The sequence below is a fragment of the Odontesthes bonariensis genome, chromosome 2, assembly GCF_027942865.1.
Source record: "Odontesthes bonariensis isolate fOdoBon6 chromosome 2, fOdoBon6.hap1, whole genome shotgun sequence".
Taxonomy (NCBI): domain Eukaryota; kingdom Metazoa; phylum Chordata; class Actinopteri; order Atheriniformes; family Atherinopsidae; genus Odontesthes; species Odontesthes bonariensis.
The window spans coordinates 30,603,610-30,671,946 of record NC_134507.1 but is presented as its reverse complement, the minus strand read 5'-3'; the positions used below and the strand labels follow the sequence as shown (position 1 = coordinate 30,671,946).

The window sequence follows — 68,337 nt, the reverse complement described above, 5'->3', positions numbered from 1 at the left end:
TTTATGACAGTTATTTTGGGCTGTTTGGGACAGTTTTTTGGGCTGTTTTACGACAGTTTTTAGGCTGTTTTACGACAGTTTTTTAGGCTGTTTTACAACAGTTTTTTTGGGCTGTTTTACGACAGTTTTTTAGGCTGTTTTACAATAGTTTTTTAGGCTGTTTTACAACAGTTTTTTGGCTGTTTTACAACAGTTTTTTGGGCTGTTAAGGACAGATTTTTAGTCTGTTTTACGACAATTTTTTAGGCTGTTTTACAACAGTTTTTTAGGCTGTTTTACAATAGTTTTTTAGGCTGTTTTACAACAGTTTTTTGGGCTGTTTTACAACAGTTTTTTAGGCTGTTTTACAATAGTTTTTAAGGCTGTTTTACAACAGTTTTTTGGGCTGTTTTACAACAGTTTTTTAGGCTGTTTTACAACAGTTTTTTAGGCTGTTTTACAATAGTTTTTTAGGCTGTTTTACAACAGTTTTTTGGCTGTTTTACAACAGTTTTTTAGGCTGTTTTACGACAATTTTTTAGGCTGTTTTACGACAGTTTTTTTGGGCTGTTTTATGACAGTTTTTTAGGCTGTTTTATGACAGTTTTTTTGGGCTGTTTGGGACAGATTTTTAGGCTGTTTTATGGCAGGTTTTTTTGGGCTGTTTGGGACAGATTTTTAGATTGTTTTATGACAGTTATTTTGGGCTGTTTGGGACAGTTTTTTGGGCTGTTTTACGACAGTTTTTAGGCTGTTTTACGACAGTTTTCTAGGCTGTTTTACAACAGTTTTTTGGGCTGTTTTACGACAGTTTTTAGGCTGTTTTACGACAGTTTTTTAGGCTGTTTTACAACAGTTTTTTTGGGCTGTTTTACGACAGTTTTTAGGCTGTTTTACGACAGTTTTCTAGGCTGTTTTACAACAGTTTTTTTGGGCTGTTTTAACGACAGTTTTTAGGCTGTTTTACGACAGTTTTCTAGGCTGTTTTACAACAGTTTTTTGGGCTGTTTTACGACAGTTTTTTGGGCTGTTTTACGACAGTTTTTTGGGCTGTTTAACAACAGTTTTGTAGGCTGTTTTACTACAGTTTTTAAGGCTGTTTTACAACAGTTTTTTTAGCTGTTTCACAACAGTTTTTTAGGCTGTTTTATGACAGTTTTTTAGGCTGTTTTACGACAGTTTTTAGGCTGTTTTATGACAGTTTTATAGGCTGTTTTACGACAGTTTTTAGGCTGTTTGGGACAGTTTTTTAGGCTGTTTTACGACAGTTTTTTAGGCTGTTTTACAATAGTTTTTTAGGCTGTTTTACAACAGTTTTTTGGGCTGTTTAGGACAGATTTTTAGGTTGTTTTATTGCAGTTTTTTAGGCTGTTTTACAACAGTTTTTTAGGCTCTTTTACAACAGTTTTTTGGGCTGTTAAGGACAGATTTTTAGTCTGTTTTACGACAATTTTTTAGGCTGTTTTACAACAGTTTTTTAGGCTGTTTTACAATAGTTTTTTAGGCTGTTTTACAACAGTTTTTTGGGCTGTTTAGGACAGATTTTTAGGCTGTTTAGGACAGTTTTTTGGGCTGTTAAGGTCAGATTTTTAGTCTGTTTTACGACAATTTTTTAGGCTGTTTTACAACAGTTTTTTAGGCTGTTTTACAATAGTTTTTTAGGCTGTTTTACAACAGTTTTTTGGGCTGTTTTACAACAGTTTTTTAGGCTGTTTTACGACAATTTTTTAGGCTGTTTTACGACAGTTTTTTTGGGCTGTTTTATGACAGTTTTTTAGGCTGTTTTATGGCAGGTTTTTTTGGGCTGTTTGGGACAGATTTTTAGGCTGTTTTATGACAGTTATTTTGGGCTGTTTGGGACAGTTTTTTGGGCTGTTTTATGGCAGGTTTTTTTGGGCTGTTTGGGACAGATTTTTAGGCTGTTTTATGGCAGGTTTTTTTGGGCTGTTTGGGACAGATTTTTAGATTGTTTTATGACAGTTATTTTGGGCTGTTTTACAACAGTTTTTTGGGCTGTTAATGACAGATTTTTAGTCTGTTTTACGACAATTTTTTAGGCTGTTTTACAACAGTTTTTTAGGCTGTTTTACAATAGTTTTTTAGGCTGTTTTACAACAGTTTTTTGGGCTGTTTAGGACAGATTTTTAGGCTGTTTAGGACAGTTTTTTGGGCTGTTGTCAGATTTTTAGTCTGTTTTACGACAATTTTTTAGGCTGTTTTACAATAGTTTTTTAGGCTGTTTTACAACAGTTTTTTGGGCTGTTTTACAACAGTTTTTTAGGCTGTTTTACGACAATTTTTTAGGCTGTTTTACGACAGTTTTTTTGGGCTGTTTTATGACAGTTTTTTAGGCTGTTTTATGGCAGGTTTTTTTGGGCTGTTTGGGACAGATTTTTAGATTGTTTTATGACAGTTATTTTGGGCTGTTTGGGACAGTTTTTTGGGCTGTTTTATGGCAGGTTTTTTTGGGCTGTTTGGGACAGATTTTTAGGCTGTTTTATGGCAGGTTTTTTTGGGCTGTTTGGGACAGATTTTTAGATTGTTTTATGACAGTTATTTTGGGCTGTTTGGGACAGTTTTTTGGGCTGTTTTACGACAGTTTTTAGGCTGTTTTACGACAGTTTTCTAGGCTGTTTTACAACAGTTTTTTGGGCTGTTTTACGACAGTTTTTAGGCTGTTTTACGACAGTTTTTTAGGCTGTTTTACAACAGTTTTTTTGGGCTGTTTTACGACAGTTTTTAGGCTGTTTTACGACAGTTTTCTAGGCTGTTTTACAACAGTTTTTTGGGCTGTTTTACGACAGTTTTTCGGGCTGTTTAACAACAGTTTTGTAGGCTGTTTTACTACAGTTTTTAAGGCTGTTTTACAACAGTTTTTTTTAGGCTGTTTTACGACAGTTTTTAGGCTGTTTGGGACAGTGTTTTAGGCTGTTTTACGACAGTTTTTTAGGCTGTTTTTTGACAGTTTTTTTGGGCTGTTTGGGACAGATTTTTAGGCTGTTTTACAACAGTTTTTTGGACTGTTTGGGACAGGTTTTTGGGCTTTTTTATGACAGTTATTTTGGGCTGTTTGGGACGGATTTTTAGGCTGTTTTACGACAGTTTTTTAGGCTGTTTTACAACAGTTTTTTGGGCTGTTTTACGACAGTTCTTTAGGCTGTTTTACGACAGTTCTTTAGGCTGTTTTACGGCAGTTTTTTTGGGCTGTTTGGGACAGATTTTTCGGTTGTTTAGAACAGTTTTTTTTAGGTTGTTTAGGGCAGTTTTTTAGGATGTTTAGAACAGTTTTTAGGTTGTTTAGGACAGTTTTTTGGGCTGTTTGGGACAGTTTTTTAGGCTGTTTTATGACAGTTATTTTGGGCTGTTTGGGACAGTTTTTTGGGCTGTTTTATGGCAGGTTTTTTTGGGCTGTTTGGGACAGATTTTTAGGCTGTTTTATGGCAGGTTTTTTTGGGCTGTTTGGGACAGATTTTTAGATTGTTTTATGACAGTTATTTTGGGCTGTTTTACAACAGTTTTTTGGGCTGTTAAGGACAGATTTTTAGTCTGTTTTACGACAATTTTTTAGGCTGTTTTACAACAGTTTTTTAGGCTGTTTTACAATAGTTTTTTAGGCTGTTTTACAACAGTTTTTTGGGCTGTTTAGGACAGATTTTTAGGCTGTTTAGGACAGTTTTTTGGGCTGTTAAGGTCAGATTTTTAGTCTGTTTTACGACAATTTTTTAGGCTGTTTTACAATAGTTTTTTAGGCTGTTTTACAACAGTTTTTTGGGCTGTTTTACAACAGTTTTTTAGGCTGTTTTACGACAATTTTTTAGGCTGTTTTACGACAGTTTTTTTGGGCTGTTTTATGACAGTTTTTTAGGCTGTTTTATGGCAGGTTTTTTTGGGCTGTTTGGGACAGATTTTTAGATTGTTTTATGACAGTTATTTTGGGCTGTTTGGGACAGTTTTTTGGGCTGTTTTATGGCAGGTTTTTTTGGGCTGTTTGGGACAGATTTTTAGGCTGTTTTATGGCAGGTTTTTTTGGGCTGTTTGGGACAGATTTTTAGATTGTTTTATGACAGTTATTTTGGGCTGTTTGGGACAGTTTTTTGGGCTGTTTTACGACAGTTTTTAGGCTGTTTTACGACAGTTTTCTAGGCTGTTTTACAACAGTTTTTTGGGCTGTTTTACGACAGTTTTTAGGCTGTTTTACGACAGTTTTTTAGGCTGTTTTACAACAGTTTTTTTGGGCTGTTTTACGACAGTTTTTAGGCTGTTTTACGACAGTTTTCTAGGCTGTTTTACAACAGTTTTTTGGGCTGTTTTACGACAGTTTTTCGGGCTGTTTAACAACAGTTTTGTAGGCTGTTTTACTACAGTTTTTAAGGCTGTTTTACAACAGTTTTTAGGCTGTTTGGGACAGTGTTTTAGGCTGTTTTACGACAGTTTTTTAGGCTGTTTTTTGACAGTTTTTTTGGGCTGTTTGGGACAGATTTTTAGGCTGTTTTACAACAGTTTTTTGGGCTGTTTGGGACAGATTTTTAGGCTGTTTTATGGCAGGTTTTTTTGGGCTGTTTGGGACAGATTTTTAGATTGTTTTATGACAGTTATTTTGGGCTGTTTGGGACAGTTTTTTGGGCTGTTTTACGACAGTTTTTAGGCTGTTTTACGACAGTTTTCTAGGCTGTTTTACAACAGTTTTTTGGGCTGTTTTACGACAGTTTTTAGGCTGTTTTACGACAGTTTTTTAGGCTGTTTTACAACAGTTTTTTTGGGCTGTTTTACGACAGTTTTTAGGCTGTTTTACGACAGTTTTCTAGGCTGTTTTACAACAGTTTTTTGGGCTGTTTTACGACAGTTTTTCGGGCTGTTTAACAACAGTTTTGTAGGCTGTTTTACTACAGTTTTTAAGGCTGTTTTACAACAGTTTTTAGGCTGTTTGGGACAGTGTTTTAGGCTGTTTTACGACAGTTTTTTAGGCTGTTTTTTGACAGTTTTTTTGGGCTGTTTGGGACAGATTTTTAGGCTGTTTTACAACAGTTTTTTGGACTGTTTGGGACAGGTTTTTGGGCTTTTTTATGACAGTTATTTTGGGCTGTTTGGGACGGATTTTTAGGCTGTTTTACGACAGTTTTTTAGGCTGTTTTACAACAGTTTTTTGGGCTGTTTTACGACAGTTCTTTAGGCTGTTTTACGACAGTTCTTTAGGCTGTTTTACGGCAGTTTTTTTGGGCTGTTTGGGACAGATTTTTCGGTTGTTTAGAACAGTTTTTTTTAGGTTGTTTAGGGCAGTTTTTTAGGATGTTTAGAACAGTTTTTAGGTTGTTTAGGACAGTTTTTTGGGCTGTTTGGGACAGTTTTTTAGGCTGTTTTATGACAGTTATTTTGGGCTGTTTGGGACAGTTTTTTGGGCTGTTTTATGGCAGGTTTTTTTGGGCTGTTTGGGACAGATTTTTAGGCTGTTTTATGGCAGGTTTTTTTGGGCTGTTTGGGACAGATTTTTAGATTGTTTTATGACAGTTATTTTGGGCTGTTTTACAACAGTTTTTTGGGCTGTTAAGGACAGATTTTTAGTCTGTTTTACGACAATTTTTTAGGCTGTTTTACAACAGTTTTTTAGGCTGTTTTACAATAGTTTTTTAGGCTGTTTTACAACAGTTTTTTGGGCTGTTTAGGACAGATTTTTAGGCTGTTTAGGACAGTTTTTTGGGCTGTTAAGGTCAGATTTTTAGTCTGTTTTACGACAATTTTTTAGGCTGTTTTACAATAGTTTTTTAGGCTGTTTTACAACAGTTTTTTGGGCTGTTTTACAACAGTTTTTTAGGCTGTTTTACGACAATTTTTTAGGCTGTTTTACGACAGTTTTTTTGGGCTGTTTTATGACAGTTTTTTAGGCTGTTTTATGGCAGGTTTTTTTGGGCTGTTTGGGACAGATTTTTAGATTGTTTTATGACAGTTATTTTGGGCTGTTTGGGACAGTTTTTTGGGCTGTTTTATGGCAGGTTTTTTTGGGCTGTTTGGGACAGATTTTTAGGCTGTTTTATGGCAGGTTTTTTTGGGCTGTTTGGGGCAGATTTTTAGATTGTTTTATGACAGTTATTTTGGGCTGTTTGGGACAGTTTTTTGGGCTGTTTTACGACAGTTTTTAGGCTGTTTTACGACAGTTTTCTAGGCTGTTTTACAACAGTTTTTTGGGCTGTTTTACGACAGTTTTTAGGCTGTTTTACGACAGTTTTTTAGGCTGTTTTACAACAGTTTTTTTGGGCTGTTTTACGACAGTTTTTAGGCTGTTTTACGACAGTTTTCTAGGCTGTTTTACAACAGTTTTTTGGGCTGTTTTACGACAGTTTTTCGGGCTGTTTAACAACAGTTTTGTAGGCTGTTTTACTACAGTTTTTAAGGCTGTTTTACAACAGTTTTTAGGCTGTTTGGGACAGTGTTTTAGGCTGTTTTACGACAGTTTTTTAGGCTGTTTTTTGACAGTTTTTTTGGGCTGTTTGGGACAGATTTTTAGGCTGTTTTACAACAGTTTTTTGGACTGTTTGGGACAGGTTTTTGGGCTTTTTTATGACAGTTATTTTGGGCTGTTTGGGACGGATTTTTAGGCTGTTTTACGACAGTTTTTTAGGCTGTTTTACAACAGTTTTTTGGGCTGTTTTACGACAGTTCTTTAGGCTGTTTTACGACAGTTTTTTAGGCTGTTTTACGGCAGTTTTTTTGGGCTGTTTGGGACAGATTTTTCGGTTGTTTAGAACAGTTTTTTTTAGGATGTTTAGAACAGTTTTTAGGTTGTTTAGGACAGTTTTTTGGGCTGTTTGGGACAGTTTTTTAGGCTGTTTTATGACAGTTTTTTTGGGCTGTTTAGGACAGTTTTTTAGTTTGTTTAGGACAGTTTTTTAGGCTGTTTAGAAAGTTTTTTAGGTTGTTTAGGACAGTTTTTTAGGCTTTTTAGGACAGTTTTTTAGGCTGTTTAGAACAGTTTTTTAGGCTGTTTAGGACAGTTTTTGGGCTGTTTAGGACAGTTTTTGGGCTGTTTAGGACAGTTTTTTGGGCTGTTTAGGACAGTTCTTTAGGCTGTTTAGGACAGTTTTTTTGGGCTGTTTGGGACAGTTTTTTAGGCTATTTAGGACAGTTTTTTAGGCTGTTTAGAACAGTTTTTTAGGCTTTTTAGGACAGTTTTTTAGGCTGTTTAGAACAGTTTTTTAGGCTGTTTAGAACAGTTTTTTGGGCTGTTTAGGACAGTTTTTGGGCTGTTTAGGACAGTTTTTTTGGGCTGTTTGGGACAGTTTTTTAGGCTGTTTAGGACAGTTTTTTGGGCTGTTTAGGACAGTTCTTTGGGCTGTTTAGGACAGTTCTTTAGGCTGTTTAGGACAGTTTTTGGGGCTGTTTAGGACAGTTTTTGGGCTGTTTAGGACAGTTTTTTGGGCTGTTTAGGACAGTTCTTTGGGCTGTTTAGGACAGTTCTTTAGGCTGTTTAGGACAGTTTTTTGGGCTGTTTAGGACAGTTTTTTAGGCTGTTTAGAACAGTTTTTTAGGCTGTTTTGGACAGTTTTTTAGGCTGTTTAGGACAGTTTTTTAGGCTGTTTAGAACAGTTTTTTAGGCTGTTTTGGACAGTTTTTTAGGCTGTTTTGGACAGTTTTTTAGGCTGTTTAGAACAGTTTTTTAGGCTGTTTTGGACAGTTTTTTTGGGCTGTTTGGGACAGTTTTTTAGGCTGTTTAGGACAGTTTTTTAGGCTGTTTAGGACAGTTTTTTTGGGCTGTTTGGGACAGTTTTTTAGGCTGTTTAGAACAGTTTTTTAGCCTGTTTAGGACAGTTTTTTAGGCTGTTTTGTACAGTTTTTTAGGCTGTTTAGGACAGTTTTTTAGGCTGTTTTGTACAGTTTTTTAGGCTGTTTAGGACAGTTTTTCAGGCTGTTTAGGACAGTTTTTTAGGCTGTTTAGAACAGTTTTTTAGGCTGTTTTGGACAGTTTTTTTGGGCTGTTTGGGACAGTTTTTTTTGAGCTGTTTAGGACAGTTTTTTAGGCTGTTTAGGACAGTTTTTTAGGCTGTTTAGAACAGTTTTTTAGCCGGTTTAGAACAGTTTTTTAGGCTGTTCAGGACAGTTTTTAGGTGTTTTTAAGGTTTGCAAATGGGAAAGCGGAGGTGATTCAGCCTGACTGGGATGACAGACTGAAGGGGCCGGTGACAACCATCCTGCTCTGCGTCATCGATACCAAACTTCTTTATCTGACTCACTTTTGTTTTCACTGTAGGCTGTGGTGAATGCATAAACAAGGAAGTGAAACTCTTTCTTCCACCCGCAGCCAATTTGGAGCAAAAGGTTTTTTTTCTGAGCCTCACAGCTTTCTTTGGGTTACTGTCACCGTCACTCTCACCACCCACTCAGATCCAAAACCCACAGATGAATGACATGTTCACACAAACTACAGCGTGGAGTGGGTTCAGGTGCATCATGGGAGATTTAAGGCCGGGTTTAGAGTAGTTTGTTTTAATGAGACAGCGTTACCTTGGCAACGGGAGAACAGTCAAGTCTTTATGGTCTAAATTAGTTATTCCAGTTGGTGTCCCAGGCTCTCAGTATCATGTAGATTCCACCTTAATACTCTTAATCAAAGTTTTATAATGTTTAAACACATTGAAATGATTAAAAATGGCTTTTCTATTAAATCAGCTGGAAAAATCCAAGTTCCTCTCTATTCCATTTTAGACCAAATTAACTAAATTGAGTCTTAAACATCTCATATTGCTGGAAACTCTGTGGTTTTGGCCACAGTTGGATCTGTTCAGAGAGGTGCTTTTGATTTCTAATGCGAACAAGGTTTATCCGCTGCTGCCTCCATTCATCTCAACATAAAAAGATGGAGTTTACTCCAGTGTTGAGAGGTCAGCAGCATCACTTTGAGCAGAGATGGAAACCACAGGGACCTCTGGCCCACATAGCTCTGACCTGAAAGAAAGAAAGAAAAAAACAAGGACAAGAACAAACAGCTGGAAGGATGAGCATGTGAGGAGTGTACGTGCACATGTGAAACCTCCGTGCATGTGTGCCAACATGCAGAAACACAGATGTCAGCCTCAGTGTGCACACCGTTTGTGGCGGCTCATCTATAACAGCGTATTTTTAGGTTGTCATGAGGTGTGTGTGTTTTGTCATCACCCAAATTCCTGCTTGTTTATCTGAGGCAGCTCAGTTTTTACTGTAACCTTTACTTGGACTTTCCACACACTCTGTTTTTAGTTTTTAAGGTTTTAAATGGGAAACTTGTTCACATTTCATGATCTCAACATCACGAGAGGTTGAATTCTACATGTTCTCTTCAGAGAGTATGTCCGAGTACCCCGGCTTCCTCCGGTCCAGAAACATGCCTTCTGCTTTAACTCGTGATTACGTTTAAACTTCAGACGGTGGAGTCGACAGAACCAAAGTCATCTGTAAACACTGCCAAGCTGAATTGTCTTCTCACCGTAGTAGTTCCAGTCTAAAATATCACTTAAAGGCAAAACACACAACTGATAGCAGCAAGTCATTCAAGGAAACAGACTTTTTTGTAAAAGTCTGTTGCTCACAGGCTTTTATTTTGTAAAAGTCTGTTGCTCACAGGCTTTTATTTTGTAAAAGTCTGTTGCTCACAGGCTTTTATTCTGTAAAAGTCTGTTGCTTACAGGCTTTTATTTTGTAAAAGTCTGTTGCCGTCTGCTGTGGAACCGGAAAAGAAAGTAATCGGCGGATCCACCAAACATGGAGAAGGGTACGGAACTTTTAGTCGGCCATTTTCATTTTAAAGTTCTTCCAGACGGCGGAGCCGACAGAACCAAAGTCATCTGTAAACACTGCCAAGTTGAATTGTCTTCTCAGCGTAGTAGTTCCAGTCTAAAATATCACTTAAAGGCAAAACACACAACTGATAGCAGCAAGTCATTCAAGGAAACAGACAGTGGAGCGAGGCTTCTACATAAAAACTACAGAAAGATGCTGATGTTAAAAGTGTGTTTGCACAACAAATGTTATGGCACTTTCATTCATATGGTAGCACATTTAAAATAAAACTAAATGCTAAAGGCTATACACTACTTTTGGATTCATTTTTGGATTTTGTGTACAAATGCGATAATCGATTAATCAGGGAAATCATGTGATTAATTAGATTAAAAATTTTAATCATTGCCCAGCCCTAATATTTTACACATCGGGGAGTGAAATTGGGCTAGGATATATACAAGAAAGATATTAAATCATCTTTAATCATCGTGTTTAACGCTGATCTGTTCCATATTAAGATTATATGTCTTGTGTTTTCATATAGTTATTCTTTGTTGGAGATTGAATGCTGCTAGTTATCAGGGGGCTCTTTAGAAACACACTGTGAGAGGATTCATCCTTTGGGAACCCACCAAAATGTGGATTACAGAGTGTTCCCTGGGAGAAGCTGCAGCCCCCCCTGAGGTGGATTAAGCTGGTGTAGGAAATGGGTGGATGGCCATTAACTCATGTTTGAGGGGGATCTTTACCAGATGATGCTGCTGAACAGAAAGGTCATGAGATATTAGAAGGTATGTGACAGATTTATCAAACAGAAAGGACAGTTCAGTTCATAATCGTCAGGATTTATCAAACAAAATCAGGTATCGGTTTTTAATTTTCAAGCTTATTGACAAATACAACGTATCCGGACTGCGGAGTCGAGTACCCCGGCTTCCTCCGGTCCAGAAACATGCCTTCTGCTTTAACTTGTGATTACGTTTAAACTCTAAAGGTGAGTTGCTTATTTCTTTGTCTGTGTGCAAAATGCTGCGGCCCCTAAAGGCTCTGAACAGGATAACGGTGGGATTGACAAAAAGAACAAATTTCTCATCCTACCTTGCAGGATGATCCAGGTTTTGTCCATAAACATCTGATTTTAAAGCCTAATCCTCTGTCTCAGCCTTCCTACAGAGCCTTGCACAAGTGTTCGTCTTCCTTCATGTCTTTACAACCAGTAATTTAAATGTTTTGGGATTTTACATCATGTGCAATCTAAGTGTTACGTGACCTCAGCATATATACGCCTGCTGTGAAAGTCTACAAAGCAGCACAATGAGCACCAATGAGCTTTCCAAATAAATGCCAACAGATTTCACAGCCTGGACCAACTCGCTGCTCGGTGCATCTGCAGAGCGTGACACAAAATGACTACAGGTAGGGACACCTGCACTAATAATCTGTTTATTACAGCGTTTTTTAGGTTGAGTCACATTGAATGAGTGGCTCCAATATAACTAGAACTAATAGAGCTAATATTAGTTAGCCTGTTCAGGGTAACTGGAATATGGTCAGTTTGGGTGTGACATCATTCCCAGCTCCGGGTTCTGGGCTGGTGGGGTTCCTACGACTCTCCAGACTTTCAGTTCAATCATTCAAGTTGATTTTTACGAGATATTAGAAGCTTCAAAGAGTTCGAATGGACCCAACGTTACATTAGCTCACTGGTTTTTGCTTTTACACTCAGTGGGGTCACATGGCACTGAAAGGATGGGATTATTGTCTAAATTACAATCAGACTGAGTTATTAAGTTCATGTAGACACCTTGAAGGGATAGTTTGCCTCTTTTGACATGAAGCTGTATGATATCCCATATTAGCAATATCGTTTATGAACATTTCCTTACCCCCTGCTGCGTCCTGTGAGCAGAGTTCCAGCCTCGTTTTGGCGTTGACGAAGGCCCTATTTTCTCTCCCTTTGTATCACTGCCTTCTGTGTAGACCGTGCAGACCGAAGTGCAGACCGAGCAGTCCCCTGCTTCCGGGCAGTAAACACTGTAACAGGCGCGGCTATCGCTAGGTGGCTGAACGCAGTGATATGAAGGGAGGCAAAAATAGCGCCAAGCGATTGTGAGGTCTGACTTTTTCCTGGTAAACGATTTTGTGATGCAAATGTATTTCTCTTTTGAACACATATTGTTTTGAGAAGCAAAACGCTTTATTTTTTAAACCCCAGCCAACTAGCCGGACTACCTTCATCAACACCAAAACAAGGCTGGAACTCGGCTCACAGGACGCAGCAGGGGGTAAGAAAATATTCATAAATGATGTTGCTAATATGGGATGTCATACAGCTTCATGTCAAAAGAGGCGAACTATCCCTTTAATCTGACAAGAAATTGGATCGGATTCAGACCCCGAGATAACTGGGTTGAAAGTCACTCTAAACCTGCTTGTAGACGCTGAAGCACGTGGTGAATTAGACTTTGCGTTCTGCACATGCTCCATATGTTTTCCCGGGGTTGTGACCCGGAAGTCTAAAGCCGGATTTATGGTCGTCCTGGAAAGGCTACGTTTGCGTGCGTCGGCCAACATTCCTATCTATCCGTCGAGGAGACGGAGACTCGCGGAGACCACAAGGGTTGTGATTGGTCGGCTAACAACATAATTTCCAGAATCACTTTTCCGGTTTAGTTCCTTCCTCTCAGAACAACAACACCGCCATCTTTGAAAGAGTTTACTGTGTGCCGGTCAACATTTGGTCAAAATTATTTGCATTTCAAAATCAACAAGCTCCAACTCCGACAACAGTCTTTCTCTCTCGGTCGCCATCGTTCACTGTGAGGAGTGGAACGGAGCCGGAAGGTGAACACAATCAATCAACCACTTTCACAATAGACGTCGCGAGATTGGGTCGTCTAACGTAGCGACGCCTTCTGATCGGGAGGTGAACTGCTTTGGGTATCAGACATCCCGACGGATAACTTCGAAAGATTTAGTGACCACGGAGTCAGATTGATGGATAGCAATGGAGTAGCATACCCAGGCCTTAAAGGAGACGATATTACTGTTGTTGTCGCCGCCAGAAAGAAAGAAACAACGCGATGGAGAATGCTCCGTTGGGCATGACGTTTGTGCAACAAGCAGCTCATCACAGACCAAATGTAGAGGGACGTAGCTTCATCTTGCTCTGCGTTCTCCATCTTTCTCCAATGCCTGAGTTTGATTCCATTCATTCACCGCCACATATCCAACACTCTCAGAAATAGGGGTAGAGTACGAGTCCTTTTTTGACCCCTGAGGTACAATCTATACTAATGTACCCCCTAGGGTTAATTATTGGACCTAAAGGTACATATATGTACCTTTTTGAGGGTCCAAAAGGTACATATATGTACTCAGGTGGTAAAAGGTACCTATATGTACCTTTTTTTCTACATGCTGGGGTACAATAGACAGTCTGTGTTAAGCTACTTCAGTATAAGGGTACAAAATTGCCACCAGAGGTACAAGATTGGTCTCTATAAGGTACAAACCACAAGGGTTCAAAACTATACCTTCTGAGGGTACTGCCCCAGTGACAAGCCATCGTACCCCTAAAGGTACAATTCTGTACTTTATTTTCTGAGAGTGAAGGATAATTAACCTTGCTCAACTCAATCTTATTGTAATTTAGCCAATGATCCGATCCTTTCAGTGCCATGTGACCCCACTGACTGCTGCTTGGTCAGTGTCCTTAAGTCAATAACAGGGACGTAGCTTCATCTTGCTCTGCGTTCTCCATCTTTCTCCAATGCCTGAGTTTGTTGTTGTTGTTGGTGGTGAAGAGGTAAACAGGAAGTGGCTCTATTAGCAATAGTTGGAATGGGTACAGCGCCACCTATCATACCGGGGTATGACACGCTTTGTGCCTCTGATCCCATTCATTCACCGCCACATATCCAAGGATAATTACCCTTGCTCAAATAATAACTCAACTATGGCTATAATGGAATTAATCTCAACATGTAGACCCACTGAGTGAAGCAGTTATCAGGTTAATCGGTTCATTAGATGCTGGTGCAGTCCATGACGAACGTTAAAAACTGAAGAACCTGACTTCCACCATCCTTCTTTCCATCCAGTTCAAACCACACACATGTTTACCGCCTCCTCTTTGAGCCAAACCATCAGAAAGCAGGAGGGAACGTGAGGAACTCAAACCACAACAACCATCCACAGTAGAAAATCAACATTTAATCTACAGTTAGAGTTAGACAGGCAAACTGGAGATATGGTCGTACTTCATTTCTGATCTGAACAACTTTTTAGGCACAGGGACATACATTTAAAAATATCATATATTATAGCATATATTATTCTATGTAGCTTCAAAGCTTTTAAACATAACAACAAATGCACTTCATCATCGGCTGTACAAAAATACATCTAAATCTCTCTTTCTCTACACGTTCTGGGCATGTGTGTGTTGTTGTGTCTGTGTGTATCCAGGTGGAAATCTGTGAATGAATGCATGAGTGTTCATGCGTGCACGTATGTGTGTGTTTATGGTCCTCTTCTTGCGGCCGTGGTTCAGCCGAAGTCGATGCGCGGCCGGTACTCCAGAACCATGGGATACGTCTGAGGGAGACACAGAAGAAGAGAGAAATCAGCATTTTTGGTCTTCAAACATGACCACGAGTCAGAGGTCAACCAATCGGATGAAAATATTTGATAAATACTGGACCACCGCCGCAGGTCACCACTAATTAAAGAAAAGTTGGAACTTGGAACCTCCCACTTTGGTTGGTTTGGACAGCGATGGTCAGAATTATCTGCATCCCTAAATTTTAACCTTTGGAGATAAATCTGTAGAAGCAGAATGTCTCAAGACTTCTGAACAATCTTTGTAGTCTTTCAGAGGCAACTTTTCTGCTGTCTGCTGATGATTTTGGCCTCGCTGCTCTTTTTGCAGACACAGCTCTGGATTCGGGCTCATTTCTGCCCAGCTTTAAAGAGTTAATCCGTTACTTTTCTAGGTTTTTCTGTCACTTTTGCACCTTGGATGTCCACATTTTGCTGTCTGGTCTCTGCTTGTTGTTACTTCCTGTTTGTTCTCTATGCTGAGTTTACTTCCTGTTTGTTTACTCTCCTTGTTGTTACTTCCTGTTTGTTTACTCTGCTGAGTTTACTTCCTGTTCTTGTGTCACAGCGGCTCCATGTTAGCTAGTTTCCTCACCAGCATCATGTCTACCGTTGTCTCTCTCTGTGTGTGCAGTTCCAGGTTTAATCTGTTCCTTGTTATACTACTACTACTACTACTACTTCTTTAGTACAAAGTGCTGTACAGACGAAAATCAATAAACATGCAAAATATGGAAAATACAACAGAAACAATAAAACTCGATAACAGAAGTAAGAGCTAAAGTCTCAACATGTGTTAAAAGCCAAAGAATAAAAATGTGTCTTAAGATGAGTTTTAAAAGTGGACAATAAAGGGGCACTTCTGATATATAACGCAGATCGTTCCATAGTTTGGGAGTTAAACACTAAAAGCTCTGTCTCCTCTGAGCTTTAGTTCAGACCTCGGTACCTCCAAGAGCAGCTGATCAGCTGACCTAAAGCAACGAGCGGGAGAATATGGGTGAAGCAGCTCAGAGAAGTAAGATGGGGCAAAAACAAATTAAATAATCTTAAAATGAACCCTAAAATGCACAGGCAGCCAGTGGACAGAAGCCAGGATAGAGGTGATTTTCTCCCTCTTCCCGACTCCGGTTAAAAGCCGAGCAGCAGTGTTCTGGACCAACTGGAGACGCCTGAGGGAAGACCGGCTGACTCCAAAGTATAGAGCGTTACAGTAATCCAGCCGAGTTGTAATGAAGGCATGAATTACTGTTTCAAAATCTTGTCTTAAAGGCCAACATTCGCTGGAAACCACTTTTCTGTCATTCATTTTAAAATGTGGTAGGTCACAACAAGTCATATGAGTATGCGCCGCGCCAAAGTGTACTTCGATCTACTTGGGCTGCACTGGTCATTGAAGGGTCAACCCACTTAGAGACACAGACAAATGAGCGCGTGAGAGAAGGCGAAACTTTGATTCGTCACTCGGTCGTAAGCCTCGCCCATAGCCTTGTATGGCATGGCCACAGCAATCTGCCAGACTACAGTGACTGACAGCATAAAGATAGGATCATTGCTAATATCTTTGTCAACGTTAATTGCAATTTCATGCACGATAATGATAGAGAGTTTAGGGAGAGATCAATTAATTACCATTGGGATACGGTCATTGACAAACGAGGAGACATTTGTTGTTGTTGTTGTTGTTGCTCGTCGTCTTCTTCGTCCTCGTCCGATTCAGGGTCGTAAATGTAGGGTTGTATCTCCGAAGACATGATTTTATCCGCCAACTTTCACAAATTCACAGCAATGATTGGCAATCGTTGCAGTGCAGCAAGAAACTCCGGGCACAGTTCAAACATAGCGCGCTGCGGGCTGACAGTGGCACAGCTCAGCTGGGGTCTAGGGGGTGTGCCCGTGACGTTTTTTTTTAGAAACCAATCAGATGTGCCTTATTGTCATGTCGCGGATATTCATGAGGAAAACTGGAAAAGCCAGTCGTTTGCCACACAGGCCAATTCTAGCTCACACAAAACAGCTTGAAACAAGGAGACAAGGACGATATTTTTGACAGAAACGATGCACAATGCATTCAATCATAGTGGTGACCACAGAAATATGTATATTTGTAAATTAAATAACGATGGAAGTGGATCTTTAAAAGAATTTGCTCAATCTTTGCCAGCAGCCGAAGATGATAGAAAAAGGACTTGACCACTGCTCCAACCTGGCGATCTCATTTAAGATCACTGTCTGTTATAAAACCCAAATTAGAAATGTTGTGCTTTAAATAAGGCGTCAAGGGGCCCAGATCAATAAGGGATGTTTCAAAGGGGCTCCTGGGACAAAACACCATCACTTCTCTTTTCTGGTCATTAAAGTTTAGGAAATTTAAAGCCATCCAGGCTTTAATGTCTTCAAGACATAGAAGTAGGGGTTTAATTGATAAGGCTCCTTTTTTTAGTGGCATGTATATTTGACTCAGTGTTGTGCCAGTTCACAGCTTTTCTGAACTAGTTCAAGTTCAGTTCATACATGCTCAAAGTGAACAGTTCACGTTCAAAGTTCACAATTTTAATTCTGAACTAGTTCAAAGTTCAGTTCATTTTACTTTTTTCGTGAGATATTCAAATAAATCCTTTTTTTCACTCTACGAGCAAGAAATCACTATACGTTCTTTGAAACTGCTCATTGTAGACATTTGCTCATGACACTGCAATTGTGGGTTTCTTACCAGGTGATGAAACTTGCAGCAGTACAGACAAGGTAGACCAGTTCTATACTTAGTGCAATGAAATCTACCAGCATTTAACTAAAAAAAGAATATATAATATGAAATGCCGTCGGGGTCTTGGTTTGCAAGAGTGTAAAATTGTTTTAAATGTTCATAAGGAGAATCGGTGTCTGTCTCCGTGCCATCACTTCCACTAGCCTTTTTTTTTTTAATTGCAGCGCGCGCTCTCTCTCTCTCTCTCTCTCGCTCGCTCCTCCAGCCCTCCGCGCTCTCGTCGTTGCCTGCTACGCGGCGTTGTTATGCCTACCCCGCTCTGCTGCAATTCATCACGGGTAACGTCGTGCGGAAGCCAGTATGTTATTCAACTATTCTCAGCCGGACACTACGTTGCCCGCAATGCATTGCGCACACAATGTCAATGTCTGGTGATACATGATTTAAGCGGCACCAGCGAGAATACAGGAGGGAGGAACCTTCTCTCGTTGCGTTTCAAAAGATGTCACTCAGTTTTCAATGGAAAACAAATATAACGTTCATTTACAGTGATGTCTGCCGTTCATGACACATAATGTGAACTAATTCACGTTCAAGTTCTTTATTAAAAAATGTGTTGCGTTCAGTTCAACGTTCACGGAAAAATGAGCGTGTTCAATGAACGCGTTCTTTTGAACTCGTTCACGCACAACACTGATTTGACTGTCGTCAGCATAACAATGAAAGGAGATCCCATGCTTTCTGAGTATTGAGCCCAAAGGAAGCAAATAAAGACAAAAAAGCAGGGGACTGAGGATTGAGCCCTGTGGAGCCCCATAAAGTAGAGGAGCAGTGGAAGATTCCGAACCAGCTAAGTTTACAGACATGGTTCTGTCTGACAAATAAGACCTAAACCATTTTAATGCGGTACCACTAAAACCAAGTTGGGTCTGTAAACGAGATGGTAAAATATTGTGGTCCACTGTATCGAAAGCAGCGGTTAGGTCGAGCAGAACAAGAACAACATATTCACCTGAATATGTCATTAAAAACTCTCACCAAAGCAGAGTCTGTGCTGAGTTTTAAAACCTGATTGAAAAACCTCTATAATGTTGTGTTCATCTAAAAAGGGCATGACCTGAGAAAGAACCATTTTCTCTAAAACTTTTGAGATAAAAGGCAACTTAGAGATAGGCCTAAAATGAGCTAAAAGGCCTATCAGTTTCATTTCTGTCTTTAGTTTAGTTCCCGACATGGTCAGTTCTGTATATTTGGATTGATGTTTTCTGATTTTTTTTATGCTTAGTTGATGTATTTCCCTAATCTGCCTTCATTTGGTTCCTCTTTACACACAATCCTGACATTTAAGCAGTTTGCTGCTGCAGGTTGTGATCCGGCTAACGCCTCGAGTGCTTCTAGTATCAGATGCAAAAAAAGCAGACCCACAGCATGATGGCACCTCCACCTGCATTTTGCTGCATCATTCCTTAAAGAACCCAGAATCCGCGTGGTTAGAGTCTTTCACTCAGCGCTTTAAATTTGACTGCACTAACATGTACTCTGTGCAGCCGTCAGCACGCTTTCAGGTAGGATGTTTGGAGATAAAAGCTTTCATGAAAACACCTGAAAAGTGATTTGTTTTAACGAGGTGACGGGATTACAGAGGGGATTAAATGGCTCTGACATGAGCCAATTTTATGGTGAAAGAATGCGATTCCTTCTAAACTTAAACCAGAGTAAAATCAGACCTCATGCTGCTCTCCCTGAGCTGGTGAATGTGCTGCTGAGGTTTTATGCCTCTTCTTCTTTATTACCATGTGAAACAACATATTGATTCATGCTGCTCACCACAGACGAGCATATCGGCCATATTTTGGGTGTTAAACCGGCTCAATACATTGCAGTGCTCCATGGGAGTAATTCAAAATCCATTTAATATTCACTGGTTTTCTTCACACTCGTGATCTTTTAACAGAAATTCATTTAACTGAGCAGACGATCTTGGATTAATTGCCATTTAGCAGTAACAGACCGATCCCATACTATTTTCACTACCTCATAAAAGAAAGATCAGATCACAGATTTTAGATGTTTGGTCCCATTGAGCTTTCATGCATCATATCTGTCTCTAACAGGAGTCTGGGTGGTAATCTTTGTGACTCAGTCGTCAGGAGATGAATAATTCTGAAGGGCTGGTGTCTGTTTCTTGTTGGATTATCGGAGGTGGGTAGAGCAGAGGTGGAGGAAGCTCTGAAGCACTTTTTATTCCCCTCAAAGTCCACTTTAGATATTCAAATTGATCTTAAATGGACTGTGAACACTGACCTATGGAATCTGCGTGACTCGACAGAATTTGACGTTGATCTTTGTATGCACGGATCTGCGAGTCAAAGGACATCCGAGTGAAGAGATTATACTATAATAATTAACTTCTGCATCAGAAGGGAAGAAACCATCCTTGAAAATGGAGGCGAAGCAGTTCTGGCCGGGTCGGTCTTACTTGAGTTTCCTATCTCTGATATAACATCAGTCAGTGGGTCACATGGCCCTGAAAGGATCGGATTATTGGCTAAATTACAATCAGACTGAGTTATTAAGTGCATGTAGACGCCTTAATCTGACTAAATTGGATCGGATCGGATAAAGACCCCGAGATAACTGGGTTGAAAGTCACTCTAAACATGCTTGTAGACGCTGAAGCCCGTGGTGAATTAGACTTTGCGTTCTCCGCATGCTCCAGATGTTTTCCCGGGGTCGTGACCCGGAAGTCAAAGGAGACGATATTCCTGTTGTTGTCGCCGTCAGAAAGAAACAAACAACGCGATGGAGAATGCTCCGTTGGGCATCGAGTTTGTGCAACAAGCAGCTCATCACAGACCAAATGTAGAGGGACGTAGCTTCATCTTGCTCTGCGTTCTCCATCTTTCTCCAATGCCTGAGTTTGTTGTTGTTGTTGGTGGTGAAGAGGTAAACAGGAAGTGGCTCTATTAGCAATAGTTGGAATGGGTACAGCGCCACCTATCATACCGGGGTATGACACGCTTTGTGCCTCTGATCCCATTCATTCACCGCCATATATCCAAGGAGAATTACCCTTGCTCAACTCAGTCTTATTGTAATTTAGCCAATTATCTGATCCTTTCAGTGCCATTTGACCCCACTGATTGATGTAAGCGGTGGGACTTCAAATGAGATGAAGCTGATGACCCTAGAATGACCCTCATCTGGCACCATATCTGTGTGGAGCCTCTGCTCAGTCAACCCTTTCTGCCTCACTGCTGATCACGTTGTGGTGCTTGGTCAGCTGCATCAGTTCAGAGCAGAGGGAACCCCAGAGAGTCACCTTTGGAAGAGAACCGCTTCCTATAGGCTTGAACAGCAACAGCCCATCATGGGATGGACCTCCAGGGAAACAAGAAAGCTCATATTCTATTCCATATTAACTAGGGCTGGTCCAGGCTGAAGATACACCTATTTTCAGCTGCATTTGAATAAAGCTCCAAATCTGAAGCTTGAGTTTCAAAACTTAATCACATCTTAACTCCTGATTTTATCTATTGTTCTTATTTCTTTCTTTTTTGTTTAAAATTTAAATCATGCTTTTTATTTATACTGTTTTAATGTCTCTGTAAAGCACTTTGAATCGCCTTGTTGTTGAATTGTGCTGTACAGGTAAACCTGCGTTGCCTCAATCTGGGATTTGAACAAGGATGACCACCATCTCTAACATTCTGTGCTTTATTATTAGAGCGCATAAGAAGGATTTCTGTTCCGATTTCTGACGTTAAACAAAGCTACACTAAGATACACTGAGACCAGGTTAAAATAATGTTAACTTTTGTTGGCTTTGTTAGCTTTCATTGCGGTTCTTAAGCAGGGGGATTGCATAATGAGGTGGAAAAAGAGTTCTCTTCCCTTTTCCAACCACTTTCACTGCAGACGGAAAACTGATCCCTGAAGGACGTTTCAGCTCTGACAGACTTTCCTGGATCTGCAAAAAAAGATCCTTTTTCGTTGGAAATGATGCAACAGACACGAGGACATGTGAGCACAGCTGGAGCTGAGAAGCCTTCCACTTAATCCTGACACCACTTCTGTCTCTCCGGCCCGGGAGCCGCTGCCTCCTGCAGAGCCAGCTGTCGGCGCTCCTCAGTTACCGTCCACAAGCAGACGGGACATTTCACCAGCCAATAGTTCATGGAAACGCACTCACACACACATATAGATATCCATTTAGTCACCAAGGACGGGTATGCGTGCACATGCGCTGCAGATAGAGCACTCACATACTGGCCCAGTGAATGCCTGCAGCCCGAGGCTGAGAATGTCAACAGGCTTCGGACCAAACCATCACAAAGGTCCTGCTACTGACTCCGGGTGTCTGTTTGTATACTTCTATCTCTGTGAGGACCAATTCACCTTTGCTGAGCTGTTTGAGTGCTACTACAAGATAACCTACGAGCAGTTTCCTGTGCCTTTGTGGTTTTCACCCAGCAATCTGAAGAGAGCTGAACTCTCCTGCATCTGTTTATTCCAGTTAAAGACGTGAACAGAAGCACAAAGTCTGCAATAGGTATATTCTACCCGACCAGTATATCTTCTGAAAACTCTGACTTTTTCATTTCAGTTCAGTTATAGGACACCAGTCCAACCAAAACAAACGTTTCTTTAAAGAGAAAATAAAGAAGTAAGAATTATGGTTGTTAATTTGGTCTCAGCATCACACTCTGAGAGCTGGAAATAGAGAAGTGCATACATGAGTCAGCTTGGTTGTACAGGAAGTCCATCATTCATGCACCAACAAAAGCACAGAGTTCAGTTCAGGAGCTTCATCCTTCAAAGGACAAGCTCAATTAAGGTGTGTTTTTGGAACTGAGCTTTGGTGAAATGAGTCTAGCCTGCGGAGGCCACGGTGTTAAAAATCAGCAGCTGTCTCGTCTCTTTCATGGTTTCAAGCACCTTAAAAGTTAACAACAGCATCGGTTCTTCTGTCACCACCTGGGATGATCCTGTCTGTTAAATAACAATATTTAACCTCTTCATTTCATAGTTTTACCACTAAAAAAAGGTGTGTAAAAGCAGCCCTAACGCAGACATCATTCAAATATGTTTCCTGGCCTGGATTATAAATGAGAGTTTTCTGGCAGGTCAGGAGCTTCGGGGACAGAATAAAGCTTTATTTTTTTTCTGTTTTTTTCTGATGCATTGGAGTGAATGGTGTAGTTAGCACCGCACCATTACTGTTTCTACCTATACTCAAGGCAAATTCAACTAACCTGTAGGTGTAATTACTAAGATAATTACACCACGACACTGCAGAATTGGCAGTAGAACGAGTTGTGCTGGCTGAAAAAGCTCAGCAGGTATCGTGACATTGATCCTGGCGCACATTGCCCTCCTTTCCCTTGAGAACCAACTAAGAACTTTAGGAGACCTTGTTCCAGCAGCTTCAAATGCATTGCTTTAACCCGTTGTTATTCTTATTGGAAATCATTGTATGGAAAGCAGGTAGGTTCCAACATAAATCACCAAGTATGAGTTTCATCTATAAACCTGACACTTTCCAGGAGTGTGAAGATGATTATAAAGCAAACCAAAGTTAGTTGTTTTCTTATGGTTGAACTAATATGACCCAAAACAAAACTGTTGACAAAAAAAACAAAAACTTAGCTGACAGCAAACTGAAACCACGTTGAGCCGAGGGAACATCTTTACAGCTCTGTACGTTTCATATGTTCCGTATGCTTTACTGTTTTATAAATGCTTCGTGTATTATTACTGTTCTTCTTCTGTGTTCTTCTGGGTTCCCCTTTTTTTTCCATCCCCAGGATGGAAACTGTGAAGCATGCGCAGAGTTCAAATGAATGCATATATGCAAAAGCAAAACCACTTCTCAACCAAACTATAGAGCTAAATCAGTCTCAGTTATTACAAATGCGCAGGACGAGATTAAAAAATGCACAGGACAAGATTCACAAATGCGCAGGACAAGATTCACAAATGCGCAGGACAAGATTCTCAAATGCGCAGGACAAGATTCACAAATGCGCAGGACAAGATTCACAAATGCGCAGGACAAGATTCACAAATGCGCAGGACAAGATTCACAAATGCGCAGGACAAGATTCTCAAATGCGCAGGACAAGATTCACAAATGCGCAGGACAAGATTCACAAATGCGCAGGACAAGATTCTCAAATGCGCAGGACAAGATTCACAAATGTGCAGGACAAGATTCACAAATGCGCAGGACAAGATTCACAAATGCGCAGGACAAGATTCACAAATGCGCAGGACGAGATTCACAAATGCGCAGGACATGATTCACAAATGCGCAGGACGAGATTCACAAATGCGCAGGACGAGATTCACAAATGCGCAGGACATGATTCACAAATGCGCAGGACATGATTCACAAATGCGCAGGACATGATTCACAAATGCGCAGGACGAGATTCACAAATGCGCAGGACGAGATTCACAAATGCGCAGGACAAGATACACAAATGCGCAGGACGAGATTCACAAATGCGCAGGACGAGATTCACAAATGCGCAGGACAAGATACACAAATGCACAGGACGAGATACACAAATGCACAGGACGAGATTCACAAATGCGCAGGACGAGATTCACAAATGCACAGGAGGAGATTCACAAATGCGCAGGACGAGATTCACAAATGCACAGGAGGAGATTCACAAATGCACAGGACGAGATTCACAAATGCGCAGGACAAGATACACAAATGCGCAGGACGAGATTCACAAATGCGCAGGACGAGATTCACAAATGCGCAGGACAAGATACACAAATGCACAGGACGAGATACACAAATGCACAGGACGAGATTCACAAATGCGCAGGACGAGATTCACAAATGCGCAGGACGAGATTCACAAATGCGCAGGACGAGATTCACAAATGCACAGGACGAGATTCACAAATGCGCCGGACAAGATACACAAATGCGCAGGATAAGATTCACAAATGCACAGGACAAATTCACAAATGCAAAGGACAAGATTTTTGTCCTTTGCATTTGTGATAATTGAGATTGATTTAGCTCCATTCCAAACCGAATTATTTGGGCATGTTAGCCTGATTTGGAAAGTGTAGATTTAGTAAATATGATTGCACTTGGACCAACATCTACTTGGCTTTAAAATTCTGGTTTTAGTCGGACTAACACAATAGTTTGATTCATTTTCATGTAAACATGCTGAGTGAGATTCAGTTCAGCTGCTTAAAGGTATTTTTAGCAGTATCGTTACTGCCTGCAGGATCTCGTGTCATCACTGCAGATGATGAAAATTAATTTGAATATAGTCAATCTATAAGTTACTGTGGATTTGCTTGTAGACTCAGTGCAAATGTTTAGCGAAAGTAGTTCATTTAAATCAGTTAAGAATGTATTTTTAGTAACTCTTTCCAAAATCAGAGCTATTTTTGTGGACAGTCTACAGATGGGAAATAAATATTTTCTTTTAAGCTTTCAGGTTCAAAATATTCTGGAATCTGGAAATATTACAAAGAGTTCCCTTTGACCCATTCTAAAGTTCCTTTTCACAATCTGAGTTACACATACGTTGCTGCAGAAACCTCCTGCAGCAACTATTCAACACTGAATTAGGAAGTCACCAAAGCAGCACCTGTTTGCACTTAAACCCTAACCCCAAACTTCCGCTTGCTTAACCACTGCAACAAGCTTTACTTGAGATCAATTTTAACACTTTAACTTCAACAATGACATAAAAGTTTGTCATTGTGAAGAGCTTTTTTGAACTTCTTTGTGGTGGTTGCATTGCTCTCCTGCACCAATGCATCCATAGATGAGTATGCAAACAAGCAGAGGTAAACAGGAAGTGAATGTGACTGCCTTACGTTCTCTCCGTGGAGCCTCCATCGGGTCATGTAGATGAACTCCAGGGTGTGATCTCTGCCCATGATTTCTCCATTACAAAGCACATCCAGCTGGACACCAAAGAAAGAACAAAAACATCAGAAACCAGTTCATTGAAAACAATCTCCGAATGAAACCGAAACTGTCGAAAACCCTGTCGTCGAGATAAGGAAGGCGACATGAAAAAGGATCTCAGTCTTAATGTCTGAATTGAAAGGCGAGGGGAAGTTTGCTGTGGTAATGAGTGGGAGGCTGCACTGAATATGTGAACGTGTGAAAGAGACACCGATTATAGCTCAGTCTGCAGCAAATGCTTTGAAACTCTGACAAGCCTGGAGAAGACAACATAATTAAAGAGAATGAATACTTTTTCAGCCGTGCATCTCTGTTACTACGCCTACTACTACTTAGTAAGAGCATCAAATATTTAACTGTGCTGTGGTGAAGTTTTACAAGCTCATAATGGCAACTGTTCTGATTGGACATAAAAGTCCAAATCTGGAGCTATTCAAACCAAAGAGTTACTGCTCTGTTCCTCATCCTGAAACTGACGCTGATAACCGAGTCAGTCAGCGAGTGAAACCTATCAGGAGTCAGAAGCTTTAATGTTTAATACATGAATCAGGAGTCACAGAGGAAAAGTAACCTGGTGGTACTTTCATATTCTTCTAGTTACTTCATGGTGGACTCAATGGCTGCAAGGTGCCCAGGTCCTGTGGCTGCAGAACCAGCCCAGATCATCAGCCCTCCACCACCGTGCTTGACAGCTGGTGTGAGGTGTTTGTGCTGATGTGCTGTGTTTGGTTTCCTCCAAACGTGCTGCTGTGCATTATGAGCAAACATCTCCACTTTGGTCTGGTCTGTCCAAAGGACGCTGTTCCAGAAGTCTTGTGGTTTGTTCAGATGCAGCTTTGCAAACCTAAGCTGTGCTGCCATGTTCTTTTTAGAGAGAAGAGGCTTTGTGTCATGTCACAGGTGAAGTGACTTGTGTTATCTGCATAGAAAGCGGAACAATGTGTAACCAGCTGCTCGTTAAACTTGTTTGACGTGTTTTTATGCCACCTCAGGTAAGTTATTGTGGACTGCAGGTGATCTCCGAGCACACTCTCAGTTTTAGGCCTTTTAAAATCCTTCTTTCAGCATCTTGCCAGCCTGATTCATCAATAACTGCCAGTGGAGATTAAACTTTCACCAAATGGAGACATTTTTAAATCCAGGTTAAAAACATTTCTTTTCTCATGTGTCTATGCATGAAATCTGCACGATATCTTGGAACTTATCCAGACTGTTGCTTGTTTTTAAATTCATTTAAATGATTTTATTTGTTTCTCTTTATATTCTTTTATGTATTTTTAATGCTTCTTCCACTCCCTGCTGCAATGCTTTTATTTTATGTGAAGCACTTTGAATTGTTCTGTACATGAAATGTGCTATACAAATAAATTTGACTTGATATGATATGATTTGAATAAAACCTTCTGCCTTGAACCAGGAGGACCGAAGCTGCAGCTTACCTCATAAGAGCTTGGCAGCTTTAGTTTAAGACTGAGAAACTTCTTGATTGTTCCCACAGTGACTCTGCTGGAGCAGCGGATGAACCTCTTCATCAGATCCTAAACGGAAGGCAAAGTTTATTACCTGGAAGTGCTCCACAGAACCAAACCTATACCCTGAAGAGCATCTGTATGACGCTGCTTCTCCTTCCAACAGAAAAATTATGAAAAACTCTTGATTTCTTTGCTGAAACACACACCGTGACGGTGCTCTCCCCCGACTGTCCTGTGTTGCGGAGGCAATCCAGACAGATGGCTATCTGAGGGTCACTCCTGTGATGGTCGTCGTCTCCCCCGCCGTCACCATCTTCAGCATCACCGGCTACCCCATCACCTGCAGCGTCGGGCAGCCCGATCCGCTGACACTTCATGCTTTCTGTGGAACACACATTACTGGGTCACATGTCACTGTTTATGCACTGAGGGACGGGATGAACAACAACTTCTGGAGTTATTTCAAGCCAAACTTTAAATGTACTTTTCTAAACGAGATATTCTCTTGTGGTCACACACTATGTGAATATATTTAGAGTGGTAAAGGCAGCGTTTGCATCGGATGAGGAGGTGTTTATGTGGTGAATGATGCATGAACAGGAAATTCCCTCAACGCAGCAGAGCTCCGGTTTCTTACGTAAAACTAGAAAATTTCCTTTGACATGTTGATTAATGAAAAAGTCCCCTGATCTGATAAGGCTTCACCACGAATAAAACAAAAGTAGATGGAAACTGTGAACCCCAGAACATAGATTCAAGACGTTTCTACCCTTCCTCCCCAGAAATGTTACTTCTAGGGCTGGGCAAGTTAACTCGTTATTATCGCGTTAACTCGTGAATTATTTAACGCCGATAAATATTTTATCGCGCATTAACGCAGGTTTAATTTATTTATTTAAAAATAATAATAATTTAAATTAAAAAAATAAATTAATTGGGGGGCTTTTGTGCCTTTAATGGATAGGAAAGTTCAGAGAGACAGGAAGCAGGGGGCAGAGAGAGGGGGAACAACACGCAGCACAGGGCCGTCCGATGCGGGACTCGAACCGGGGCCAGATGCAGCGAGGACTATAGCCTCTGTACATGGGGCGCCTGCTCAACCCACTACGCCACAGACCACCCCTGTTTTTTTTTATTGATTTTATTATCGTAAAAGTCTGTTGCTCACAGGCTTTTATTTTGTAAAAGTCTGCTGCTGTGGAACCAGAAAAGAAAGTAATCGGCGGATCCACCAAACATGGAGAAGGGTACGGAACTTTTACTCGGCCATTTTCATTTTAAAGTTCTTCCAGACGGCGGAGTCGACAGAACCAAAGTCATCTGTAAACACTGCCAAGTTGAATTGTCTTCTCAGCGTAGTAGTTCCAGTCTAAAATATCACTTAAAGGCAAAACACACAACTGATAGCAGCAAGTCATTTAAGGAAACAGACAGTGGAGCGAGGCTTCTACATAAAAACTACAGAAAGATGCTGATGTTAAAAATGTGTTTGCACAACAAATGTTATGGCACTTTCATTCATATGGCAGCACATTTAAAATAAAACTAAATGCTAAAAGCTATACACTACTTTTGGATTCATTTTTGGATTTTGCGTTCAAATGCGATTAATCGTGATTAATTAGATTAAACATTTTAATCGTTGCCCAGCCCTAGTTACTTCACATGTACATGTTGCATCAGGCAGTCGTGAACACGGCTTATTTCCACACACAGTCTCCAACATAACTGTAAAACATTCCGTGTGTCCTGTCAGACACAGCCAGTAATTCATTAGCTGCTAATGAACAGCATCAGAGATGCTGCAAACTGTTCCTGTGGCGGACAGCTTACCTTGGCCATTTTCTTTGGGCTGGTTCTTCTTCAAGAATTCAAGCTCCTGCTGCTCCTCTTCTGGTTCAACATGCACAAAAGATGAAAAGGAACAAATCTTAAAACTGCAACACAAGCACAGAGACAGAATGCTCCAGAGGACCAAAGACCTCACAAGTGGAGTTACTTTGAGAAGTTTTATCATAAAGCGATGCATTCAAAGAGACAGAAACTGTTGTAAAGTAAGAATTCCACCATGAAATTTGATTTAAGCTCATCACAAAAAGAATTCCACCTTGGTTACTGACATGTTGACGTGCAACTGTTAAGAGTTAAAAACATCTCAATCATTTCCTAAACTTGTGTAACAAGGGTTAATTTGGCTTGTTTATAATTCCACAAAATTCTTATTTTTAACCTGACATTTATACGACTAGTCATGTGGAACATTTGTTTTCTTTTTCTGTTTCTGTACATTCTTTTATGGGGGAGCAACACCCGCTACAAAAGACACGGGCTGTGTTCGACACCGCATACTTCTCCTACTGCTGCTACTACTCATACTAACTTTAACTTTTTTTAAGTTCCCGGATGCATACTAGATTCACCGAAATTTTGGGTATGCATCATGAGGTTACTACTCATACTCAAACTACCCAAGATGCAATGTAACGTGATGTCGCCGATCGTCATTTCCTGTCAAAACGTCAGTTTCAAGCTAGCTACAACAAGGGTAGGTTCACTTCCTGTTTTCAAAACAAAAGCACCAATTGTATCGTAATGGCTTTCCCTATGATAAAAGGCAACGGGTATTTTATTTTGTGAAAATAACCGGAAGTGCGTTGCTCACTGCGGCTAGCTTTAGTAGCGCCGAATTCGTGGGAACAAAATTGTAAAAAGCCGGTATTTTGTCAGGTTTTCAACACGTTGGGGATCTAAACGAATACTTTCTCTCCTGAAAATGTTTCAGTTGTTGCTAAAGTTTACAGAGTTTAGAGCTTAAGAGAAATCAGCTTCAGGCCGGCTGATTTCGGCTCGGGCAGGAGCGAAATGCATTGTGGGTAAACACTCTGCATACTGTCTGATCGATCAGTATGCAGTATGGAAGTATGCAGTATGGAAGTATGCAGTATGCGGTTTCCAACACAGCCACGGTCCCGCCTAAACTCTTCCTCTTTTTTTCTGATGTTCGGTGAGGAAAGGTGGAGGAAAAAAAGGACCTTCGAAAGAGCAGCGGTGTGGTCCCCATTCGTACAAGCCTTAACACAACGCAGAGATTTCCTACCGGTTACACTTGAACCAGTTCATTTCATACCACCAGCTCCAGAACCAGTTCCTGGTTCCAGAGCAGAAGCAACCCTTTGCTGGTCCAGAGTTAAAAACCAGCCGGATCAGGACTGTGATGCATTTCCTTGAAAGATACTCTTCCCCTCATGGAAAAGCAAACGGTTTTAGAAGGTTCTCAAATTGAGGCCCGGCACCTGGTTTTCGATAAATATGGACTTACATAAAGAGTAGGGCTGAGCCAGATAACTCGTTATTATCGCGTTAACTCGTTAATAATTTAATGCCGATAAATATTTTATTGCGCATTAACGCAGGTTTTTTTATTATTATTATTTTTATTCTGTAAAAGTCTGATGCCGTCTGCTGCGGAACAGGAAAAGAAAGTAATCGGCGGATCCACCAAACATGGAGAAGGGTACGGAACTTTTACTCGGCCATTTTCATTTTAAAGTTCTTCCAGACGGCGGAGTCGACAGAACCAAAGTCATCTGTAAACACTGCCAAGTTGAATTGTCTTCTCACCGTAGTAGTTCCAGTCTAAAATATCACTTAAAGGCAAAACACACAACTGATAGCAGCAAGTCATTCAAGGAAACAGACAGTGGAGCGAGGCTTCTACATAAAAACTACAGAAAGATGCTGATGTTAAAAGTGTGTTTGCACAACAAATGTTATGGCACTTTCATTCATATGGCAGCACATTTAAAATAAAACTAAATGCTAAAAGCTGTACACTACTTTTGGATTCATTTTTGGATTTTGCGTACTTGTAAATGCAATTAATCATGTGATTTATCACGATTGAACATTTTAATCGTTGCCCAGCCCTAATAAAGAGATAAACCAAGAGTAAAATGAGTAAATACCAGCAAAGGATATCCTGCTGAACCAGGACTGAAAGACAGGGAGCAGAAATACATTTTGAAATGATCAAGGCTTGAAGAAACTAAACGTTTTCAGTGTCTCGTTATTTCAGTTTGAATCCTCAGAGATTCTTTTGTCATCACTCATTCTGATGTCTATGACTGGACCTTGTTGTGTCCTACACGTTGGGCGTGTTCTTAGCCTTCAGTGACCAATCGAACCAAACAGGAAACACCAGCAGCAAACCAGGTGAAGACAGCCTGAAGCCGACCTGATTCCAACATGCAATGCAAAGAGATCCTCTGATAAAGGAGAACACCATCAAACAGAATTCATAGAAAGTTGATTCTTTAACGACTTGAGTGAGTGACACGAGCCCCACAAACACATCTGAGGATGAGCGCTGCAGCGCTCCGGCAGCCGGGGGGGGGGTTACAGAGTCATAAAGTTAATATTGCCTTCACAGCTTGAGCTGCACATGTTGACTCGGCTCTGTTACAGAAGGAAGGTTCGACGTCTTCATCTTCAGCGCCTGAGCTCCCGCCACTCTAAATATAACGGGACACTGATAAAAATGTACCCGACTGATGTCACGAGCCGCTCGCGTCTCTTTTATAAAAGGATCACAGGCCTGTTTGAGCAGAGAGAAGACTCCCTGACAGGGTGGAAGTGCAGCACGTTGGAGCCGGATGCAGCGTCAGGGCTCCAAGAATCTGTGCCGGCCTTACGTTTGATGGTTAGTGGAAAACTGCTGAGGCATTACTGAAGATGGCGTTTCCAAACGACCATTAAGACGCTTCTGGCCTCAGCAGAACAGTAACCTGCAAAACATTCCCTTATATCTTCCTGAAGCTCTTTCAAAGTCTTTCTTTAGACATTTTCTGCTTTTTCACTTATTTTCAATCCAGTTTTTCTTTGTTAAGCCACAGGAAAAAGGCTCCTAACTCAAGGGATGAACCAGTGTTGTGTCCACACAGAACAGACAACTTAGCAAAGAAGCCATTTTAAACTGGATCTTTAGGCACTTTGTTCCCAGCAGCCTGTCACAGAGACACATCATTTGTTCCCATTTCTTTAGCTGCATGTGTGAAAAACAGCTAAGATAACACAGTTTGACACAGTTAGGCCATATAAAACGTTTTATTGTCACAATTTTTGGGGGCCAAATTGTGACAATACCACGTAGCTATCACACGTTTTGCTGTGAGATTGAGTTGGAATGACACAAGAAGTGGGCTGAAAATCAGTGGCAGCAGGTCTGATGGAGGGATGAATCCTCCCCAGAGCCCGGAGCTCAACATTACTGAAGCAGTGTGGGATCATGTTGGCAGAGAACGGAACAAAAGGCAGCCCACATCCAAAGAAGAGCTTTGGGATGTCCTTCAAGAAGCCTGGAGAACTATTCCTGAAGACTCCTTAAAGAAAGGACAGAAAGCTCGTCTGAGAGGGTTCAGGCTGTTGTCTTAAATACAACAACAGAACAAACAAACAACACTCTGAAGCACCTTCAGGTACCTTCCTGGTGTGTGAAACTGTTGCTTCACGGTTGTTTCTGGACATGATGATGATGGGATGGTTTAGCTTCCACTCCTTGTGCAGGTGATTTATCATTCATTCTGTAATATTTAGCACAAGGCCTTGCTTTAAGGTGTAACTGCTGGAAGATTCCAGTCTGTAAGGTGATTGCTGGACTACGTCCATCGGACTTTTGGCTCGGTTTTACATCTTTCTGTAGCACGTGTAATGAGAGTGTCAGCTGTAAGAACTCTACTGTCTTTGTGAGTAAATGGAAAAGTATTTGGAAAAAAAGAAGAATAAGAAGAAATATGTGAGGGGATTCTTTGCCAAAGCATGGATGCTAATAATTCACTGTTGGGAGTCATGAGATAGCTCCACAGGAATCTTTCAGGAATGCTCTGATAGCAGATGGAGTTTTCTCTTCCTGCCCTTTCACCTCCACTTACAGTCTCAGAACATTTTGTTTTAAAGCCTTTCAAGTTTCTGTCTGAATAAATGATGCGACTGCATTCTTACAAGCTTTCTGTGATAATCATAACATCTCAAAGAGACGGGTGGATTTACTGGTGAAATCATCGGGTGAACTCACTTTCTCTCAGTCCGGGCACCAGCTTGAAAATGATCTCCTCCAGGGTGTTGTCCAACCTGAGAGTATGAGAGAGTGGGAGGAAGAAGGAAAAGAGATGTAACACGAGTCAAAAGGAGTGGGTGAGCAGTGAAGGAAAAGGAAGGAGGAACCAGGGGAAACACAACAAGAAGAGTGGAACGGTTGCTTTAAGATGCTCAATAACAAAAAAAAAAAAAAGACAAATGAAAGAAGAAGGGCGTCTCACCTGAGCATCTCCAGCGGGTTGGTCTCGTGGACCTGGATGCCACATTTGGGGCAGTCATTGCTCTCCTCAAAGTGCTGCACGATGCAGCTCTTACAGACTGCGAGAAACAACATTTCCACATTCCATTAGCTTAAAATTAGGAAGTACCGAGGCAGACGAGGTCATCTTAGTTATCACATTAGCTGCGTGACAGTCACATGATGAGCAGCCGAGTGGCAGAAAGACGCTTCGGCCTTAAAAAGTGGACAAATTGGACATTTCTGGCACCATGAAAATATCTCTATGGAAGTAAAAATCGTTCTCCAGGAAAAAGTCAGACCTCACAATCACTTGGCCCTACTTTCTCTCCCTTCGTATCACTGCCTGCTGCCGCCTGCCGACAGCCGCGCCTGTTACGGTGTTTGCTGCTAGGAAGCAGGGGACTGCTCGGTCTGCACGGTCTGCACAGCAGGGGGTAAGAAAATGTTCATAAATGATGTTGCTAATATGGGATGTCATACAGCTTCATGTCAAAAGAGGCGAACTATCCCTTTAAATCAGTCATGTTGCCCATCTTTACATTGAGTCCGGTGTGTTTTTATCCATCTATGGCTTCATCCGGTCGGTCTTTCAGAGCGAGGAGAGTTTCAGCCGCCGATAAAAGAGCTGCAGAATGATCCCGACTGACAAAAGAAGAGGTAATCAAACCTGTTCTGGAAACTTTAATGCTGGGTGTGTATGAATATGTTTGTGCAACAGTATCAGACAGTGGATAGTCGTCGTGTAAAGTCCTTAAGGAAATTATTTTTTATTTTTACTAAAATACTAGAACACTCCCCTGGGATCTACAGACGGGATCTCAGTAGGTCTCTGTTACGCTCCCAGCTCAGAGCGGCAGCATTCAGCCTGCTCATCTTCATCTCCACCCCGCTTTAACCTTTAACTCATAATGTTGGTTACTGGGATGGAAGTAGGACATTCTGATTTCCCACTTGTCAGTGAATGCAACAGCGGAGAAGGCCAGTGGGTTTCAGAGCCGACATGTGACGCAGGAATCGATACCTGAGTTTTGACTGGAAGCATTAACCTGCTGGTCCTCACATTCTATGGTCAGACCAGTTTGACACATGACTACAGGAGGAAATGTTCAGTATTTGATACTAAAACTGATAATTCAGGTCCTGCGTTGGACTGCTAACCTGTCCAGGGTAGGACTGTAGCGATACACTAATCTCACGATACGATACACGATATTTAGCCAACGAGACAATTCAATACGATTCGATATGATTTCATACGATTTGATTCGATACAATTCGATGCGATTCAATACGATTCGATACACTTCGATTCGATACCATTTGATACAATGCGATTCAATACAATGTGATTCGATACCATTCGATTCTATATGATACCATTCTATACGATACCATTCGATATGATACGATTCGATTCGATACACTTACATGATTTTCTGGGGTAAAAAAAGGGACAGTGTGATTTGACATGAATCGTCGCTGATTGGACTGGTGGTCCGACCTTTGAACCGGAAGGACAACACAGCCAGACAAACAGAAACAAACGAACATGTCACAAACGTGAGAGCTGTGCACTTTATATAACATTTTTATGAACTAATTTATCACTGTTTTGTATAATGTGACCCCCCCCCCCCCCCCGGCATTGTATTGTATTATATTATATTAATGTTCTGGGTTTTCACTAATTGTAACGTCTGACTTTTCAATAAAGTTTGCTTTAAAAAATTTTAACTAAATTTAAAAAAAAAAAAAAAAAAAAAAACTATATTTTATCAGGAAACGAAATAGCGATATATATCGCAGTATCGATAAAATTGCTCAGCCCTAGTCCAGGGTGCATCCTGCCCCTCACCAAAGCCGGGATAGGCTCCAGCCCCCCCGTGATACCGGTTCGGATGAAGTGGGGATAGAAAACGAATGGATGGATAGAACGGCCAGTTTACTGTTCGACTTCTCAGACTATTTTCTGTGTGCTCTCTCACACAGTAATAGGGCCGCTCTGAATAGAGGTGTAAATTCATGGTGGAAAAGGGTGCTGTTGAACTGTCTCTCTGTTCTATTTCAGCCAAAGCGTGGGACAGAGTGAACCTTTAGATTATGAAGCCAACCTTTCTGTTTTACTGATATAAAGTGAGACTCTACAACCAATCAGCCAAAATATCAGACTTGGTGCTCTGTCCTTCGCTGCCCTGTGGTGTGCTGCCCTTGAGCTGCAGAGTCAACCATCGGCTGGTGCACGTCAAAGCAGATCATTGATGATCGGTGCTGTTCACTTGTGACTGTTTGATGTATAAAAATACTAGGGCTGGGCAACGATTAAAATTTTTTATCTAATTAATCACATGATTTCCCTGATTAATCACGATTAATCGCATTTGTATGCAAAATCCAAAAATGAATCCAAAAGTAGTGTATAGCTGTTAGCATTTAGTTTCATTTAAAATGTGCTGCCATGTGAATGAAAGTGCCATAACATTTGTTGTGCAAACACACTTTTAACATCAACATCAGTAGTTTTTATGTAGAAGCCTCGCTCCACTGTCTGTTTCCTTGAATGACTTGCTGCTATCAGTTGTGTGTTTTGCCTTTAAGTGATATTTTAGACTGGAACTACTACGCTGAGAAGACAATTCAACTTGGCAGTGTTTACAGATGACTTTGGTTCTGTCGACTCCGCCGTCTGGAAGAACTTTAAAATGAAAATGGCCGAGTAAAAGTTCCGTACCCTTCTCCATGTTTGGTGGATCCGCCGATTACTTTCTTTTCCAGTTCTGCAGCAGACAGCAGCAGACTTTTACAAAATAAAAGCCTGTGAGCAAGACTTTTACAGAATAAAAGCCTGTGAGCAACAGACTTTTACAAAATAAAAGCTTGTGAGCAACAGACTTTTACAATAATAAAAGCCTGTGAGCAACAGACTTTTACAAAATAAAAGCCTGTGAGCAACAGACTTTTACAATAATAAAAGCCTGTGAGCAACAGACTTTTACAAAATAAAAGCCTGTGAGCGACAGAATTTTACAGAATAAAAGCCTGTGAGCAACAGACTTTTACAATAATAAAACCTGCGTTAATGCGCGATAAAATCTTTATCAGCGTTAAATAATTAACGAGTTAACGCGATAATAACGAGTTAACTCGCCAGCCCTAAAAAATAGCATCATTTCCCACTCGGCTGCTCACAGTAACAGTCAGGATGTGGCATCTCAGAGTGGACGGTGTGTGAGTGTGTGTTTACTCACAGGTGTGCAGGCACTCTGTGACTGTGGTCGGTTTAATCAGGTAACCTCGACACAGGTAACAGGTGATGAAATGGTTGAAATCCCTCACCAGGTGTTTCCTCCCTGTAGCCGCCATGTTTGGAGTTTTTTTTTTTTACCAGTCTGCACAGAGATGCTGATCGGAAGACGGAGATGAAGGGAAAAGAATCCTTCGAGCTTCAGAGGAGTCAGACGTTCATTCGCATCAGTGAGGAATGGAAGAGTTTACAGTTACAGGTTTGTGCTGCCTGCAGGAGTTCAGTCAGGAAGTTTCCTGGAGCTAAACTGGATGTAAAGAGTTGGAAAACAGCGTCTAATGAGTCCTGGATAGAGCACACGAGCAATATGAGATCCTATTGTGTGAAATCCTGCTCCATTCTCGGCTTGAATTTTACAATCAGTTCTTCTTGATGAAATTCTCCCGCTCAGATGTTATTCCATCTTCACTGAGCCTCGTCGGTGCCATCGGCCTGAAAAGACATACGCTCGTGCAATCCTGTGTCAGACGAACACCTTCCCAGAGTTGTCGGTGCAAAACGCTGCATCGTCCTGGTTCCTGTTTCCAGCACAAAGTGATATTTTTAATCCAGGAAAGGTGAAAGGTGAGCTACAGTAAGGCCACGATCCCGGCCTGCCCATCCGTCACCATCCTGCTGCTGCTGCTGCTGTCACCTCCTTCCTCCTGTGGGACACGGCGGCAGGGTGATGACCTTTGGACCCACGCTGAGCTCGCCTAAACAGGAGAAAATATTTAAAAAAAAAATCAGGTTGAACAGACAAAAACATAAAAGAACATAAAGAACAGTTAGAAATGTCCTTTTTCACTTCTGAAGCTTTACACGTCACGACATAACAAATAATCTGTCTTAAAATGAGGTAAATACAACTTCAGATGAACACATGACATCATATTGCAGCATTGGTTTCTGCACTTTAACCTTTAACATGCTAACTGAGGCCTGTAGAGTCTGAGATGTAGCTCTTGGGTTTCTGACCTTGGGGTGACCTTTGACCTTTAACATGCTAACTGAGGCCTGCAGAGTCTGAGATGTAGCTCTTGGGTTTCTGACCTTGGGGGGAACTTTAACCAGAGGACCAGAGGATTCCTGCTCTTATAAGTAATTTTCTTTCCCCGTTTTGCTCAATTTGTGTTTGACAGAAAAAAAAGGAGTATTATTGACATCCTACTTTCACTTTGAGTCTCTTAAACTTTTCCATCCGTCTACGCAAACAATTGAAACATAAAGACATCTTGTACAGGAGTTTTGTATTTACTCCACAAAGCCTTTCACAAACCATTTATTTTAAATCGATGATGTATGGGTGCTGCTGTGACAGTAAATGACTAATAAAAGTATCTGGATGTGGGATTAGTCAGTGTTCTCGGGTCTGATTTATTCCCTCTCAGATCGTCAGATACGGATCCTCACGCAAACAACTATCAACAGATACTGAATGAAATGTGTGGTTTTTGTGCGGGAGAATTGGTTTATTTACCTCTTCTTATTCAACTTTTCTCGTTCCTTACTGTGACGAACAGTTTTGTGATGTGCAGTTAATGTCTGAATCACCGGAATTCACCCGTCACAACTAACAAATAGCTCGAGTAACAAATCGTAGTGAGAAAACAGCAACATAGAATTGTGTTAGACAACATGAAGCTGAAATGGATCCTGCCTCCAGTGAGGCTCAACATACCAACCTTAAAGGGATACGCCACCCCCAGGCCAAATTAAGTGTATCCCCGCATTCCCGAGACATAAATAAGTGTGTGGGAGCGTTTCCCAGGCATTGTCCGAATCTCACAGAACTGACCACTGCTTGGTTGCGCGTAATACATACATGCTAGCGTCGCCAATCGAAATATTTCACCCAACGTGAATTAATCTACTTGACCCTCGCCCAACTTCCTCAAACAAACCAGCGTGAAGCAGTCAGGGGGGGGGATTCCCAATGACGTAGCGGGGAGTGTGCTTGGGCTGTGTTTTTCCGCACTAGAAACTAGTTCCCAAACCGACATGAGCAAAACAAGCCTTCTGTGTTGATTTACACAGTCATTTGCACTCGATGTGAAAGTACACCACTCACACAGTAATCAGAAGGTAAATCAAGTAAATTAATTCACCTTGGGCGAAATATTTCGATTGGCGACGCTGGCGACGCTAGCATGTATGTATGTATTACGCGCAACCAAGCAGTGGTCAGTGCTGTGAGATTCGGACAATGCCTGGGTCGCCAGGAAAACGCTCCCACACACTTATTTATGTCTCGGGAATGCGGGGATACACTTAATTTGGCCTGGGGGTGGCGTATCCCTTTAAAGATCCTCTTTCTATGCAAGACTAACCTGCAAAATACTGTCTCAGTCCATTTTTCACCAAGCTAACAAAATGCCAAACGCATTTTTCACAAAAATGAACCCACAGATGAATGTTTTAGGGGTCATTGTGCTTCCTCTCAGTCCTAAAAAAAAAATCATTCAAAATGCACAGGAATGAGACCTCAGGTGGTGCATCCTTAAATGTTGTTTTTCTTCCTTAATTCATCCAAAATAACCTTTCTCTTCAGCTTCTGTCGTTAAGGTCCCAGTTCTTTTTCAGTCCCTCATCCCTATCTGTCATTCTTTATCAGATTTGACCTTTTTTTTTTACCACAGTGGTAGATACAGGTAACTAAGAGGGTGCCATAAGATCACATTGCCATGCCAACATGCAAAACAGCGTTGCACATGAGTTTGGAAGCTATGTTGTAAAACCACTGACTTACACTGGCCAGAAAAATTCACCATTTTACATCCTTCCTTTTGATCTTAAAGGGATAGTTCGCCTGTTTTAACATGAAGCTGTATGACATCCCATATTAGCAATATCATTTATGAACATTTTCTTAACCTCTGTGAGCTGAGTTCCAGCCTTGTTTTGGTGTTGATGAAGGTAGTCCGGCTATTTGGCTGGGGTTTAAAAAATAAAGCGTTTTCACTGCCTGCTGTGTAAACTGTGCAGACCGAAGTGCAGACCGAGTCCCCTGCTTCCGAGCAGCAAACACCGTAACAGGCACGGCTGTCGGCAAGCGGCAGCAGGCAGTGATACGAAGGGAGAGAAAATAGTGCCAAGCGATTGTGAGGTCTGACTTTTTCCTGGAGAACGATTTTGTTACACAAATGTATTACTGTTTTGAACGCATATTGTTTTGAGAAGCAAAACGCTTTATCTTTTAAACCCCAGCCAACTAGCCGGACTACCTTCATCAACACCAAAACGAGGCTGGAACTCAGCTCACAGGACGCAGCAGGGGGTACCACTTAACACAACACAACCATTGGAATATTTGATGAAACAGAGGAATTCAAGCCCTGGCAGCCGTTCAGTCATTTCACTTCGCAGCATCGGTTTTCTAAATGATAGATTAGCATTCTGGCTTCGTAAAACACGCCTACGAAACCGCTGTAATTTATCGCCATTTCTTTAGATGATGTACAGGAAATATAGGATGGAATCATGAACCAAAGCCATCCCAATGATGTCTTTGTTGCAGCTCTTCTGGCTTTTCTGACAGCTTGAATTCATCAATCAGGTTCCAGCTTTACAGGATGGAGACCATTACATCTGAGTGATCAGATTGGTTGAGATATGGACCATTACCCATTTTCAACTGATAAATAAGAAAAGCATCCAATAAGTGCTAAACTGTGCATTTGCTAATCTGTGCATTTGCTAAACTGTGCATTTGCTAAACTGTGCATTTGCTGTAATGCAGCCCATTGCTGCTCCACCCTAACCTTGTTTTGTTTAAGAGTTTTTGATGTAAATCCCTTTTCTTTCAGCCGGTTTCCACAAACATTTCTTTGCCGTTTTCCCTGATGGACCCGCATGTTTCCTTATTAAAACCTTCAGACTCTTTGGCCACACTCTGAGCTAAAGGAGTCTTCTAAGCGTTCCCATTGTTTCCACTGACAGCTCTCTTGTTGGGGCCATGTTTCCTGCCCATCAGCCAGGTGGAAAACAGCCTGTTAAGCTAAGCTGCACTTTTCTTTTTAACCGCAGACTCTTCTACATTCCGGACTCGTCCGGGTCTTTTGTTTTAGAAATGCCAATTACGAGGAGATTCCGTATTTTATTCCCTCTGCTTCATCTGAAACAATCAAACCAGATGGTGTCGTATCATCTGTGTGTTTTGTGTACACTTTTACATCATAAAAAAAAGCCAAATGAACACCTTCCAGGTGTTTTTCTAGATATATTTTTCATCAACGGTTGTAAGAAAGTTGAATTTAACCACCCAAACAAACAAAAATACACATTTTTGGATTACTTTCACCCTAATGGACATCTTCCAGGTGTTTTTCTAGACATATTTTTCGTTAGGGGTTGTAAGAAAAATTAATTTAACCACCCAAACAAACCAAAAACAACATTTTTGGATTAGTTTCACCCTAATGGACATCTTCCAGGTGTTTTCTAGATATATTTTTTGTCAGGGTTGTGTGAAAGATAAATTTAACCATCCAAACAAACAAAAATACACATTTTTGGATTAGTTTCGCCCTAATGGACGTCTTCCAGGTGTTTTCTAGATATATTTTTTGTCAGGGGTTGTAAGAAAGTTGAATTTAACCACCCAAACAAACAAAAAACACACATTTTTGGATTAGTTTCACCCTAATGGACATCTTCCAGTTGTTTTCTAGATATATTTTTTGTTAGGGGTTGTTAGAAAGATGAATTTAACCACTCAAAAAAAACAAAAAACACACATTTTTGGATTAGTTTCACCCTAATGGACATCTTCCAGGTGTTTTCTAGATATATTTTTTGTCAGGGGTTGTGATAAAGATGAATTTAACCACCCAAACAAACAAATACACACATTTTTGGATTACTTTCACCCTAATGGACATCTTCCAGGTGTTTTCTAGATTTATTTTTTGTCAGGGTTTGTTAGAAAGATGAATTTAACCACTCAAAAAACACACATTTTTGGATAAGTTTCACCCTAATGGACATCTTCCAGGTGTTTTCTAGATATATTTGTTGTTAGGGGTTGTTGGAAAGATGAATTTAACCACCCAAACAAACAAAAAACACACATTTTTGGATTAGTTTCACCCTAATGGACGTCTTCCAGGTGTTTTCTAGATATATTTTTTGTTAGGGGTTGTTAGAAAGATTAATTTAACCACTCAAAAAAACAAAAAAAAAAACATTTTTGGATTAGTTTCACCCTAATGGACGTCTTCCAGGTGTTTTCTAGATTTATTTTTTGTCAGGGTTTGTTAGAAAGATGAATTTAACCAACCAAACAAACAAAAAACACACATTTTTGGATTACTTTCACCCTAATGGACATCTTCCAGTTGTTTTCTAGATATATTTTTTGTTAGGGGTTGTTAGAAAGATGAATTTAACCACTCAAAAAAAACAAAAAACACACATTTTTGGATTAGTTTCACCCTAATGGACATCTTCCAGGTGTTTTCTAGATATATTTTTTGTCAGGGGTTGTGATAAAGATGAATTTAACCACCCAAACAAACAAATACACACATTTTTGGATTACTTTCACCCTAATGGACATCTTCCAGGTGTTTTCTAGATTTATTTTTTGTCAGGGTTTGTTAGAAAGATGAATTTAACCACTCAAAAAACACACATTTTTGGATAAGTTTCACCCTAATGGACATCTTCCAGGTGTTTTCTAGATATATTTGTTGTTAGGGGTTGTTGGAAAGATGAATTTAACCACCCAAACAAACAAAAAACACACATTTTTGGATTAGTTTCACCCTAATGGACGTCTTCCAGGTGTTTTCTAGATATATTTTTTGTTAGGGGTTGTTAGAAAGATGAATTTAACCACTCAAAAAAACAAAAAAAAAAAACATTTTTGGATTAGTTTCACCCTAATGGACGTCTTCCAGGTGTTTTCTAGATTTATTTTTTGTCAGGGTTTGTTAGAAAGATGAATTTAACCACCCAAACAAACAAAAAACACACATTTTTGGATTAGTTTCACCCTAATGGACATCTTCCAGGTGTTTTCTAGATATATTTTTTGTCAGGGGTTGTGATAAAGATGAATTTAACCACCCAAACAAACAAATACACACACTTTTGGATTACTTTCACCCTAATGGACATCTTCCAGGTGTTTTCTAGATTTATTTTTTGTTAGGGGTTGTTAGAAAGATGAATTTAACCACCCAAACAAACAAAAAACACACATTTTTGGATTAGTTTCACCCTAATGGACGTCTTCCAGGTGTTTTCTAGATATATTTTTTGTCAGGGGTTGTGATAAAGATGAATTTAACCACCCAAACAAACAAAAAACACACATTTTTGGATTAGTTTCACCATGATGGACATCTTCCAGGTATTTTCTAGATAAGTCTGATTTCAAACTTAAGCTTTTGCCATGAAGTTTAGCAGCATGAGTGAAGTTTCTTGCCTGAGTGTGTTTTCTCCGGTCGGATTAGCTGGTGAATCTGCCCTGACTGTAAGCAGTCGTCTGCATGACCCTCTACCAGATAAAGTGGGCACAGCAGCCAGTGGATGGATGGATTATGTAATGACTAATCTACAACACGCACTAACACTGACACCGGCTGCATTCCTGTGACACTTTCTGGACCCTGCTAAACAATCCAAATACTCAATAAAATATTCAGAAACTTTTCACCCATAATTTAACTTCCTGGATCCAGAATAAAAGCCATCAGCTGGTTTCATGGAAAAAAAATAACTTTTCAACAAGCTTTTTGTTGCCAATGCAAAGCAAAAGCTGAATAAATACACCATCAATCCTGACTGATTTACACCAATGAACTGGTTATTTTAGCCTCCGGTGAACTTCTGAGGGGCAGAAACCAGGAAGGAGGACAGAGGATCCCACTTTTCCTGGGGGCTGCTGTTTATTCTCACGTGCAGGAGCCCTGCGTGTTGGTGTGTGCGCGTGCGTGCGTGTGGGTCAGGTGTGTGAGCGTGCCGGCCTCATGCAGAGCTGGATTTAGGCAGCTTTACTCACTGACCGGCCCAAACTACAGCGCGAGCTTCGCTCCACGGACTCCTGCCTCCTCCCGCGTGGGTCGCTTTTTGCTAGAAAAATCTCAAGTGCGCAGCTCAGATATCCCCCTCAGTGTCCGTCACATTGGTCGCGCGCACGTACGCGCGTGTTATTTATTCACGCGGAGCGGATCTGCTTATCTCATCGTTAAGGCGCGTCACGCGCTACGTCACCCGTGTCAAAACAACATCAATGGACGACACATTTCACAGCGACACGCGCCGACATGGAACTCGCGCTCGGCCGCTCTCGCGTACGTACAAGCACGCGGAAGCTCCTCACTCTAATATAGCTATCGTGTGGCTACGCGTGCACGGACGCGCACGCGCAGCGCTCATCGACGGTAAAAGTTACGGGGCTGCAGGTCACGGCCTGTAAGCGACACGCAAAGCGGCGTGAACAGATCCCGCGTGTGCGCGTGCACGGCGACGCACTTTGCGTTTTCGGGAGGGAGCGAAAGAGGAGGAGGAGGGAGGGGAAGATACGGAGAGGAGGTCCAGCCAGCAGCGTCAAAGTTTGGCTGAAACGTAGCGACGTCGGCGGATGAATTCAGAAATAATCCGAAATAATCCCACATTCCTCACCTCCGTGCACACTTTCCCCCGCACCCGCGGAGTTATGGATGCCGCGGCCGGGCAGGAAGCTCCACCATGACACCGCACGGTCCCTCTCGCGCAGTCTGGTCCGTGCACCGGGTGAGGAGAGAAGGCGGAACTGGTCGGCTCGGATCTGCCCCAGTCCGCCCAGCAGGCAGGCAGGCAGGCAGGCAGGCAGCAGAGAGCCGCGGTGGGCGGGGAGCCACCAGGCAGACAGGCAGGGCTCGGAAACTGAAAGCGATTGTGTAACACTGACTGTTGGTCCACAACACACGCATGCACGCACGGACAGGCACACGCACGGCTCCCTAACCTATTTGTTGTGTGCAGAGATGAACGCTGCGAGTCATTTCCTCACTTCAGGCTCATCTGTCTGCAGCTTGTTTTAAAGCAACATAATGATATTAAACTGTGCAAAAGTCTGGATCCAGCCCTCATTTCTTCCTGTTTCATTCCAAGCAGCCAGACTTTCTTAATTATTTTAAAGTGTCCTGATCAACAGTTCTCCAGCTTCCTGAAGGTCTTTCAAAGTCTTTCTTTGGACATTTTCTGCTTTTTCATTCATCTTCAGTCCAGTTTTTGTCTGTTAAGCCACTTAACTCTGAGCTATGAATCATTCAGGCAGGAAAAAGGCTCCTAACTCAAGGGATGAACCAGTGTTGTGTCCACACAGAACAGACAACTTAGCAAAGAAGCCATTTTAAACTGGATCTTTAGGCACTTTGTTCCCAGCAGCCTGTCACAGAGACACATCATTTGTTCCCATTTCTTTAGCTGCATGTGTGAAAAACAGCTTCATAGTTTCAACTTTTTTGTACATTTACGTTAAAACTGCTTTCAGTTACCAAAAGAGACAAATTAATATATGAAATTCAGTTTAAAAAAAATCTTAATCCCAAAATAATGAATGTTATCACGTCTAAAAGAAGAAAAGTAGGAAAAAAACAGACAATAATAAGAATTATATGTTATTCAACATCAAGAAAAAGTAAATAAGATTCAATTTAAAGCTTAAAAGAGGAATATAAGATATAATCTAATGACTAATTATGGAACAATTCATATAAATGAAATGATTAAACTGTTTTATGCCACCAGAAATGAATAATCTAGAAGCACTTTGTGGGTTTTAGACTGGAACTAAGATTTGTTCCCATTTCTTTAGCTGCATGTGTGAAAAACAGCAAAGATAACACAGTCTGACAGACAGAAAACAGGATTTCTGCAGCAACAAGGTGATTCCCAAAGAGCTGTTAGCTGAAAACTTGGCATATCTCAGCATGGTGTGCAGTGTGTCCTTAAAACATTTGAGGAAACTGGACAAGTGGAGGACAAAAGAAGAAGTGTCAGGCCTAAAGAACTATCTCCAGCAGATGAACAGGATCTGAAAGTGATGTCCTTAAGAAAGAGGAAAAAATCCAGCAAAGACCTGACACAGGAGCTGAGAGATGCATCTGGACCTTCAGCTGATCCATCTGCTGTTGGCCCAAGCCTCATCAAAAATGGGCTCCATGGAAGGGTGGCTGTCAAGAAGCCGTTCTTAAGGAAGGGAAACAGGGAGAAAAGGCTGAGCTGTGCCAAAGGACACAAGAAGTGGACTGAAAATCAGTGGCAGCAGGTCTGATGGAGGGATGAATCCTCCCCAGAGCCCGGAGCTCAACATTACTGAAGCAGTGTGGGATCATGTTGGCAGAGAACGCAACAAAAGGCAGCCCACATCCAAAGAAGAGCTTTGGGATGTCCTTCAAGAAGCCTGGAGAACTATTCCTGAAGACTCCTTAAAGAAAGGACAGAAAACTGGTCTGAGAGGGTTCAGGCTGTGTTGGAGGAGAAAGGAGCTCAGAGCAGATATTCACCTTCAGATTCATACCAACTGTAGAAATATTGCTTTCCTGATAATGAGGCCCAACACTTTTGCACAGGATTATAAAACACAACATGATGGAATATCTAACTGTAATGCACTAAATCTTAAAGTTGTTTCTGCCACAGGATTGGAGGAAAACAACTGTCATCCACATGCAGTAAAATTCATATTTATAACTAAGTTTCTGAGAGCTATAACTAGGATTTCTCATAACTATTAAAAGCTAAATTTATTGGAAGCGTTACCAATGGTCAGTGACCTTGTGTCATAATCCCATAACACGAGAGACATCGAACACCCGCTGTGCTATTCCTGAGGCCTGTACATACATTCGGTGTCCCATGTGCTCCACATTCCCGATAAAGATGGAATGGTTACAGTAAATGTCATATGCAACTGTACCCTATAAATCTTTCTGGGGCTTACTGTGCCGTCGCCTGTTTTTGTCTCTTTGTCGGCCCAACTTCATGCAGTGTTACATCATGTGCTTTGTGGCACAGTGTCCTGGAATAGAAATGATTGTAAATGCCCAGCAATGGTACCAATAAGTCGTTTCATAGCATCAGAAACCTTATTAAACCATAAATCATACTTCTTTCTGTTCCCGTTGTTGGTCCTCCATCTCATGATTACTCTGTTCGTCCCTCCTCGGTTCTGTCAGGCTCGTGTTTGTAGTTTCATCCTGCTCTCGCAAAACACTTTTAGTTTAGCTTAAAGGGATAGTTCACCTCTTTTGACATGAAGCTGTATCACATCCCATATTAGCAACATAGTGCATCGACATTAACTTACCCCCTCATTGCGCGGATCCTCAAGCATTAATTGGCAGCTCGCACTCGCATAGTAGCTTCTAACAATATGGTAACAATAACAATACATTTTTTCAAATAACACACAGCGAATGCAGCACAGTATTAAGTATTTTTATTAAGTTTGCGTTTTTGTATTATTAAGTATTTTCATTAAGTATTAATTAAGGCTTAATGGTGTTTCCTAAAGGGGGCTCTGTTAAACCTGGCAACGCAGTCCGCTTAAACCACCGTCTCACCTGACCGCAGAGCACGCTAGCTCCTTTAGCCAGCGCAAGATGCTTTTTTAATTAAAAAAGGTCAAAAAGCAGCACAAAAACCATGCTCATCCTGAATGTCTCACTATGATTACAACAACAAACTACAAATACAACATGAAGAAAGTCAAGCAGCTTCTGCTCATCCTAGTATTAAGGTAAATGTGGTCTGAATTGAAAATGTAGTGGCTGTGTTGTTTTTTTTTGTTTTATATGTAGAAACGCATATTTGCTAAAGGGGACTTTAGTATGTCGTCGTAAAAGTGGCTCTTCCCTTGATTTTGCTGCCAATGTGGCTCTTTTGAAAACAATAGTGAGTATCACTGCTCTACTGTGTCCTGTGAGCCGAGTTCCAGCCTCGTTTTGGCGTTGACAAAAGTAGTCCGGCTAGTTGGCTGGGGTTTAAAAAATAAAGCGTTTTGCTTCTCAAAACAATATGCGTTCAAAACAGTAAAACATTTGCATCACAAAATGGTTCTCCAGGAAAAAGTCAGACCTCACAATCGCTTGGCCCTATTTTCTCTCCCTTCGTATCACTGCCGCCTGCCGCCTGACTTTTTCATGGAGAACGATTTTGTGATGCAAATGTATTACTCTTTTGAACGCATATTGTTTTGAGAAGCAAAACGCTTTATTTTTTAAACCCCAGCCAACTAGCCGGACTACCTTCATCAACACCAAAACGAGGCTGGAACTCGGCTCACAGGACGCAGCAGGGGGTAAGAAAATGTTCATAAATGATGTTGCTGATATGGGATGTCATACAGCTTCATGTCAAAAGAGGCGAACTAAATTAAACCTTTAATAAACCTGTTGGTGTTATGTTTCCGTGGTTGTTTGCGAGGCGTAAGGACACAAATGCGGACTTCAAAAACAAGGCTTGATTTATTTTCACAAAAACAGAACAAGGTTAACATAAGGCGCGGCTGAGCCGGATGACAACACTAAACTGTGGGGACAAAAACATAATTGTAACTATGACAAGAAAAAACTAACAACTTACCTTGGTGTGGCGTGGCATGAAGGGTGAATGTTTAAGGAGCAAGGATCTCACCCTGACTGAGAGAAAACAGGGAACCTAAGTACTGTGGGGACTGATGAGTGAACGAGTGCAGCTGATGAGAACTTACATGTGACGTGAGTGAAACTAATGGCCTGAACATGGGGACTGAGGAAAGAGAAACTATGGGGAAAACAATGGCAAAACTAAAACTAAACATTACATTATGGTCATTTTGCAGACGCTTTTATCCAAAGCGACTTACAATCAGTGTGTTCCACATCGGTAGGCAAAAGAACTTCAGGTCACAAGAAATCATAAGTGCATTTCCTTCCAAAACCAAACAGCTAAGAGCATAACTAGTGCTGGAGTAAGTGCAGTAAGTTAGGTACCGAGATAAATGGGAAGACAATTTAGAAAACAAAGACAATTTAGGAAACAAATAAGTGCGTAAGGAGCTGGGACGAAACAGGTGATGTCCTCAGAGGGCGGATCTGGGTAGTGTAACATGAGCTAGAAAGCTAAAGACCAAACACCAAAGCATGGAAAACTAAAACATGATAAAACACAAAACTAAGACCTAAAAACATTGCCCCAAACCCCATGTTCATGACAGTTGTTACTTCCAGTCGCCAGTCCTCGCCTCCCTTCCTGGTGGTCCTGAATCGGGGTCCTCCACCTCCTTTTCCAGCCCATCCTTGACAATAGCTGCTTCCCTGGAGCTCAGGACCAGCCACCCAGCTTCACTGTCAACACGTTCTCATGCTGCCGGATAAATCGAGCAGAGTTTGAAACATTAACACTGCTAAATCGAGGTAAAAACTAAATATTGAGCTGAATTTAGGGCGCAACAAAAATGCCTGAGCTGGTGCCACTTTCTGGCTCTAGTTATCTCTGAATGGGACCACTTTCGGAGATAAACAGCTCAGCTGATACTGATATCAGGTGCGTCAGTCCAATCCAGTTCTGCCAATGGAAATCCTGTTCGCTGTGCATGAACAATTGGAGAACCCTGTTCTGAAACCCCTCACCTCTCAGATCCAAACAACCTGTCCATTGTTTGTTGGTCCCCTGTGTGATGACCTGGCTCATTGGGCCGTAACACAGAGACTAAACACATGGGTTTGAAGGGATATGGGGTTTATTACTGAAAAGTGGCCTGAGTTAAAACTCTGAACAGCAGCCATGCTTTACACACACAGCTGCAGCCAGTCAGATAATTGGAACAATTAGGCCCATGTGCCACCTAACGACTGGTGCGCTGCCACTGATAAGCCAGTGAAGATGCAGGAGGGCTCCTCACCCTGAAGTATGACTCATATGTGTTATAAGATTGTTTTAACATAAGCAGGAAGGACGGGGTTGTGGCAATTTCATCTGCATCTTTAGACCACATTACAAGTTTTTCCCCTCCTTTTTTTAAATAAATCATTATTTTCTTTGCTCTCTACACATCACAACCTCTCGGTTAGCTTTTGGATTCATACTTACTTGGTTAGTTCCCAGATCAGAGGTGGGTAGTGACGAGTTACATTTACTTGAGTAAGTTTTTGAAAAAATTATACTTCTAGGAGTAGTTTTAAATCTCTATACTTTTTACTTTTACTTGAGTAGATTTGTGCAGCAGAAACTGTCCTCTTACTCCGCTACATTAGGCTACAATGAGCTGGTTACTTTTCTTCTCACCTCTTTGGTATTCTACGCCTCATTATTTTTATCCCCCCGCGTACGCCTCATTTTAATGTTTTATTCTGACAGAGAGAGAGACTTCCGCCAAAGGCTCTACCACCTGACTGTGTTTCACCAATCAGACGTAGCCGTGCAGTCTGGTCACGTGACCATACTCAATCTCAGCGGTGGGACGGGTTAGCTTTACAGTTTACAGTCGTAGCAAACAAACAAAGAAACAGATGGAAAATGTCAGAATCAACGGTGGGAAATGAAGACGCAGACGAGGCCTCATACTGAAAGCATGTTTACCTTACAAAGAGTGAGAAACAGCAGCTACATTATGTGTCTTCTGTGTCAACCAAAACAAACGCACATTTCAGCAGAAACTCAACATCTAACTTGAGGAAACATGGAGCGGTAAGTTTCCTAAACCCGTTTTTTCCCCCATTGATAGGTGAATGTTTGTTTTTTAGGTTACATATGGGTTACATATGTTTTAAACATTTCCTAAGTCTCTTTTATTTATTATTGAAGTTCTTGAATTTACCTGGATTATTTCTAATTCAAGCTATTTTGTAATAAATTAATTAATTAATTTTAATTTATTTGATCAACTGGATGAACTCTAATTTGCCTAAAGATGATTATTTAGTATTTTTGTCTGTCTGATTGAATGCTTGTGTTAACAAATAAATCAGACGTTACTCAATAGTTACTCAGTACTTGAGTAGTTTTTTCACCAAGCACTTTTTTACTCTTACTCAAGTAATTATTTGGATGACTACTTTTTACTTTTACTTGAGTCATATTATTCTGAAGTAACAGTACTTTTACTTGAGTAAAATTTTTGGCTACTCTACCCACCTCTGGTAAAGATCACGATTTGGGCAACTGTGTGACACTCATAACAGATTCGACAGCAATGTTCACAGGATTTCTAGATTCCTGCAGGAACGAATGATCCATGTTTCTTTCTTCACCTTCAGACGCTAAAACTCTCGAGGTAAAGATCTTCATCAGAGTAAAAAAGGCACTGCTCTGTGACGTTAATCTAGTGTGTTTACCATTGTTAAAAGACTGTAAAAGTCTTGGTTTGTTGTGGATAAAACTGCCGTGTGTGGTGCATGTTCGGTGAAACGCGCTCCTTGACGAGTCGTCGTGATATTTGGCATCTGACGAGTGAATTCTATGACTAATTTGGTCAGAGTTACAACAAAATAACCCCAAAGCGATGGGCCTGGAAGCAAAGGAAAAGACGTGATGGGCCTGTGTTTGATTTTCGGTCCGGCGCTGGCTCAAGCGCGGGGCCACTGGAGGGAAAACAGTCTTCAGTGACATCACCCTGTGGGATCTGACCTTTTGTTTTGGGATGTGGAATGTTTCTCCATGGCAACTAAATTCCCACCGTGGGACAGTCCTTGAGACTGTAAAATACCACCCAAAAAATGACAATGTGGCACGTTGACATTTCCAGGAAAGAAACTGTCATTTCGTTTGGAGGGATCTGAAACTCAGAATCTGTGAGAGGCGGGATCTTATTTAAGTTGGCCCGGACTTTATGCATTATTTCCTGCCAAGAATGAAGTCCCTGAGAAAATAGTTCCAACTATAAAAGGCTTAACGCCTTCCAAAGTCTGCACCCTCAAAATGATCTCGAGCTCCCAGCGGGTCAATCGCTAATTGGATCATCAAAAATGACACAAGGAGTCATTTTCACTGTCACCTGTGGTGTTTTCATTCAGATATCATACAACGATCTCTAATCTTTTTTGTTACAATAACAAGGTCACGAGGCTAATGTGGGTTTTTGTAGCTGTAACTGATGGTTGGTTTCCCGACAGTGTCATCAAGCCAATTAGCGCCAACTGTAGGAATACGTGTGCAGAGGCTTGTGTCAGAGCAAATTAGGGTAAAATCTAGAGCACAAAACGAAGAGAAAAAGAGAGGCTCGAGCGTCGAACTGGGAGAGAAAAGAGAAAAGAGAGGAGGGGAGGGGGTGACAGGTCAAGAGAATAAGTTGGTGAAAGGAAAAGACAGATACAGAACGAAGCCCACAGATAGAGATGAACGGATGAGACAAAGCTGCGAGAGGAAAATGGAGCGGAGAGAGAAGATGGAAGTGGTGGTGACGGAGGAGGAGGAAGATCCTTCAAGATAGCGAGAGAAAGAACGAGAGCGAGGAGGAGAAACGTGGCTGAAGAACTGAAAGAGGGTCGAATGCTGAGATGCAAAGAGTGACAGGATGCAGACACACAAACAGATGCAGGAAGAAGAGATTAAAGAATAAGCATGTTCAATGTGTGAGAGAGGGAGACTCAGGTGTGTTCATCTGTTTAAATCCCACTAAACTGTGTAACGTCCTTGTAGGTTCCTTATTGAAGCCGTTAGCTTGACGCTCTTCTCTCTCGCCATCCACATCCACGACAAAATAAAAGCTCCACAAGATCCTCTTTTGTTCCTCAATTTACTTCCAAAAAAACATAAAGAATAGTACAGCAACGATCCGATATGAGAAAAATAAAAAAAAAGGTGAGAGAAAAAACAAAGAAAGTGCCAGAGAGAGGTCAAAAAACTGTGTGGCTCCACTCTATGCCGCCTGACCAAAATGACTCCGGTAACCACACTCTCCTGAGATTAACAACAAATTAAAGGCAATGTATGCATTTTTAAAATTTTCATTTTTGGGGGGGGGCTTTTTATGCCTTTATTATATAGGACAGTGTAGAGAGACAGGAAGCAGGGGGCAGAGAGAGGGGGAACAACACGCAGCACAGGGCCGTCCGGTGCAGGATTCAAACCAGGGCCAGCTGCAGCGAGGACTAAAGCCTCTCTACATGGGGCGCATGCTTTTCCCACAACGCCACGGACCACCAATGTATGCAATTTTTTACCTTTTTAAATAATGCACACATAAATGACCTGAATTAAACTGTTCACTTATTAAATGAATTATCTGTCTATAAATACTGTAAATAGCTCCTTTTTTTTTTATTACAATTAACATAAATCATATTTCAACATGTAAACTCAAATAGCTATCCAAATATCAATAAACCCAAATAGGACCCAGGCTCCTACAGTCTTCATAGATTCCCAAGCTAAACGTACATTTCTATATGAGCCGTATCGTATCACTATCTGTGTAACTGACAGTGTGAGTCTCATCTGTTCTGAATTCAGGGGAGTTATTTCAATCTGTTCATTTTATTCACAAGCAGATCTTTCAAAATACACAAAGAAAACAGTTATGTTCATGAGTGGTGGCGGAAAATAATCTGTTGAAACGATGTGCTGGCGCCCTGAAAACGTCGTTGTGGACTTTCCTCACTCGGTTTTGGAAGTGATCCCCATCTGGGGGGGAGGAGAAGATGTGCAGCGCTGCAGAATGTATCCAAGCAACCAAGGTTTGATTTATCTGTGGAGAAAATGGTTTATTTCCCAATCTTTAATGTTTTTATGATGCAGTTTCTTTTTTTTGGGTTAGGTTTAGGAAAAAAGATGTTTAAAAAAAAACATTTATAAGATATTAGGAGGAGGTGGAAGGTGGTTTTACGCCACAATCCGTCACACAAGAGAAGAGAGTCGAGCCTCATCTGACCCAACAAGGACTTTTCACCTTTAAACTTCTCTGTTATTTGCTGGTGGTTAGGCTTAGGTTAAATACATGGTTAGCTTTAGTGATGAAAAGCAAGATCTGGTTCTGTATCTTTAAGACTTCCCCAGGCCACATGTCAAAGCATACTTGGGCAAGACACTGAACGCCACGTTGCCTACCGATGCGTCCGCCGGTGCGTGAAAGTGTGTGAAAGTGTGTGAAAGTGTGTGAAAGTGTGTGAAAGCGTAGAAGAAAGCCCAGTACAGATAGTGTAAAAGCCCTTGGAGTGGTCAGCTTGACTGAATTAGCTTCTCACAATTTCTGTGATTTTATTTGGAAAACTTCAACCTTTTGGACAAGTTTTTCCCTCCCATTTTCAGCTCGTAATAAAGCCTTTCGTCACCTACTCTCTCCGTCCTCGCTTCCTCCCTCTGGATGTCACGCATTGGCGTCCTGACCACAGTAATCTCATTTCCATATCAGAGCAGAAGTCATTCTCTTAATAAGGAAGAGTTACGTTCAGGTGATAACACAAGAAGATTAAACAAAATGAACAATCAGGGTCATCGCCAAAGAGTATTTCTCACTAAAACCATAACAAATCATGATGTCTACGGCAGAACAGGAAAGGTTGTCGACCTTTCAAAATTCATCCTCTCTGCAGGAAGTACCTCAGCATGAAACTGAATCCAGCGAAGGAGAACAGAGAGAAGCATCTGTCCTCCTCATTTGTCTCTGTGCCCTGTTCTATATCCTCACTCAACAGGAATGTGAATCAACTTTCCAACCCCACAATTACTGACCACTGCCTCACCAATACAACTTCTCTTTCCTTCAAGCCTCCCGCGCTCTGTTCTTCTAATTCTTCTCTTCTAACGTAAAAAATATTTGTGTCTCTTTTCTCTCTGCCAGGGTCCATGTTGAAAACCTCTAACTTTCAGATTCCTCGCTGCACTCTCCCCTCCTCTCGTTGTAATTTCCTGTCTCAAAGCCTCTTTGTCGCCTGACTGACTCATCCTAAGTTTTCATTTCAATTTGAATGACTCATTCTTCTCCTAAGATGATTTGCACAAATTATAGTAAGAGAAACACTTTCACAGTTGCAAAGAAATGAAACGGACGAGTGATTTTTGTGGGTTTCAAACCATATCATCTACATATCTATGTTTGTTTTTACAGGAACTTCTTCTTACAGGAGCTGAAGAGAAAGAAGAAAACGAGGTTTCAGTCTGACGTGCAGTTTAAATACTCATTTAATATGGATTTTCTGTCATCAGTTCATTCTTTTAGCCCAGTTTTGCCATGAAATTCTAAAATCTTTGCTTGCTTTGAGTCAACCCGACTGGCTTTTTGGTTCCTCTAAATGTTCAGGCGGGTGTGCTCTTAATAAAGCAAGTGGCAGCTGAGCAGCAGCTGAGTCAGAAAATATCAAACCGGGATTATTTTCAGGGTGGGATGGGCACCAGCGCGTGAAACTCCCTTAACACTGCAGCTCGGACCGCAAATATGCTCCCGGGCAGCTTGCAGGATGAGTTGGTGTAACAGAGGAGGATTAAACGCCCGCACGGACGAAACCAGGCATTAAACAAGTTATTCGTTTGTTCTAAACATGGATTTCTGTGAACAGAAACTACAAAGAGTTTATATGTGACATAAAAAACCTTATTTACTTCGGTATCTTCGGATGATTTATCGTAACAGGATCTTAAGTGATAATAAATCCTATAAAAAGGGCATCTGAACCTCTTTTTTTAACAAGAAGAGGGGGCTCGTGTTTGTAATTTAGGAGAAGAAGTAGTTCAAACTGGAAACAAACCTTTAGTTTTAACATCCTCATGAGGAAAACGGAGAGAGCTCTTCTGCAGGAATTACTTTAATATCTACCTGGGAATACCTGGAAAATCAAGGGAATTTATTTTTTGCTGACTCAGACGTGGTTTGTCGAGTCATCGTCATCTTTGCAGGACGGATGTAATTTGTGTTTCCATCCCATTCGCCCTCGTGCACATTAAGGCTCCTCCCGGACAGGCAAAAACAACCTGAAGTTAATGAAAATCTGTTAAACTCATTAACTTTCCTCATTAAAATCAAAATGACGGCGGAAACCTGCTCTGTGACTTCTCCAAAATAACTTTAGAAGTGTCACTTTACACGATATTATCAGTTTGCCGATATCATTTTTATATATTTCACATCTTTTACACATTGTTCTTGTTCACCGAGGAATATCTTTATATCTTGAAATGCCTTGAAAAAGATTTTTTCTCATTTATATTTCAGGTAAATTCTTTTTTTTTTTTTCGGCTTTTTATGCCTTTAATTATAGGACAGTTGGAGAGAGACAGGAAGCAGGTGGCAGAGAGAGGGGGGAGACATGCAGTAAAGGGCCGCTCGGTGTGGGACTCGAACCGGGCCAGCTGCAGTGAGGACTGTAGCCTCTGTACATGGGGCGCCTGCTCAACCCACTACGCCACTGACTGCCCCTATTTTAGGTAAATTCTTGACTGCAATCCTTAAAGGGGATAGAGAATCAAAATCATCTTTTACACGTTTTTGGTGTTACACACGAAGTGCCAGCAAGTGTCAGAACCTCTGTTTCAAGTACTCCCCTTTTTTGAATATCCCCCAGAAAAAGTGCCAATCCGTGTTTGTGAAAAAGTGATGTCACTTTTTCAGCAATCGCCCCCCCCCCCCCCCCATCTCTCCCACCCAAATCCACAGCCACCCTGTTTCAGACACGCCCCTTCGACGAGAAACAGGACTTGCAGTTGGACTTATGAACACTTCATAATCACCTCATAACCTGCCCCAGTCACTTTACATCATTAAAATTGCACTAATGAAGCTGCACTGTTGTTGCTTTGTATATTGGATACTGTGTATTGTTGTACACACCTTGTACATTTTATATTCATATATTTTTATTCTTTATTTTTTATTATTATATCCTATGTTACATGTTTGCACCTTACGCCGCAGCAAATTCCTAGTTAGTGAACACTGTTCACTAACAATGGTAATAAAACGAATTCTGATTCTGATGAGCTTTCTTTTCAGTCAGTGTTTTACTCTATAGCTCTGTTTTCAGTGAGCAAGGGCAGCCAATCAAGCAACGGCAACCGAAGAGCACCAACACCTACCTGCATTTCATAATGAGGTTGCCAGATAAGCTCTGAAACAAACGAAGCATTCTAAACCCAGCATAGTAACAGCTGTTTCAGAGAGCCTTTTAGGGAGGTTCTGAGCCATTACAGACCCAACCAATTTTTTTTGGGCTACATATCACATCACAGAACAAGGATTAATGTCCCATTCAACCATTCTCTATCACCTTTAAAGCTGCCGTTATTGAACAAATTATCATTTAACCCCTGAACATTCCTATCTTAGAAATAAATGACCGTAAAAACTAAAAATCAGGCTAGGAAATTTTGTGTAGGTGCAAAGATGGAAGCACCTTGGAGGAATCATGGCGATAATTAGCTCATTTCTGCTCAGAGAAGGTAGAAAAGGAGTCATTCTTAACAGATTGGATGATTGTAAAGATGTTTTTGTCACGTTGGGGTGTGAGGAAGGTGAAGGTAGGACACTGATGCGGACTTCAAAAAGGAAAACTTGGTTTATTTAACAAAAAACAAAGTACAAACAAAAGGCGCGGCTAAGCCGGATTTAGAAAACGTGACTGTGGAAAACAAACAAAAACACTTGGCATGGCATAGAATGAATAGATACTTAACTTGGGAAACGCAGGTAGCATGGGTAAGTAGACATGTAAAGATCCGGCAACAAGACAGGGGAAACTGCAAACTAAATAGGGACTGAGTGATTAAGTGAGTGGGTGCAGCTGGTGGGGAATGAACAGGTGAGGGGAATGAACTAATTAACTGGTAAGTGAAGGGAAACTAAAACATGGCAGAACTAAAATCTAAGACATGAACTGAAACCAAAAAGAAACATAAAACTTAAAACATAGTCCCATGGGCGTGACAGTTTTTATTCATCAGATTTGTACCTAAAACTAAAAGTCATTTAAATCAAAACCTAAAACTGTTTAAATCTTGAGTTGTTTGTTGGCATTTTCTTTTACTTTAAATAATTGATAAAGCAATTACACCATAATCAAACTGTTAATCTTCTGTGAATAGTGAGCCAACAAGTGTCGTGGCCAAATGTTTCTTTTAAACACGTACAGACGAGGTTCATCATGAACCAAACAGGTTTGTTTTGAAGGTCAAGAACATTTCTGTAAGACCAGATTGAACTTACAAAAAGTGGTGTTTGAATAAATGAGCTTCATGTAAAATGCTAGCTGATAAACACGTTTGTCTTGGAAAACAAGTTGTAGACGGTCCAAAGTTTGAACTCATTGCAGCTGCTGCAGCTGGTGAGTCGCAGGGTGGAAGTAACAAAGCTCTGTCTGCACCGGTGCAGTTTTGTTTTATAAACCTAACAAAACTGTGACTGAAAATGAAAAAGAAATTAAAGTAATAAATCAGCAAAAAAACAAAGTTGGATGGAAATGACTGGATTTCATAAGGGAAATACGACTGAATCGTTATAAAGAAGCCTTGAGTCATGCAATGGGATATTTCTTGAACCGTGATTGGGTGAATTCAGCTGGAACAGTGTTGTTGCACAGGTGCGTCACATGAAAATCACCGTGGTCCAACAGTGAGCTGCTTTATCTTTGCTGTCACCTATCTGCTGTCATAAACCTGAAGCTGAGGACCAGCTCTGATTCCAGCTGTGGGATAGTTTCTCTTGCTGCTGCCGCTCCACCTGCTCGTTACGACCAGTTGGCATTCTCGTCGACACGTGGCCATGAAGAAACGCTGCACGACGTGCACACGTGTCTGGTTCACCGCATGTGGAAGCACCGGTTTAAGTTTGTCACTGCAGTAACAACGTGTAGCCAATCAGTTTGTTGTCTTAATGTGCTGCAAGGGTACCAAACCACCATGGCTTTACTGTTTATTACCCATTTATCACCATTTATTACCCATTTATTACTCATTTATTAACCATCCAGCAAATTCAAGAAAAAAACAACTATTGATTCAAGATATTCAATTTTATCTTAACCAGAAAACAAGTCAAATTCTACTTAAACTGACATTTATTCCAGTAACCAAAGAACTGTGAATGTTTCAGTATGAGCATGGGGTGGTCTTAAAATGCAATGTTATGTGTTTCAATATGAATGAATGTATGTGACATCTATAACTATTAAATGTGGAATACCAAACTAATGGCAATTGACTTTTGGAGAATAACTGCATCCTGATACCTTCTACCTCCCCTCAGCCATCCATGATCCATGGGCTGTGGCTCAGTGGCTACCAGGAAATGCTCCAGTTCTATAGTTTAGAGGTTAAAGGACTTGTTTGGGTCATGAGGCGGTGTTTTAGACCCAAAAAAGCAGAGTGGAAAGCTGGGTAAAAGTTACATAGTGTCATGAACATGGGGTTTTTATGCCATGTTTTTAGTTCTTAGTTTTGTGTTTTATCATGTTTTAGTTTCTCATGCCTTGGTGTTTGGTTCCTGATTAGTCTTTAGTTTTCTAGCTCATGTTTAGTTTTGCCATGTTTTCCCCATAGTTTCTGTTGCTCTCACCATTCACCCTTCACGCCACGCCACGCCAAATCAAGCTAAGTCCTTTTGTTTTTGTCTGTCATGATCATGTTTTGTTTTCACTGTTTAGTTTAGCCTTATTCTCTTTGTGAAAATAAGTCAAGTCTTGTTTTTTGAAAGTCCGCATCCGTGTCCTTCCACGCCTCGCAACCCACGAATTGTAACACGTAGATTCAAAAGCACACAGAGGAATACGTAACGGAAATGCCAGACAGTTCAGGGAAATCTTCCAGCGGGTGAATGTCTCCAGGTAGGAATAATTGTCACGAACATAAGGTTTTGAGCCTTGTTTTTAGTTCTTATTTTTGTGTTTTATCATGTTTTAGTTTGTCATGCCTTGGTGTTTAGTCTTTAGTTTTCTAGCTCATGTTTAGTTTTACTTTTGCCATTGTTTTCCCCACAGTTTCTCTTTCCTCAGTCACCATGTTTAAGTCATTAGTTCATTCACTTCACCTGTGGCTACGCCACACCACAAGTTAAGTTAAGTCAAGTCTTTTGTTTTTCCAAGTCATGTTCTTTGTTTTGTCTTAGTCATGTTTTGTTTTCATAGTTCTAGTCTTGTCATCCGGCTCAGCCGCGTTTTGCTTTAACCTCGTTTTTGATTAATAAATAAAGTCTTGTTTTTGAAGTACGCCTTCGTGTCCTTACGCCTCGCAACCAACGCATCATTACGATAATGAGGGATAAACATAGGACGCAGGAAAACCAGTGAGTTTCTCCCACATGGACAGGTGGTCAGTTGAGTGGAGATCAACCCAGTCAGATCATCTGTTGGACTGATGAGATGATGGACCGAAGTTGCTAGCAGAGAATCTGCCAGAGAACACCAATCGCTAACGCAACACTTGAGTGCTTGAAGGGTGTGGGGGGGGTATGAACCGGCTCATCCAGGGAAAGAGGAGGCAACATTAAACCAGATGGTATCAGTAGAATGTTTAGTGGCAACAATGGAAGAACAACAACAAAACTGCAACTGAAAATGGAGCCTAATCAAAGAAATCCATTTCTCAAGGCAAGACAAATACAAATGGTTCATAGAGGCCACAAACAATTGCTGCCCACCAAAACTACCAATACTATTACAACCACAACCGCCAATGCACTGCCCAAAGACTCCTGCACTGCAACTGCAAGGCCAGTGAAGACACAGAGGGGTGTAACAGGAATCACTTGGATATTCAATTCAATTAAATTCAAATTCAAAAATACTTTATTTATCCCAGAGGGAAATTAAATGTTGATGTAACTCAATTAAATCAAGGAGTTATTATAGATGCTGATGGCTGTGGGCAGGAAAGATCTCCTGTAGCGGTCCGTTTTGCATCCAAACTGAAGAAGCCTTTGACTGAAGAGCAGTGGCGGCTCCTCCATAGGGGCGATTTGTGCGACGCACTACCAAACACGGAGTTTTTTTTTTTTTTTTTTAATCCAGTTGCTAAAGTGGGACTGATCTACTGTAGGCAAACTGGTTGTATATGTCATTGTCCAATCAGATTAAGGTCGCGCCTGGTGTTGCCACGCCCATTTTGTGCGATTTCTGTCAGGGTCGAATTTGCACCAGGAAGCTCCCATAGACATGAATGGGACCTCGGTTTTTTTCAAAAATCCTGCTCCCAATGCATTTTCTATGAGGGTTTATGTGCTCGCACAAACGACGCACAACGTGCTTTCGTCATATGTCTGTTGCGCGGGACCATGAACATTCTACTTGTTGTTGTAACATTGTGGTTTTCAATGAAGAAAAAAAAAAAAAATTCTATGAAGAAGATGGCGAGTGTCGAGTGCAACAATACGTTAGTGTTTCTGACAGAAGTACCCTTTAGTCGTCGTACTAATGCGGAGAAGGAAATTTGGAAGAACTTTGCAGGATTTTCGAGCTCGCCTTGCGAGGCAAAGATGAAACCCAGAGCTCCACCAACCCTGCTATTTTTCCAGGTAGTATTTGATGTAGCTAAATAACTTACCCTTTTGTGCTCAATCATTGACTTGTAATGATTTAAATCTTTTATATAATGTTGACAATGATAGCAGAATGTATAATGACACATTCATTGTTAATGGTGCAGTATTATATTTAAAAAAGAGAGAAATCTCACATAAGTAAGCTGCACTTAACCATGTTTGACAACTGGTTATACTTTTCTAAGTCATATTTTCTAAAACTTCAATAAACACTTGACTTGGATTTATATGTTGTCATTTTAATTACATTCTTTAGAATGAAAATTGAATGAATCTTATCATTAAGGGCTTATGTGTTTACTTATTTCATGGAACAATATGAGGAAAATAAATAAATAATGGTTAAGGTGTAATATTAACTGATTGGCAAATTGTGCAAAAAATAACAAAAAATTATTTAAAATTATTACAATAAATTATGCTACCTAGACAAATATACCTCAGTCCTATGGACTTTTATGGTACTTATGGACATAACGGGGGAAATTGCAGTCACTTTGGTTATTTGGCAGACCAAATAACCCCTCGACTCTGCGTTGTGTTTATTTAAGGAAGACAAGGAGTTTCTGGACGATTGGACATTTTATTTCCTGCGTGGGAACATAACAGGTTTGCATCAGTGCAATCGGTTCAGCTTCGCACAGCTCACTCTGATGCAGCTTTCACAGACTGGAAATTGCACTACCTAAAAAAAATGTCAGGAGCCGCCACTGCTGAAGAGACTCTGTTTTCTGATAACGGTCTCATGGAGAGGATGTTCAGGGTTGTCCATAATTCTCTTGATTTTATGCAAAATCCTTCTTTGCATTATTGTCTCCAGAGGTTCCACAGCCGTCCCCAGAACAGAACCCGCCTTCTTTATCAGGTTGTTGAGTCTTTTTAGGTCCCTGGTTCTGATGCTGCTGCCCCAACAGATGACGCAAGAGGAAATGACGCGCTCAACAACAGACTTGTAGAAGATCTGCAACATCTTGTTGCAAACCTTGAAGGACCTCAGCTTCCTCAAGAAGTACAGTCTGCTCTGTCCTTTCTTGTAGATTGCTTCACTGTTGTGTCTCCAGTCCAGTCTGTTGTCCACATGAACACCAAGGTATTTATATTCCTCAACCACCTCCACTTCTTCTCCCATGATGGAAACAGGGTTTGATCTGACCCTGTTTCTCCTGAAATATACAATCATCTCCTTTGTTTTGTTAGCATTCAAGTTGAGATGATTGTTCCCACACCATGCCACAAAGCGGTCCACCAGCTCTCTGTACTCAGCTTCTTGTCCATCTCTGATACACCCGACAACTGCAGAGTCATCTGAATATTTCTGTAGATGACAGGAGTCTGACTTGTACTGGAAGTCTGAAGTGTACAGAGTGAAAAGGAATGGTGAGAGTACAGTCCCCTGTGGTGCTCCTGTGCTGCTGATCACCTGGTTAGACACATAATTCTTCAGTCTGACAAACTGTGGTCTGTTTGTCAGGTAGTCATTAATCCAGGTGATTGTTGAGGCCTCCACCTGAGTCTTCTGGAGTTTCAGACGAAGCAGATAAGGCTGGATTGTGTTAAATGCACTGGAGAAATCAAAGAACATGATCCTCACAGTGCTGCCTGCTTTGTCCAGATGACAGTGGGTTTGTTGAAGCAGGTGTATGATACGTCTTCAACTCCGACTCCATGGCGATAAGCAAACTGCAGGGGGTCCTGATATGTGCTGGTTTGCTTACACAGGTGGGTCAACAGGAGTCTCTCCAGGACCTTCATGATGTGGGATGTCAGGGCAACAGGTCTGTAGTCATTGATGTCTGAAGGGTGAGTTTTCTTTGGTACCGGAACCAGACAGGATGTCTTCCACAACAGTGGTACCTTCTCTTGGGTCAAGCTAAGGTTGAAAAGGTGTTGCAGAATCCCACACAGCTGCTCTGCACACGCCTTCAGGACTCGGGGGCTGACACCATCTGGACCTGCAGCCTTGTTCTGGTTCAGTCTCTCCAACTGCCTTCTAGAAACAGAAAAGTGGGAGTGGGAGGCAAAAGGGACAGCAGCATCTCATGATTGGGTTGAAGACAAATAAATTGATTAAAAAAATAATATGGATTACCCGGTAGGAGCGCAGGCTGAGAATGGCGTCATGATTGGATCCCTACCCTGTCAATCAGTCATGCCTTCTCTACATACCTTAGTGTTTATTGGAGAGAATAAACTCATATCAGATATGCATCAACATGTCAGCGGGAGGGGCACCGAGAGTCATTGTCTTCGGCTTTCATAATTACCATTTTGACGGCAAAAGACGAACAGCACAGTGCAAGACATGCGGCATCAACATCTCAGACAGCCAGAGGACAACTTTGAACTTTGTTCGTCATTTGAAGATCCATTCTGACCAGTAAGTGCTTGTCAAATTAGCAAATATTATTCTGTTAGCCTAGTTGGTAGTTAGCTAACGTTAGCTTGGTATGATACGGGGTGGACAGGTTGGACACATTGGCCAATGATGTTTACTAACAGTTACTTATATCTTGTCTTTTCACTTTATTAAGATCAGATTCTGCAGGTAAAATTGCAATAATAAGGTCTTACTTGAGACTTGCACATGGGTGACTTGGTCCCATGTCTGCTAGAGATACCCAAAGAGTTGTAACGGTAATTATCTTTAAATGTTGACAGCCTGCTGTCTTTGCAGTTTTCGTCCTTCTGATGTAAATCACGAGTTTCTGGTGTGTCAGGAAAGAGAGTGTGTGGTGGCTGAGGAGGTAGGGTCAGACGTTTAGAACAGCACGAATGCAAGGAGCCAGCAGCTTTATTTCAGTCCAGCAGGGTGGAAATATGATGGCCCGAGGAATGTTTTCTTTATGCAATATGATGCCTAAACAGGTGGACCACTGCTGGGATTCAGTGGAGGAGCAGATTGGCAGGATGAAGCTGACAAATCTGCAGAAATGATGTGACGCAATCATGTTTTCATGAATCAAAAGCTGAGCAGAGAAAGGCCAGACTTATGTTACCAGACTGTTCAACAAGGCTGACTTAATCAAATCAAGTCAAATTTATTTGTAGCACATTTCATGTCCAAAACAGTTCAAAGTGCTTTACATAAAATAAAAGCATTGCAGCAGGGAGTGGAAGAAGCATTAAAAATACATAAAAGAATATAAAGAGAAAAAAATAAAATAATTTAAATGAATTTAAAAACAAGCAACAGTCCAGATAAGTTCAAAGATATCGTGCAGATTTCATGCATAGACACATGAGAACAGAAATGTCTTTAACCTGGATTTAAAAATGTCTCCATTTGGTGAAAGTTTAATCTCCACTGGCAGTTTGTTCCACTTATTTGCAGCATAACAGCTAAATGCTGCTTCTCCATGTTTAGTCTGGACTCTGGACTATATTTATATATATATATATATATTATATTCTCTGAACATTAACGAGAGATACATTCAAAAGAAAGCAGCCTGGAAATAGAAAGTTGTGTGTGTTTCTAAGGGGGGATTCAGATTCATGAATGTTGGGCTGCTCAGACCTTGTTTCAGGAGATTAGGGAGGTATTATGGATTGTTTATCATCCGAGGTGTCAATCACAGATATCATGTATGGAGTTATATGGACCAGCATGACTGTGCACGTGAGTGTCTAGTTACAGCAGGTGCTGCTTTACTGCACTTGACCTTCGCCACTGCTGCTGTGAGGATGATCACATGTGCTCACGTGAAGCCTCGACACGCCCTGACACCGAGCAGCGAATGTCTCCGATATGTTTCCCCTGTGAGTGCCCGCATTCACTTCTTTAATCTGAACACTTCTCCGCTCTCATTAGTGCCTTCAGGCTCGCTGTGTCTATTAATACTTAAGAAGATGTTTCAGTCTCTATTAGTGCTCATGCAGGAAGTGTTTATGTGTTTGTCAGCACGCTTTGGGGAGGAGGGAGGGTAGCAACATGTCTTATATCTCTTTTACTAACACACTGATGGAACAACTGGACAAAACAGAAAACAATATAGAAAGGAGAGACACGATATGATGACGCATGAATTCAGACAGAGGGCAGGAAGTGAAAACGGAGAATTCGTCTATGGAGGAAACCGTTGCAGAGAGTCCGTAGTGTACGGATTTAGAGCCAAAGATACAAACAATTAACCAACAAATATGTTGGACGTGTTGGCCCGATTTTTTTGGTTACTTTTCTTCTCACCTCTTTGGTATTCTACGCCTCTTTATTTTTATCCCCCCACGTACGCCTCATTTTAATGTTTTATTCTGACAGAGAGAGAGACTTCCGCCAAAGGCTCTACCACCTGACTGTGTTTCACCAATCAGACGTAGCCGTGCAGTCTGGTCACGTGACCATACTCAATCTCAGCGGCGGGACGGGTTAGCTTTACAGTTTACAGTCGTAGCAAACAAAGAAAGAAACAGATGAAAAATGTCAGAATCAACGGTGGGAAATGAAGACACAGACGAGGCCTCATACTGAAAGCATGTTTACCTTACAAAGAGTGAGAAACAGCAGCTACATTATGTGTCTTCTGTGTCAACCAAAACAAACGCACATTTCAGCAGAAACTCAACACCTAACTTGAGGAAACATGTAGCGGTAAGTTTCCTAAACTCGTTTTTTTCCCCCATGGATAGGTGAATGTTTGTTTTTTAGGTTACATATGTCAGGACGGGTTGGATGGAGGACACTGATGCGGACTTTTTTCAAAAGAAAAACTTAGTTTATTTTCCAAAAACAAAGTAACAACAAAAAGCGAGGCAGAGCTTTAAAAAACTTGACTGTTGGAAAAAGCAAACAAAAACTCTTGGCATAGCAATAAATAAATACTTATCTTGGGAAGGGCCGAGGAACATGGAAGAAACAGGTTTCTTGGCATGGAGAGCAAACAAAGATCCAACAAACTGAGAGGGGAGACTGGAGACTAAATAGGGAGTAAGAGGGATTGGAGAGTGAGTGCAGCTGAGGGAAAAAACACAGGTGAAGTGAATGAACTAATAAACAGAGTGCAGGGAAACTGAGGCATGGCTAAAGAAAAACTAAACATGGACTGAAAATCAAAACCTGGACCTAAACTGAATACAAAAACACAACTAAAACATGAAACTAAAAACGTGAGTCCCATGGCGTGACAACATATGTTTTAAACATTTCCTAAGTCTCTTTTATTTTTTATTGAAGTACTTGAATTTACCTGGATTATTTTAATTTAAGCTATTTTGTAATTAATTTAAATTTATTTTAACAATTGGAACTCTAATTTGCCTAAAGATGATTATTTAGTATATTGTCTGTCTGACTGAATGCTTGTGTTAACAAATAAATCAGACGTTACTCAACAGTTACTCAGTACTTGAGTAGTTTTTTCACCAAGTACTTTTTTACTCTTACTCAAGTAATTATTTGGATGACTACTTTTTACTTTTACTTGAGTCATATTATTCTGAAGTAACAGTACTTTTACTTGAGTCCAATTTTTGGCTGCTCTACTGTGGATCTCTGCTCAGACTGTTGCCCCTATGACCCAGTAAAAGATGGATGGATGGACTGTGAAACAGAGCATCATTGTAAGTAAAAGAATATGCTTTCTATGCCCCCACCTGTTGCAGATGTCTCTGTCAGGCTTTCTTTTCTCTGAAACCAAACATTTCAAAACCCTTTGTGTGCCACGCAAATATCACACTGCTATGAACATTAGCATTAGGGCTGGGCAACAATTAAAATTTTTAATCTAATTAATCACATGATTCCCCTGATTAATCACGATTAATCACATTTGTACGCAAAATCCAAAAATGAATCCAAAAGTAGTGTATAGCTTTTAGCATTTAGTTTTATTTTAAATGTGCTGCCATATGAATGAAAGTGCCATAACATTTGTTGTGCAAACACACTTTTAACATCAGCATCTTTCTGTAGTTTTTATGTAGAAGCCTCGCTCCACTGTCTGTTTCCTTGAATGACTTGCTGCTATCAGTTGTGTGTTTTGCCTTTAAGTGATATTTTAGACTGGAACTACTACGCTGAGAAGACAATTCAACTCGGCAGTGTTTACAGATGACTTTGGTTATGTCGACTCCGCCGTCTGGAAGAACTTTAAAATGAAAATGGCCGAGTAAAAGTTCCGTACCCTTCTCCATGTTTGGTGGATCCGCTGATTACTTTCTTTTCCGGTTCCACAGCAGACAGCAACAGACTTTTACAAAGCAGTAGGTTGAGCAGGCGCCCCATGTACAGAGACTATAGTCCTCGCTGCAGCTGGCCCCGGTTGGAGTCCCTGTGCTGCATGTCATTCCCCCACTCTCTCCGCCCCCTGCTTCCTGTCTCGCTGAACTTTCCTATCCATTAAAGGCACAAAAGCCCTGAAACAAAAAATTTTGTGTTTAATTTAAAAAAAAGTTTTTTTTAAATAATAAAAAAATAAATCATGCGTTAATTTGCGATAAAATATTTACTGGCGTTAAATAATTAATGCGTTAACGCGATAATAACGAGTTAACTCGCCCAGCCCTAACTAGCATTGAGTTTATTTTAGAGGATAAATCTTTTGAAATAAGAATGCAGTCCTTCAGGACACGGGACCAACGGAGCAGTTAATTTGAACATAAATGGCCGATCTCTCAACACCAACTTTCATCTCCATCTTTTCGCCCGCATGTGTTCTGACAGCATCGCGATAAACTGCCTTTAAATTTCCTCCCTGTCAGAGATGCAGCTTTTTCAGACACATGAGTAAAGGACAGTCGGGGGGGCTGCAGGCGGTTGACAGAAGGCAAACAGCTCTGTGAGTTACGACCGGACGGTTTGTCTCTCCGATTGAGGGATTATCTTCATACGATGACACACTCGTAAACAGTTCAGAGGCGCTGCCCCCCCTCCCACCCACCCTGAATGAGGATATGGGGTGAGAGAGGATTTATGCAGCTAATAATAGAGTAAACTAGATATATTTCCAGGGAAGGAATTCAGCAGGGGCCTATTTATAATAACAGGATCCAATGATATATCTCTCGGGGTTTAACACCCATCCGACTACCGGTTGACCGAGCTGTGCACGCACACATGCACACACACACACACACACACACACATTTGTAGATAGATATTGAGATAGAAATATGTTGTCATTCTCACACTCTCCTTTAGACTGATGACAAATACTCAAGGAGCATGTGAGGTGTGAACTGAGAGCAGAAAGAGGCGGATGAATTTGGAGGACACTGCCTTTTTTTGCTATGAGTGGTCACTGAAACAACATGTTATTTATGTTCCCGATCAACCTGATGAGCTGTCAGCGAGGCAAGCACCCTGTTCATCACACAACAAAAATAACTGTATGAAAGGCTGTTGGTTTTCACGCCTATTTGCAGCTCCTGAAAGTGGACACTCTTCTCAGACCGGCCACGTTAGAGTCGCCCACAGATGAAGCGAAGCAACGTTCTTCTGGGAAGCTTTGAGTGTTCATTTGGATGTAACTTTGAAACATAAACACATCCAAACGGCAGCAGCCGCCAAAAGCAAGACGGTAAAGATTGCCGAGAGACAGCTCATCAAGAAAAGAGCTGAAGGTGCTCCAGCTGGAAGGAGCATCGGAGAAACAAGGAATCGTAAAGCATAGAACCTCCACAAAGGTCCGAAAAAACGGGGAGAAACGCAATATTAGGAAGTTGCTTGTGTGATAAATGAGCTAAGCTTCCATGAAATGTGAAGATCACTCAGTCATTGTGGAAAACGTCAATATTTTAAAATCCCAATTCCCAAAAGGTCGGGACAACCTAAAAAAAAACAAAAGAAATAAAAGAAAAACAGTACAAAAACAGGTTTTAGTGGTTCGGGT

At 41.1% G+C, this 68,337-nt stretch overlaps 1 protein-coding gene across 3 annotated transcripts; it reads right to left on the bottom strand.

The window, feature by feature from the left end:
• Nucleotides 1–13,921: 13,921 nt before the first annotated feature.
• On the bottom strand, nucleotides 13,922–43,959 carry pcgf5a (polycomb group ring finger 5a). 3 transcript variants are annotated; one of them, XM_075481266.1, is made up of 9 exons: nucleotides 43,708–43,959; nucleotides 36,044–36,794; nucleotides 32,779–32,875; nucleotides 32,535–32,590; nucleotides 28,298–28,354; nucleotides 26,671–26,846; nucleotides 26,432–26,530; nucleotides 24,899–24,988; nucleotides 13,922–14,325 (listed from the first exon to the last, which is right to left on the bottom strand). In XM_075481266.1, the coding sequence occupies exons 2-9, from the start codon at nucleotides 36,156–36,158 to the stop codon at nucleotides 14,278–14,280; spliced, it is 738 nt and encodes a 245-aa protein (XP_075337381.1). In that variant the 5' UTR covers nucleotides 36,159–36,794; nucleotides 43,708–43,959; the 3' UTR covers nucleotides 13,922–14,277. The 3 variants fall into 3 exon arrangements, with proteins under 3 accessions (XP_075337381.1, XP_075337364.1, XP_075337372.1); XM_075481249.1 differs by having other exon boundaries at nucleotides 28,298–28,357; nucleotides 43,708–43,957; XM_075481257.1 differs by lacking the exon at nucleotides 43,708–43,959 and adding an exon at nucleotides 43,089–43,492 and having other exon boundaries at nucleotides 28,298–28,357.
• Between the last annotated feature and the right edge of the window lie 24,378 nt (nucleotides 43,960–68,337).

Bases quoted from the DNA above. Each gene is read 5' to 3' on its own strand.
- pcgf5a (XM_075481249.1), bottom strand. From the start codon at position 36,158: ATGGCGGCTACAGGGAGGAAACACCTGGTGAGGGATTTCAACCATTTC. The intron at 28,358-32,534 runs GTGAGTTCACCC...ATGTTGAACCAG, and splicing joins GGTGCCCGGACTGAGAGAAA to AAGAGGAGCAGCAGGAGCTT. The intron at 26,847-28,297 runs GTAAGCTGTCCG...TGTGTTCCACAG, and splicing joins GCCCAAAGAAAATGGCCAAG to AAAGCATGAAGTGTCAGCGG.